Source organism: Carcharodon carcharias, chromosome 3 (assembly GCF_017639515.1).
Source record: "Carcharodon carcharias isolate sCarCar2 chromosome 3, sCarCar2.pri, whole genome shotgun sequence".
NCBI classification, from domain to species: Eukaryota; Metazoa; Chordata; class Chondrichthyes; order Lamniformes; family Lamnidae; genus Carcharodon; species Carcharodon carcharias.
In genome coordinates, this window is record NC_054469.1 from 231,477,202 (window position 1) to 231,549,290 (window position 72,089).

General features: G+C 43.8%; 1 protein-coding gene across 2 annotated transcripts; it reads left to right on the plus strand.

Annotated features, from left to right (window-relative positions):
* The first annotated feature begins 17,157 nt into the window (after positions 1-17,157).
* On the plus strand, positions 17,158-46,654 carry si:dkey-154p10.3 (oocyte zinc finger protein XlCOF6). Of its 2 annotated transcripts, none has more exons than XM_041184922.1 (7): positions 17,158-17,299; positions 18,654-19,823; positions 23,840-23,936; positions 25,806-26,099; positions 38,880-39,013; positions 40,995-41,118; positions 46,026-46,654. In XM_041184922.1, exons 2-7 carry the CDS (start codon positions 18,656-18,658, stop codon positions 46,216-46,218), a joined length of 2,010 nt encoding a protein of 669 aa, XP_041040856.1. In that variant the 5' UTR covers positions 17,158-17,299; positions 18,654-18,655; the 3' UTR covers positions 46,219-46,654. The 2 variants fall into 2 exon arrangements, with proteins under 2 accessions (XP_041040856.1, XP_041040857.1); XM_041184923.1 differs by having other exon boundaries at positions 25,860-26,099.
* The last annotated feature ends 25,435 nt before the right edge of the window (positions 46,655-72,089 follow it).

The following is a 72,089-nucleotide window of genomic DNA, read 5'->3' on the forward strand; positions in this document are numbered from 1 at the left end:
CAGTACATCAGTGACAGTATCAATGTATTTTCCAGTTCTCATTTGAATTGGAAAATTTCATAATTTTTACTTGCAATTTATACCCCTCTCACCTTCACCAGGTCCATCTTAAACTCTTCCCTCCCTTGAATTTTCCATCTCCATTTCTGGGGATAGACTGTCAACCAGTATCTACTATAAATCCACTGACTCCCATAGCTACCTTGATTATATTTACTCCCACCTTACTTCCTGTAGGGACATTATTCAATTAGTCCAGTTTCTCTGCTGCATCAGTTCTGATGATGCCACATTCCATATAAAGATTTTGAAATGGTCACTCTAGTCACTTGGCCTTCCTTCTTCATAGTGATGTCAAAAAGGATATTTATCTAGTATCTGGGACTGGCCTTGGTTTCAGGGCTGATATTGTCCCAGCCATTAACTATTAACTTTTGAAAGAGTTACCATCCATATTGAGGTTCTGTTGTCAGGAAGTCATTGTCTAATCAGAACCTCTGACTCCGCTAGAGGGGTAAGCTTATCAAGATGTAAATGATGTCCATTGTCCCCTCAGTAGTCTCCTTTTGAAATGTTGAAATGGACCTGGACAGTCCCAGGTGTGAGATGGATCTGTTAACAACTTTGCAGGCATAATGAGTTTCGATCTGCGAGCCCCTGGTTTCATGATTATAATGTCTTTACAATTGGGTGTGAGATCCCATGATGATGAGAGGAGGATTCTTTTGTTCTTGTAACCCCCGTTGATAGCTTCCAGGACAAAGGGCCAAACCTGTAATCGTGTGACATATAGCAGCCATCTTTTTGGTTCAGCAGAAAGACCATTTTAAAAATAGCAAAAAAAAACGAAGCCATGATATACACAGTATTGATTTCTTTTCATGTCTTATTGACATAACACCCCCAACAATCCTTTCACTTCTCATGGTATCTTCCCATACAAGTGCAGGAGATGCAATATGTGCACTTTTAGCTCCTTCCTTCCCATCATCCAGGGCACTGAACACTCTTTCTAGGTGAAACAACAATTTACTTGCACTTTCAATTTAGTATACTACAGTGCTGCTCACGTGGCGGTGTCCTCTACAGTTAGGAGACTAAACACAGATTTTCTGAATGCCTCCATTTAGTCTGCAAACATCATTCCCCCCACCCAACTCCTGCTCTCAGCTTCCTAATGAAGCTCAAGGTGTAGCTCGTCATCTTTAGATTATACACTTTACAGCCATCCAAGGCTCAACACAATTAAAAATTTTCAGTTCATAACCACCGCTCCTATTTTTGCAGACAGCAGCTGCTGGCAGTTCTTCTGCTGTTGTCATTCACACCTTCTCTATCCTTATGTTTTCTTCTTGTTCTTGCCCCATTACCATACCCTTTACTTTTACACTATCATTTTGTCCGCTTTCAACCCTATCACAGACCTTGCCTTTTGTTCTTTTCTTTCTCCTTTTCCCTGCCTCTGTACTTGATTGAAACTTGTTGCATCTCTTTTTTTTGCAGTTCTGATGAAAGGTCATCAAACTGAAACATTATCCCTCCACAGATTCTGCCTGGCCTGCTCAGTATTTCCAGCAATTTCTATTTTCATTCCAGATTTCCAGCATCTGCAGTACTTGCTTTTGGAATAAATAACCCATTGACAGTCTGCAAATAGCTGGTTGTAATAGATTTAACACCCCAAATATCCTTCCTATAATTAGTGGCAATCCCATAATCACTGATATTCATTCGGCAGCTACAACCAGAATCCTCTTGTATTGCACAAACTGTGTTCAGTCTACCCAGTCAATGTCACTTTTAACAGGCTTTATATCTCTTTGGACTTTGGTTTGGACTCAAATCCTATGTGAGGGTGAACGCTCTGAACTAGGGTCTATGGATTTGGATTTAACGTGTCAAAATGAGTCAGCACAGAGCAACCTGAAGCAAACTGAGAGACTGTAGAAAGGGCAGCAGTCTTAACACCCTGCTTACTGTAACCTCACTCACCCAGATCATTTTTTATTCCTCCTTTTCAAACACTTATCACATTACATCTTAAGTAATGTTCTACTCTCTGCCTCAATAGTCACTTGTGGTAAATTTTCCTATGTTAACCCTCTGCTGAAAAATGTCCTCTCTTCCTCATTGGTTCTTTAAGTGACAGTTCTCAGTCCCTTTATTCTCCATTTGCTAACAAGGGGAAACAATCTTTCACTGTTTACCACAGTAAATTCCACAGGTTTTATATCTCTTTACTGGCTGTTTCTGTCTTGGTGCCATTCCCATTCACAACATTGCTGCCTGCTCTGCTGGAAATGCTGGACCCATTGCCCAGCCTCCCTCAACCACTGCCCAATCCTATTCTCCCTTTTCTCCCCAAACTCCCATTCCCTAAATCTCCCCATTCGTCCTCTCTCCCCAAGAGTCTCCATCTCCCCCTTTCATCTATCTCCGTCTCACCTGCCCCCTAGAGTCATAGAGGTCTACAGCATAGAAAAAGGCCCTTCAGCCCATCGAGTCTGCACCTGTCAAACAAGTACCTAACTATTCTAATCCCATTTTCCAGCACTAGACCCATAGCCTTGTATGCCATGGCATCACAAGTGCACATCCAAATACTTCTTAAATGTTATGAGGGTTTCTGCCTCTACCACCCTTTCAGGCAGTGAGTTCCAGATTCCCACCACCCTCTGGGTGAAAAAATTCTTCCTCACATCCCCTCTAAACCTCCTGCCCCTTACCTTAAATCTATGCCCCCTGGTTATTGATCCCTCCACCAAGGGGAATCCTTCCTATCTCCCCTATCTATTCCCCTCATAATTTTATATGCCTCAATCATGTCCCCCCTCAATCTCAGGGAAAATAACCCCAGTCTAACCAATCTCTCCTCATAACTAAAACTCTCCATCCCAGGCAACATCCTGGTAAATCTCCTCTGCATTCTCTCCAGTGCAATCACAATCTTCCTATAATGCGGATTCCAGAACTGCATGCAATACTCTAGCTGTGGCCTAACCAGTGTTTTAAACAGTTCCAGCATAACCTGCCTGCTCTTATATTCTATGCCTTAGTTAATAAAGGTAAGTATCCCATATACCTTCTTAACCACCTTATCTACCTGTCCTGCTACTTTAAGTGACCGGTGGACATACACACCAAGGTCCCTCCGATCCTCGGTCCTTCCCTGGGTCCTAACATTCATCTGTATTCCAGTGCCTTGTTTGTCCTGCCCCAGTGCATAACCTCACACTTATCCGGATTAAATTCCATTTGCCACTGATCAGCCCATCTGACCAGCCCACCTATATCCTCCAGTAATCTAAGGCTATCCTCCTCACTATTTACCACCCCACCAATTTTTGTGTCATCCGTGAACTTACTGATCAACCCTCCTACATTCAAGTCTAAATCGTTTATATATACCACAAACAACAACAAGGGACCCAACACCGATCCCTGTGGAACCCCACTGTGGAGGACACAGGAATCCAGTCACAAAAACTCGACCATCACCCTCTGCTTCCTGCCACTCAGCCAATTCTGAATCCAATTTGCCAAATTGCCTTGGATCCCAAGAGCTCTTACCTTCATTGTCAGCCTCCCATGCGTGACTTTATCAAAAGCCTTGCTGAAGTCCAAATAGACCATGTCAAATGCATTGCCCTCATCTACACACCTGGTCACCTCTTCAAAAAATTCAATCAAATTGGTCAGATATGACCTCCACTTAACAAAACCATGCTGACTGTCCCGATTAATTCCTGCCCCTCCAAGTGTAGATTAATTCTGTCCCTCAGAATTGCTTCCAATAGTTTCCCCACCACTGAGGTTAGACTGACTAGCCTGTAGTTCCCTGGTTTATCCCTTCCTCCTTTCTTGACCACATTGGCTGTCCTCCAGTCCTCTGGCACCTCTCCTGTGGCCAGGGAGGTATTGAAAATTATTGCCAGTGGCCCTACTATCTCCTCCCTTACCTCACTCAACAGCCTGAGACACATTTCATCCGGTCCTGGAGATTGATCTACTTTTAAGCCTGCCAGACCACTTAGAACCTCCTCCCTTTCCATGCTAATTTCTTTAATTATATCACAATCCTTATGCATGATTTCCATACATATATTGTCCCTCTCACTTGTGAACACCGAAACAAAGTATTCATTTAGAACCGTACCTACGTCTTCTGGCTCCACACACAAATTACCATTATGGTCCTTAATAGGCCCTATTTTTTCACTAGTTATCCTCTTACTCTTAATGTACTTGTAAAATAACTTTGGATTTTCCTTTATTTTACCTGCCAATGTTTTTTCATGTCCCCTTTTTGCTCTCTTAATTTCCTTTTTAAGTTCCCCCCTACACATTCTATACTCCTCTAGGGCTTCCGCTGTTTTGAGTCCTCGGTATCTGTCATAAGCCTCCCTTTTTCTCATTATCCAATCCTGTATATCTCAACATCCAGGGTTCCCTGGATTTGTTGGTCCCACCCTTTGTCTTTACTGGAATATGTTGGCCCTGTGCTCTCTCTATTTTCTTCTTGAATGAGTCCCACTGCTCTGATGCAGATTTACCTAAAAGTAGCTGCTCCCAGTCCACTCTGGCTAAATCATATCTGATCTTATTAAAATCGGCCTTCCCCCAATTTAGAACTCTGATTTCTGTCCCATCCTTGTCCTTTTCCATAACAACCCTGAATCTAATAGAGTTATGATCACTATCTGCAAAATGCTCCCCTACTGATACCTCTACCACTTGCCCGGCTTCATTCCCTAAAATTAAGTCCAGGACCACTCCCTCTCTTGTAGGACCTTCTAGGAGCTCTCCTGGATGCATTTTAAGAATTCCGCTCCCTCTAAACCAATCACACTATGATTAAACCCAGTTAATGTTGTGGAATTTGAAATCCCCACTATTACTACCCTATTATTTTTACACTTCTCTGAAATTTGCCTACATATCTGTTCTATTTCTCCCTGACTGTTTGGGGGCCTATAGTACACTCCCAGCAATGTGATTGCTCCTTTTTGTTTTTCAGTTCTACCCATATGGCTTCATTTGAGGAGCCTTCTAAGATGTCATCCCTCCTAACTGCTGTAATTGATTCTTTGATCAATATTACAATACAATTACAATCCTCTTTTACTTCCTTCCCTATCTCGCCTGAAGACTCTACATCCTGGAATATTGAGCTGCCAATCCTGTCCCTCTCTCAACCATGTCTCTGTGACAGCAATGACATCAACTCATCTGCCTTATACGTCAGACTCCTTGCATTAAAATAAATACCGTCCAACTTTGCCAAACTCCCTTGTGCCTTAAATGGCCTGTAATTTCTACGCCTTCCAGACTCACTTGCTCTCTCTTCTAATTTTGGCTGTGCATCCCCCCCTGTTGAACCTCCTCTCAGGATCCCATCCCCCTGCCAGGTTAATTTAAACCCTCCCCAACAGCACCAGCAAACCTCCCCATAAGGATGTTGGTCCCATTCCGGTTCAGGTGCAACCCGTCCGTTGTACAGGTCCCACCACCCCCCAAAATGGTCCCAATGCCCCAGAAATCTAAAGCCCTCCCTCCTGCACCTTCTCTCCAGCCACGCATTCATCTGGCCTAACCTCCTATTTCTATACTCACTAGTACGTGACCGGAAATAATCCAGAGATTACTACCTTTGAGGTCCTGTTTTTTAATCTGTTTCTTGGCTCCCTAAATTCTGCTTGTAGGACCTCATCCCTCTTTTTGCCTATGTCAATATGCACCATGATCTCTATCTGTTCAGACTCCCCCTTTAGAATGCCCTGCAGCCGTTCAGTGACATCCTTGACCCTGGCACCAGGGAGGCAACATACCATCCTGGAGTCACGTCTATGGCTGCAGAAATGCCTGTCTGTTCCCCTTACTATCGAGTCTCCTACCACTATTGCTCTTCCCCTCTTTTTCCTCTCCCTCCCCCGTGCAGCTGAGCCACTCACAGCGCCATGAGTGTGGCTGCACTCCCCAGAGGAACAGTCACTCTCACCATTTTCCAACACAGAAAAACGGTTCTCGAGCAAGACGCACCCTGGGGATTTCCTGACTACCTGCCAGGCACCTGTCTTCAGACTGATGGTCACCCATTCCCTCTCTGTCTGCACTTCTGTAAGCTGTAGGGTGACCACATCTAAAAACGTGCTATCTTAGTTCCTGTTCACCCTAGCTTCACGCCTCTCCCTCCTCCGCCTTTCTCTTCCCTTCCTCTCAGCAACTTGCTGATCCTGTTTCTAGTAATTCCTAAGCAGGGGCTGTGGAGGGTAACATCACCAAGGTGTGGTCTTCTCTGCAGTGGCAGGCAGTGACAGCATAGAGTGATAGGCCATTGCAGTGTGAAATTTAAAGGGCAAAGTTCTCCTGTGCTGCTAGCAGTAGTGTTTGGGAGAACTATGCCCCATTCTCGGAGACAGCTGGACAATCTAGAGGGTTGGCAACCCTAGTTGAAGATGATAGTAAACTCAAAATTTAATATATCTGGCAAATCACAGCTGCAACCAGCTAAGCCAATATCACAGAATCATAGAATTGTTACTGTGCAGAAGGAGGCCATTCGGCCCATTGTGTCTGCACCAGCTCTCCAAATGAGCATTTTGCCAAGTGCCATTCCCCCACCTTTTCTCTATAACCCTGCATTTATCCTTTTCAGATAGCAGTCTAATTCCCTGTTGGATGCCTCAATTGAACCACCCCCACCACACACTCAGGCAGTGCATTCCAGACCTTAAGCACTTGACACCTGAAAAAGTTTAAATTACTTTATATCTGTGCCCTCTCATTCTCAATCCTTTCATGAGTAGGAACAGTTTCTCCCTAAGTAGCCTGTCCAGACCCCTCATGATTTTGAATACCTCTATTAAATCGCCTCTCAGCCTTGTCTTCTCTGAGGAAAACAGTCCCAAATTCTCCAACCTATCTTCATAACTGAAGCCCCTCATCCCTTGAACCATTTTCATGAATCCTTTCTGCACTCTCTCCAATGCCTTCACATCTCTATTAAAGTGCAGCACTCAGCACTGGATGTAATATTCCAGCTGAGGGTCAACTAGTGTTTTATACAAGTTCAACATAATCTCCTTGCTCTTACGCTCTTGTACTCAATACCTCTATTAATAAAGCCACGGATACCGGATGCTTTAGTAGCTGCTCTCTCAACCTGTCCTACCACCTTCAATGACTTATGCACATATACACCCAGGGCCCTCTGCTCCTGCATAATGATATACTTCATAATGATGTAATATGTAGTTTAAATGGTAACAGACCAGTTAGAGGAAGCTATAATCAAATTCTGCCATGCTCTGATCAGACCACTGCATCTATGTCTGGTCTCAGAGGAGCAAGTAACTCATTAACTGTGCAGACTGCACAGAGGGACTATGAAACATTTGGTTGGCTTGGAGTGCATGAATAATGCAACCCGACATTAACAAACATCTTATTCTTTACACTCACCACGTGGTCTGATATTGAGCCATGTAGAACGTTGCTCATTTGCACATAATCCACTTGCAGATTACAAACGTCAACATGCTTGCCATGCATCTCCAGAATTTTCTGTTTTTATTTCAGATTCTTCAGTTGTGTTGACCTACCTGGTTACCTCAGTTTCCCCCAGTGGCTCAGCTCATTAAAAGGAGTAAGCAGCTGAGCTACAGGTAGGAATGCTCTGGATTCCGTCCTCAGTAATTGTATTAGTGCCTCTCAACTAGGAACTGAGGCTTTCAGCTGGAAGTATGAATGTGTGCACAGGGCTGGGTTTAGCTGTTGAGCAATTTGCCAACACGGTTTAGGTTAAATTGGTAATAATGGCTGTGTTAAAAAGTGATACAAAAGAAACACTGCCCGGAAAAAGTCAATGCCTTCAGAAGAGCAGGGAGAAAGGAAAGAAAGCTTGCAGAAACGCAGACTCAATTGTTCTCCTTGTGACAACAGCAGGAAGGTTGCAAGAATTGTTCATAGACTAGAGAGGGGAAAAGCAGGTCTCTGTTTTGCTGGTTATTACATGATGACCTGAGTTGGATTTTGCCATTTTATTCAATTCCCTTTTGGATTTTCGTTGAGTAACATTTATAATCCTTTGAGAGGATTTCACGATATTCAAGCTAACACAAGTTAACATGCTTTAATGTTTAAACAACACACCAATTTAGCAGTGTTCCTTTCCATAATTGAACATTTTCAATGTAAAATCAGCAACACTGTCAAAGTCCACATTACACTGAGGCCCTTTATGAACCATAATAAAAGTATAGAAATGCCACATGAAAACAACATCTTCAAGAGGTTTGTTCTGCAATATGGTTTAATATGTAGAATTCACCTATAGTTGGAACAATTGAAAAGCAACCATGTGTTCACAACCTTTTCCAGTGTGCAGTTGTTTTAAAGCTGCAGTTCAACACTTTATTTCTAGCTGAGGTATATAAGTGCGGGCTCGTGAGGATCAGGAAAGATGGCTGTCTCTGCCCTGAGTTTAATTGTTTAATTGACGCTGGGGATATCAGTAGAATTGCTGACAAAAGCAACAACTTTGGGTGGATGCTCTGAGCTTCCTTAGAGACCAGGTGTTGAAGACATAACATTCAATAAGTTAGGGATGGATTTCATATTTAACCTATTCAATGCAATGCTCTAAGTTACCATTTGTGACACGTACATCTTTGGAATCTCTCAGTCTACAATTGCCCTCATTCACTTCTTCATTTCCTAAACTGGGGAAACCAAATTTTTACTTTCCAATTAGATAGGTACTACAAATTACTACTTTGACATTAACTTGAATATAAGCCAAATATTTCTGGGGAGGTGGGGATCATAGAAGCTGGGAAACCTGGGAATACAGGTAACCCAAATTCTTGCCAATTCTAAACATATTTAAACGTTTTTTTCCCTCAGGCTCCGAATTGGCTGGTGTGCGGGAAAGCTTGAGGCACTGGGCCTCAGCTGGCGAGAGGAGGGCAGGATGGAGAGATATCGGAGGCTGGAAGGGGGAGGAGGGTGGTGGGTGATGGGTAGCGGGGTGGGATCCTAACATTAAAACACTGTGGCTCACTCACTTAAAAGTGAATTGTGAACATTGATTTGCACTTCCTACAGGAACTGAAGCTTGTCCTCAACTTGTAATCGAATCAGAAATTTTGGAACAGCAGACACATTTCAGGAGTGCTTACATTATCGGAGATCTGATCCTGTAATTAGAGGAAGGCAATGATCTAGGCCATGTGAAGCTATTAAATATCACGAACCAGTAGCTCAGTTGGCACTGACTTGGCACTATCATTGTCTATACCCACCTGTTGACTATCTGCTATGTCGTAATTTGTCTTTTAGCTTGACGTCTGTCATGAGGAAGTTATTAGAATTGATCATGAAGGAGGTTATAGCTGGGCACTTAGAAGAGCTCAAGACAATCAGGAAGAGCCAGCATGGTTTTGTGAAAGGAAAATCATGTTTAACCAATTTATTGGAGTTTTTTGAAGGAGTAACCTACGCAGTGGATAAAGGGGAACCTGTAGACGTATTGTATTTGGATTTCCAGAAAGCAATTGATAAGGTGCCACATCAAAGGTTATTACGGAAAGTAAAAGAGCATGGTGTAGGGGGTAACATATCAGCATGGATAGAAGATTGGCTGGCTGGCAGAAAGCAGAGAGTATGCATGCATGGGTCTTTTTCCAATTGGCAGGATGTGACGAGTGGAGTCCCACAGGGTCTGTGCCGGGGCCCCAACCTTTTATGATTCACATCATAAATGAGGGGAATGAAGACAAGGTAGCTAAATTTACTGATGACACAAAGATAGGAAGGAAAGTATGTTGTGAAGAGAACATGAGGATGTTGCAGATGGATATGGATAGGTTAAGTGAGTGGGCAAAGATCTGGCAAATGGAATTTAATGTGGGAAAATGTGAAGCTGTTCACTTTGGAAGAAAGAAGAAAAATGCAGAGAATTATTTAAATGGAGAACAGCTGCAGAATTCCGAGCTGCAGAGGAATCTAGGTGTTCTAGTACATGAGTCACAAAAAGTTAGTATGCAGGTACAGCAAGTAATTAAAGAGGCTAATGGAATGCTATCCTTTATTGCAAGTGGGATTGAACATAAAAGTAAGGACATTATGTTTCAGTTATGCAAGATATTGGTGAGACCACATCTCAAATTATGTGTGCAGTTTTGGTTTCCTTATTTAAGGACAGGTGTAAATGCATTGGAGGCGGTTCAGAGGAGGTTTACTAGATTGATACCTGGAATGAGTGGGTTCTCTTATGAGGAAAGGTTGGACAGTCTGGGCTTGTTTCCACTGAAGTTTAGAAGAGTGAGGGTGATTTGATTGAAGTATACAAGATCCTGAACGGCCTTGACAAGGTGGACATTGAAACAATGTTTCCTCTTGCGGGTGAGTCCAGAACTAGGGGGCTCAGTTTTAAAATTAGGGGTCACCCTTTTAGGACAGAGATGAGAAGAATTTTTTTCTCTTAGATGGTTGTGCAACTTTGGAATTCTCTGCCTCAGAAGGTGATGGAGGTGGGTCATTGAATATTTTTAAGGTAGAGATAGATCAATTATTGTTACGCAAGGGAATCAAAGGTTATTGGGATTAGAAGAGAATGTGGAAATCGAAACACAAGATCAGCAATGATCTTATTGAATGGTGGAGCAGGCTTGAGGGGCCGAATGGTCTACTCCTGTTCCTATTTCTTATATTCTTATGTTTTTATGTTCTTACGTTCTTTTCTGGTATTTGGTTATCTTCTTGCTCTCTCCTCCCCATCAAATTTAAATGATTTTGATTTCTGCACCAATGTTCTTCATAAGCCTTTGTTCTTACTTGGCTTGGATCATTGAATAGTAATCAGAAGGAAAAGCTCTGGCCAATTTTTAATCCAGAGGCACTGGCATCAAATTGCAGCAACTCTATTGTTATCCTCAGTTAACACTGCACAGACTTCCCTGTCTATGTAAGGCTACTCATTTGTACCATTGAGGAGTGTACATCTCTGAAGTAACTATTTATTCAATGACACACCTGACCTCTACTCCCTAGAAGGATAGGGGCAGCAGACACTTGGGAACACCACCGCCTGCAACTTCTCCCCCAAGTCACACGCCTTCCTGACTTGGAACTATATTGGCATTGCTTCACTGTCACTAGGTCAAAAACCTGAAATTCCCTTTTAACAGCACTGTGGGTGTACCTTCACCATATGGACTGCAGTAGTTTAAGAAGGCAGCTCACTCCCATTTTCTCAGGGGCAACAAATGCTAGCCTTGCCATACCCCATGATAAAAAAAATGGAAGTTATAACATGGAAATAGGCCAATTGGCTCAAGCTGTACATCTCCATCAGTGTAGTGCTGCCAGAGCACACCAGAGCTCTGCTCCGACACCTTCAATTTCAAACAGTCTTGTCAATTCAATGCAACCTGCCAAACCTGTACATTCAAGTGACAGGTATTTGAAAAATGCTGTAAAGCTGCTCAGATCCAACCACAGGCTGGTTCCTCCCTGCATTTGCTGCTGATAGGCTCACTAGTGAACCTATTGGCAGCAAATCAGAGAGAAACCAGCCTATGATTGGAAGAGCAGCAAAGAGTGGGAAGGTAAGCATTGAAGCTAAGTTTTAGGGCCCAGAGCGTGAGGCAGCCAGACTGGCGGTGGGGGGCCCAGGCAAGGGATAGAGTGGCGATGCAGGGCCAGGCGAGGCAGCCGGAGTGATAGGGCCTAGGCGAGGCAGCTGGGGTGGCAAGGCCTAGGCGAGGCAGCTGGAGTGATAGGGCCTAGGCGAGGCAGCTGGAGTGGCAGTGCGGGGCTGAGGTGAGGCAGCTGGAGTGATAGGGCCTAGGCAAGGCAGCTGGAGTGATAGGACCTAGGCGAGACAGCCGGAGTGATAGGGCCTAGGCGAGGCAGCTGGAGTGGCAAGGCCTAGGCGAGGCAGCTGGAGTGGCAGTGCGGGGCTGAGGCGAGGCAGCTGGAGTGATAGGGCCTAGGCGAGGCAGCTGGAGTGGCAGTGCGGGGCTGAGGCGAGGCAGCTGGAGTGATAGGGCCTAGGCGAGGCAGCTGGAGTGGCAAGGCCTAGGCGAGGCAGCTGGAGTGATAGGGCCTAGGCGAGGCAGCTGGAGTGGCAAGGCCTAGGCGAGGCAGCTGGAGTGATAGGGCCTAGGCGAGGCAGCTGGAGTGGCAAGGCCTAGGCGAGGCAGCTGGAGTGATAGGGCCTAGGCGAGGCAGCTGGAGTGGCAAGGCCTAGGCGAGGCAGCTGGAGTGATAGGGCCTAGGCGAGGCAGCTGGAGTGGCAGTGCGGGGCTAAGGCGAGGCAGCCAGAATGGTGGTGCGGGGTTGAGGCGAGGCAGGCAGAACGGCGGGGCCCAGGTGAGGCAGCTGGAGCAGTGGAGCCCACTGGCGTCTGAGTAAGTGAGTGGCTGAAGACTGTGTGAGAGAAAGAGTGTGAGGGGATGGAGGGAGACAGAGCATGAGGGGGTGGGGGAGAGAGAGTGTGCCGGGGGAGAGAGTGGTAGGGCGGGCAGAGAGAGAGATTGGCAGGGAGAGAGAGTGTGGTGAGAGAGAGTGATTCACATTAATTCTTTGACTGTTATGGCCTGAGGATGTGAGACATGATATACTCTTTGTATTCCCAGCTGGCAGCTTTACATGTAATTTATAGCACAGAAACAGGCCATTTGGCCCACCTCATCTATGTTGGTGTTTATGTTCCACACAAGCCTCCTTCCACCCTTCTTGATCACACTATCAGTGTAACCCTCAGCTTCTTTCTTCCTCATGTGTTTATCAAGTTCCTTGAATGCATCACACTATCAGGGTAACCTTCAGCTTCTTTCTTTCTCACGTGTTTATCAAGTTCCTTGAATATATCTATACTAGAATCGTAGAATGGTTACAGCACAAAAGGAGACCATTCAGCACATTGTCTTTGTGTCAAGTGTCTGCAACAGCTACTCCAACTCAACCTTTTCCCTGTAGCCTAATAAAACCTTTTCTCTTCAGATAATTATCCAGCTCCGTTTTGAAAACCACAGTTGAATAGGGAAGTTCTTCTGGTTTCCTGGCCAATATTTATCCCTCAACTAATATCACTGCTATTTCTCCTTAGATTAGAACAATGGAAGTTTCTATATAAATGTCTCCACTATACAATCAGCCAGTGCATTCCAGATCCAAAGCACTTGTTGCATGAAGAGGTTGTTCCTCGTCTCATCTCTGGTTCTTTTGTTAATCACCTTAGCGTTCTTGAACTTCTGCCAATGGGAACAGTTTCTCTTTGTTTATGCTATCCAGATCCCTCATGATTTTAAATACATCTAACAAATCTCTGAACCTTCTCTCCTCTAAGGAGAACAGCCTCACCTTTGCCCACTATACCATTGATCTCCATGTGAGCAAATAGCCCTGATCACATTTTTCTTTACTCCATGTCCTGACTAATCATGAATTCTTATATAACCTCACCCACTAGCTAAGATGACAGTCTTGGCTCAATGGTAGCACTTTCACCGTCGAGTCAAAAAGCTGTGGGTTAAAGTCCCACTACAGGACTTGAGCATCCTATCCAGGCTGACTGACAACTCTGTGAGGGAGTGCTACACTGTCAGAAATGAAGTCTGTCAGATGAGTCTCCCCTGTCCTCTGGTGAATGGAAAATAGGGAAGTTCTTCTGGCTTCCTGGCCAATATTTATCCCTCAACTAATATCACTGCTATTTCTCCTTAGATTAGAACAATGGAAGTTTCTATATAAATGTAAGTTAATTCTCCAACATGTGAATGTTACAGCCTCACACCCCTTTATAAAGAATTTACCTTGCTCTTTTATCTAGATCCCTCAACTACTGGATGCAGTTTATCCACCCTGACCCATCTATCACAATTTTAAACACTTCAATCATATTGTAATCTGCATTGTTCAAGTTCAATTTTGCTTCATAATTATATTTCCACATACCAGACATTACCCTTGTGAATCTGTGCTGTTCCTTCTCTGAAGCCTCAATATTCTTCCTATAGTTTGTAGCCCAATTCTGCACAGAGCACTCTAACTGGGGTCTTATTAACGTTTTATGTAAGCTTGTCTTTAACTCTTGACTTCAACATCTTGATATAGTGATAAAACCTAAAATTACTCTTGCTTTTTAACCTGCCTTATCAATCTGAGGGTCTTCCTTTAATCTCCTATAAACGTTCTCCCAATTCTTCTGATCTTTCACAGCACCAACCTCACTTTCATTCAAAGTATAACAGCTGCTGTCATTTCATTCTAACCAAACTGCATCATCTCACGCTTACTGACATTGAATTTAGCCTATTCCCATATCTCAGCAATATCCCTTTGTTTTGCGAAAAACTTAACTGTATATTGCTGAAAAAAGAGATATGTTGTCGAAGCTTTTTGTCTTGCACTCATCAGGTCAAACGCAAGAATGCCAAATTGCAAACAATCACAACAATTTATACTACAGGAGAAGAGGCTGGCTGAAGCCAACTGAATCAGCTATTCAACACAGAGCCTGAGATCATCCTAGTTTGTAGTAGTCAGCAGATCACTGGATAGGCACATTAAGAATTGATTGGAGCTTTCAACAAGTTCTTAAATACAAAATTGTAACACAGGCACTGGAGTAATGTAAATGGCATGTACAATTGACAGGTATTGCTTGGTGTAGGCAGAATTACTTTCTCGTTCTTCTAGCTTTCACCTAAAACCATACTGGGCTAAACTGTTGTAAAATTAGGGATAGCTTGTTGTAGAAAAGTGCTTTCTGCAAAGTTACAGACCTATGTAAAAGTGATCGCTTAATCTTATAAAATTAATAATCAGCTAGAACACTAGTAACATGCACGACTGACGATGGACAAAACCATTCTTTTAAATTAAATCCAACACCACATCTTGAAATCATGAAACCCGAAGTGTCAGTTGTGGCTCAGTTGCTAGCACTCTTGACTCCAAGTCAGAATGTTCTGGGTTCAGAAGCCCACTCCAGAAACTTGACCACAAATATTTAGACTGATACTCCAATCTGGCACTGAGGGTGTGTTGTATTGTTGGAGTTGTCATCTTTCAGATGAGACATTAAACAGAGGTACTATCTACCCTCTCAAGAGGATGTAAAAGATCCCATGGTACTATTCAGAGAAGAGCAGAGCAGTTACCCTTGGTGAAAACAAAAACAGAATTACCTGGAAAAACTCAGCAGGTCTGGCAGCATCAGCGGAGAAGAAAAGAGTTGACGTTTCGAGTCCTCATGACCCTTCAACAGAACTGATTGTTCTGTTCTGTTCTGTTCAGTTCTGCTGAAGGGTGATGAGGACTCGAAACGTCAACTCTTTTCTTCTCCACCGATGCTGCCAGACCTGCTGAGTTTTTCCAGGTGATTCTGTTTTTGTTTTGGATTTCCAGCATCCGCAGTTTTTTGTTTTTATCAGTTATCCTTGGTGTCCCGGCCAATATTTAACCCTGATTCAACATCACTAAAACAGGTTATCCGGTCTATAAATATCTGTATTTGCTGCTTGTGGAAGCTTGCTGTGCAAAAATTGTCAGTCACATTTCCTACATCCCTAAAACATACCTTGAGGTTGTGAAAGGTGCTATGAGAATGCAAGTCTTTCTTTGTTTAAAGAAACAAAGCATTCTTAGATTTCTCCAAATTGCTCAGGAGTGACTTAGGAAAAACTTATGTGGGGGGTAGAGGTTTCCACAAAAGGCAGTTGATGCCAGGTCAATTTTTATTTTTAAATCTGAGATTGATAAATTTTCATTAACCAGAAGTATGAGGGGATATGGAGGAATGGTGGGTATATGGAGTTCGATCGCAGATCAGCCATGAGTCTTATTGAATGGCGGAACAGGTTCGATGGGCCAAATGGCCTACTTCTGTTCAACCGCTATTAGCAGAACAGAGTTCCAAACTTCTAACCCACTCTGTGTGCAGAAATTTCGCTCCTGAACGGACTGGATAAATCTAGAAATAAAAACAGAAAGTGTTGGAAAAACTCAGCTGGTCTGGCAGCATCTGTGGAGACAGAAACAGAGTTAAAGTTTCAAGTCCAATATGACTCTTCTTTGGAACTGAAGAGAGATAGAGATGTAATGGGTTTTATGCTAGGGATAATCTAGGGGTGCTTTGTTCCTTTAAAGAAAGAAGGTCTTGCATTTATCAATCGAGGCATAGATTACAAAAGTAGGGAGGTCATGTTGGAGTTGTGTAGAACCTTTGGTGAGGCCAAGCTGGAGTACTGTGTGCAGTTCTGGTCGCCACATTATAGGAAGGATGTGATTGCACTGGAGGGGGTGCAGAGGAGATTCACCAGGATGTTGCCTGGGATGGAACATTTAAGTTATGAAGAGAGGTTGGATAGACTTGAGTTGTTTTTGTTGGAGCAGAGAAGACTGAGAGGCGACCTGATGGAGGTGTACAAGATTATGAGGGGCATGGACAGGGTGGATAGGGAGCAGCTGTTCCCCTTAGTTGAAGGGTCAGTCACAAGGGGGCATAAGTTCAAGGTGAGGGGCAGGAGGTTGAGGGGGGATGTGAGGAAAAACTTTTTTACCCAGAGGGTGGTGACGGTCTGGAATGCGCTGCCTGGGAGGGTGGTGGAGGCGGGTTGCCTCACATCCTTTAAAAAGTACCTGGATGAGCACTTGGCACCTCATAACATTCAAGGCTTTGGGCCAAGTGCTGGTAAATGGGACTAGGTAGGTAGGTCAGGTGTTTCTCACATGTCAGTGCAGACTTGATGGGCCGAAGGGCCTCTTCTGCACTGTGATTCTGTGATTTATATTTCACGATCTCATTAAAGCAAATACACAGCAGCAGTAGTCTGAGCCCTAAAACATTATCAACCAGATTTTTGTTTAACACAGAGACAATATCCCCATGAACATAAGCTGCATGGGCGGTGGAGGTGGGGAAGCAAGCGGGGGGGGGGGGGGGGGGGGTGGTGGTGGCAGATGCATGACGTCACAAACCTCTGGTTGAATCCTGGGAATTGTAGTTCCCTGTCTTCGGGTTGCTGACGTCACAGGACTACAACACCACCACCCCCCCCCCCCCCCACCCCACCACCAACCCCATGCCCCGCCCCGCCCCGCCCCTCTCAGCGCGCATGCACCGACCCGGGTCGCCCGCAGCTTCCTGTCCCGGAAGCGAGCCGGAGATGTCGCTGCTCTTTGGCCTAGTCGCAGCGAGAGCCAAGCTGGGCAGTTCCCATTTCGTGAGGATTACTTCAGGAAAAACCTGCCGCCTGGGCCGAGGTCTGCTAATCCTGTCGATTTGTTAGTAAGTTCATCAGCAAGAATTTAAATTGCTTGTCTCAGTATTGTGCCACTTTATCCATCCACTGGATTGACCGTATGTGAGGGTTAATATTTCCTGTTGCCATGGTTACTGATAGTTTCCCTGGGTGGGGTGGGGTGGGGTGGGTTTGGCTGCTGGGGGTACATTGTTCACACCTGTATCCATGTCATGTGTGGCTGTCAGCTCAGCCCTGGTGCAAAGTGTTTGTGTTTTAAAACGTGTTGGCTTGAGGCCAGCCTTTTTCAGTAAAGGTCATGGAACATTTTCCAGACAACCATCAGACCAGGTGGTGCAGACTGGTCTCTCTTTTTATTACAAAGTCCTGCTTTGTGTTCACATGTCCATGTGGGTGCATGTTACAGCCGGGAGTGGAGTTAGGATTTTCAGAGGGAGAGCAGAATGCCTGGCTTGAGAAATGATTCAACTAAGGTGGCTCGATGGCTGAAGTATATTGTTTCTTTTTTCCCCCCCCCCCCCAGTTATGTTTTGTTCCCTGGAGCAGCCATTGTTAAAATTACATTATAAATAGTACATATGCTATGTCCTTGGCCACGGGCGAAATGGATGGGATTGTACTAAGAGTTGTGGTGAAGTTACAAATTGAACTGTGAATGTTATTAATTCGTAGTGGATCGTGTGTGGTAGCAAAGGTCTGGCAGTATTTGGGAGAAAACTGGCTCTGGCAGTATTGGGTCCCAGGTTGTGGTATTAACATGGAAAAAGGAATCTGCTGCTGTCTTCATTTGCATGGTATTAGATCAGAATTGAGATGGGTGCTTGTCCTTATGATGATGAACAAATTACATACGCAACAGCAACTTGTGTGATCTACTTTTAGTAATCCAAGAAAGTTTTATAATCCAAGAAAGAGCACAACATTACGCCATGCACCAGGTACTAGTTAAGTGAGTGTAGGATGAAGGTGTGGAAATTGTGCCCATTTCATTGTAGGGATAAAGTCAAGTGAATAAGAATTGGAAATCTCACCCTGCAATAATGCCAACATTTTTACGAAAGTTATTGACACTGGGAATTTCAGCCTTTGGTTGCTTTGTTATTTTGACCTATACAATAACCTCAATTTGGTTACCACCATATCTAATATCACACCTCACAATCTAAAAATGCATAGTTAATTGTTCTTGGCCTTTAGTATTAAAAGATATTGCACAGAACATTATTTTTTTCTTCACGAGTTGTATGTTAAGAGCTATATTTTGCAATTTGCTACATCATAAACTTTGAATAAGGAGTTACCCAGCAGTGAAAATTAGACCAGTAGTTAACATAATGGATTTTGCAGTTTACCATTTCAATCTCTGATCTGTATTTGCAGATATGATTATTTTAAAGAAGATGAATGAAGCTAAATTTGTGTTCCAGAACATTCCACCAGTGACTTTACATTTGTCAGAAGAGACTACAACATCAAGTTTATGCATTAGCAATATGGAGGACATTGAGCATCATTTTAAAAACTTTGTGGAGATATTCCTTGTCGAAGTTTACAGATGTAAAATCTGTGCATTCACCTGCAGCCTGAAGATTAAAATGAACTCCCACATTGAAGACCTTCACAAACCCAAGGCCAATGATCAACCTTCTAAGAAGTTGACTGGCACATGTCACACAGAGCATGACTCCTCGTACAGCACCGATGTAGACATGGACACTGAAAGCAAGGCTGAGGACATTATTGTGGACAACCTAGAGAGGATGTCATTTCTTCTTCCTATGTACAGGATGCTTCACAACATTAGCCCAGTGTCCTGTGAAATGGGACTTGGAGGGCACAATGATAATCTTCATGCTGCTGATGCATGTGAGGTCAGCACACTGTTTGAAGTGGAGTCTACACCTTTTCAATTAGATGGACCCCATTCTGTGGCATCAGGGCCTCAGCCATCTCCAGTTGGGACAGCTGTGCCTGAAGATGATGAGGAAGCTCAGTCAGAGCACCTTATGTCACTAGGCCTCTGTCGGATATCCAATAATAATAAAACGCATACAGTGAACTTGGAAGCCAACGATGATCACGTAATTCTTAAGAAGCAAAGGCAGCTCAGTAAGAAAAAGCGGAGTGAAAACCAATGTTCCGACAATGCTGAAAACTCTCAAACTGGCTCAAAAAATGAACGCTATATATGCAAGATGTGCAAACTGGACTTGAAGTCAAAAGACATTTATCACCTTCATTTGAACTGTCATGATAGGGATACAGGTTTTAAATGCATGTACTGCAGCTCCTGCATGACGGAGTGGAATCTGATGGAACAGCACCTCAAGGGCCACAATACCAAAAGGTCGACCTACAGTTGCTCATTCTGCAAGAAAGTTTTCACAAAGCAGAAAGCTTGGAAACTGCATGAAGTCACCCACCAACAGAAGCCAGATCTCTTTTACTGCTCAAAGTGCCCATCTTTCTATTCTTCTGAGAACGTGAGAGATTTACATTCTGCCTGCCATTATGAGAATGCTTTTAAGTGTACAGAGTGTGATTTTACCGGTAGGTTTATTCATTCCACTAGCCACCCCCACCCAGAAACTTGGCAAGAGCTATCTGATCCATTTCTTTTTATTTAGAGTTTGTCTCCATTTAGGTTTCATATATTGACATAGTAAATTTCCTTTGTTCATCATTTCTGATGAAGTTGTACTAAAATGTGTTCCAAAAGACCGAGTTTACAATTTTGTTAGTAATAGCACTTGGAGAATATTTCTTCAGTGTTTCAGTAAGCCAATGTGATTCAGGTGCTCTGTAAATCGTCAGTGCTTGAATCTCTTAATCACCTTTTTGGGCAGCTCTAATGATTCAGTGGGTGAATGGATTTTAAGATACAACACTGAGCTTTAAAGGTCAGGTGCTCCCTGGTTTGATCCCTAGCCTGCACTGAGTCCAGTTATCTCAGCTGTAGTAGTAAAGGGTAGCTGCAATTCACCTGAGCAACCCTGTGAGCGAGAAGAGCAAAATCACCCAGAGTTTCCTCTGCTGATCATTTTCTTGTACCCTCTGTTGGGAAATGCGCAGGCTTAGGCTTAACTGTGATTTTTGCACCCCTCTCGTTCCCTCCATCTAGCCGCTCAACAGATTATCTAGATCCCCAAATGAAGTTTAGGCATATGACAACATACTCTGAGAACAACCGTAGGATGATACCCCAGTATGTCCTGGTGCATTGTCAGGGGGTGATGTGATAAGGGATGATGATTGTGGTGAGGCTAATCACATACATCATTACGTTCTTTAGGAAAGCAGTAAAAGAAGTCATAGCACACACAGCCTACTATGAGCTGCATCTGCATGTTTAATTGCTGATGCAAAGTACTGCAGAGGCTGGAAACTCAGCAGGTAAGCCAACACCAATGTGAATGCTTCTGGTTTGGACCTTTATCAACAGTGGAAAATAGTATTAATGAACGGCTTTTAAAAAGGAACAGGACATGGGGGAGGTGGAGCTGGAGGAAAGGAACAGACGCACGCACACACACACACACACACACACACACACACACACACACACACACACCAATAGAAATAGTCCATTATCAGGACTAATGTAAACAGACAACAATAGGAAGTACACTATTAGAAACAGAGAACGTAAATGAGACACAGGTTGTGTAACTAGTGTAAGGGGCAGCAGATAGTCTGGTGGAAAGGTGGCCCCGAGGATTCAGACCAGTTCACTAACCAAGGTGTTCTGACACAGTGGGGGAGAAAGTGGCAATGGAGTCCTTGCAGGAAGCACAGTGGAAAGAAATATAATCCAGGTAATTGTGGGACCCAATGGGCTTCTGCTGGTTTTTAGTGGCATAAGAATACTTAATTCTAATTGGAAAGCAATCATAATTCACTGTAAGATGGCCAAACTACAATTTCAAATAGTGATTATTTTACTGGACATGTAATTCAGGAATTTAGACTAATAATCCAGTGAACATACGAACAAGGAGCAGGACTAGGCCAATCAGCCCCTTGAGCCTGCTCCTCCATTTAATAAAATCATGGCCGATCTGATAGGAACCCGAAATCTTCATCCCATCTACCTCCCGATAACCTATCACCCCCTTGCTTACCAAGAACCTATCTGCCTCTGCCTTAAAATTATTCAAAGACTCTGCTTCCACCACCTTTTCAGGAAGAGAGTTCCAAAGACTCACGATCCTCAGAAAAAAATTTCGCCTCATCCCTGTTTTAAATAGGTGACCCCTTATTTTTAAACAGTGACCCCTAGTTCTAGATTAGCCCACAAGAGGAAACATCCTCTCCACATCCACCCTGTCAAGACCCCTCAGGATCTTATATGTTTCAATCAAGTCGCCTCTTACTCTCAACTCTAGCAGATACAAACCTAGTCTGTCCAACCTTTCCTCATAAGACAAGCCACTCATTCTAGGTATTAGTGTGGTAAAACTTCTCTGAACTGCTTCCAACACATTTACATCCTTCCTTAAATAAGGTGATCAATACTGTACACAGTACTCCAAATGTGGTCTCCCCAATGCCCTGTATAACTGAAGCATAACTTCTCTACTTTTGTATTCAATTCCCCTCGCAATAAATGATAACACTCTATTAGCTGTCCTAATTACTTGCTGAATGGAGTGCAAATCCCACCATTTCAGTTTGAGAATTTGAATTCAGCTTTAAAAATTTGGAAATAAAAAAGCTGACATCAATAAAAGTGATCATGATGTTTTCAGATTGTTGTAAAAATCCAACTGGTTAAGTAATCTCTGTTAGTGAGGGAGAGAAATCTGCGATTTCTATCCTGTCTGACTTACATCTGACTCCAGTCCCACATCAATGTACTTGACTTTTAACTGACCTCTGAAGCTGTGTCCAACTGTTTAGCTCTTTTCATGGCAACTAGAGATGAGTAAAACTGGTTGGCCTTCAGGAATGAACTTAAAAATTGGTGATGCACTTTCCAAAGCACTTTGGGAGATAATTGAGGGTTTCATCATCATCACAAAACTTTTAGTAAAATAATCAGAAGTGTATTTACACTTCAGGATCAGTGTTCACAAATGTTAGTAAACAATGCTTTATTGGAACTTGTATAGACAGTTTTTAAATCATCATACAATGATTATCCTTTGATTTGATGTGAGTAATGTCACCAGTGATCTGCCAGTCTATAGAAATATTGAGTCTGTCACACTTCTAGGTGTCAAATATATTTGCATAAGGGAACAATTTTAGTGCTTGTTTTCTGACTTGGAAAGTTACGTGCACCTGTTAATGTGCAAATTGTCTTTACCAATAGAAATAAACATCCAGCTAACCTCAGCTTTTTGTGAATAAGTACAATGTGACTACGTGGCCAGGTTAAACATCTTTGCAGCAAAATAACACATTGTAATTTAACACTTTCATCTGGAACGCTATACAGTACCGTATATTGCCTGATTTATCATAAGCAGTTCATGGTGAATCTGCTGGATGTGTATCCGCTTTTCCAGGTACCATGCCCTAAGAGGGCATTGACGACCAAGGGGGACTTCCATTAGATTAGTCCATGGTTATCTTTGGCAAAGTACTGTAGTGGTTGCCATTGCCTTCTGCAGTATGGCTGACGAGGAAACTCTCCCACTCTCTTACTGCCTCCTATCAGGTGTATGGAAAGGATTTACAGGCTGATAATTAGCCTGTTTGGCCATGTAGTGAACACAGCATCTATGGCCATCAAGTCCTGAAGTGGGATTTGAACCCAAAGCTCCTTCCCAGAGGTAGGGACGCTAATACTGCACCACAAGACCTTGGATGTGTGTATATTTTTTTAAAATACTGGACATTTTGTGTGGTGGTGTGATCAGCAGATCCAGATTGGCTGCCAGGCTGGTCTGATGTCACAGCCCCCATGCATTTAGTGGAGTTATTCCAGAATGCATGAGAGTTCTTGCAGTCAGTGACATTGATGAAGCATCCTGGTGATAAGGAGAGATGAAATATCTGTTTGATTAAAAAGTCTTATTTACCTTGTCAAACTCTGTTCAATAACGCTCCAATGAAGTGCCTTGGGATATTTTTCAATGTTAAAGATGCTATATAAGTACAAATTGTTGTCTTTCTCCCTATGTCTGTTATGTGACTCCTTTCACAGTTGCACAGGCAATGGTCACCCTGCTATGTTTTAGTCAAGTTATTGTAACTCCGTGGCAAGATTTGACAGAGATAGTAGGCTATTGAATTGCAGGTGGTATTGCAATCCTGTCACAAAACCAACAGGGATTGCTGAACAGTGATTAGGAACAGGAATCCTGGATTCCTTCCTCCTCTAAATGGTAACACAACGTGTAGCACCCCTTATATTGCCTGCCCTAGCTGAGAGCCTATAGCCCAACACAAACAATTTGCAAAAAAAAAGTACATGAGTATCTGTATGTGTGTGTATTTTTCATGTACATTGGAGGTATACTTTCCTCCCTCCCAAAATAGCGTTGCCTTCGCCTTTAAGATGTTGATCAAAGCCATAAGCACTGTAATGATTTTCAGCAAACTATTTTCTTTTTTATCAGATGAAACTTGGACCAAGGTTTATAAACATCTGTGCAACCATGACAGCAGTATTAAGCCACACGGGTGCACTGATTGTGACAAAAGATTCTTCAGAATGTAAGTGTTTTATGGTACTCAGTGGTGTAACTGACTAGAATCAGCATGGGATAGCTTTAAGGGCCAGAGAGAAATGTACAGCCCAGATTTTTGTTATCCTCTGAGCCAGGATGGGGATTGTGGAAGAATAGATTTCAGCATTAATCTACCCATTTTAGGAAAACTTCAGTCAAAGCTTCCTATTTTCTGAATAATTTTGTATTCCCAAAAAAGCATGTTTTTGTAGTGAAAAATCACATGTAGTTCCTGTTTATTTGACAGTACATAAAGACACTGCTTTAATCCAGATTAGGTTTGAAAGTCATTATAACGGGGATGGTAGTGTAGTAGTAATGTCACTGGACTAGTAATCCAGAGGCCCAAGCTAATGCTATGGGGGCATAGGTTCAAATCCCACCACGGCAGCTGGTAGAATTTGAATTTAATTAATAAATCCGGAACTGGAAGCTAGTCTCAGTAATGGTAACCATGACACTATCATCGATTGTTGTAATTCCAGTCGCACAGCAATGTGGTTAACTCTTAAGTGCCTTCTGAAATGGCCTAGCAAGCCAATCAGTTCAAGAGCAATTAAGGATGGACAACAGTGACACCCATATCCCATGAAAGAATTTTTAAAAATAAAGTAATTTCTACACTTCATTTTTTGGCATTCAGAATCCTTTATACCATTTAAAGGCACATGATGCGCACTTTTTAATTTACAGTAAAAATCAATTTAATTTACTGCTGACAACAAAGCCTATTGTCAGACAAGCACAAAACAGTAGATCTGTCTGCACATCAGAAGCGTACGTCAAGGAAGATAATATTATCTATAAAATTACACCTATCCCTACGGCCTATAAAATAAACTCCCAACATCTAGACAACACAATCCCCATTTTAAATAAAAACAGAAAATGTTCGAAACACTCAGCAGGTCGGGCAGCACTTGCGGAGAGAGAAACAGAGTTAATGTTTTAGGATAATGACCTTTCATCAGAACTGGGAAACTTTAGAAATGCGGCAGGCTTTGATTAAGTACACAGGTGGGACAGGCTGGGGGCGGAGAACAAAAAGGAAAGTCTGTGATCGAGCGGAAGGCAGGAGAGATTAGATGATAAAAGGGACGATGACGTAAGGCAAAGGAGATTGTAATGGGAGCAAGTAAAGAAATAAAAGATGTGTCTGGAGGAGGTGTAAACAGAATCATTATTAACAGTTGCTGTCCAAAAACAAGAAACCAATTGGGGCAAACCTGAAATTGTTGAACTCAGTGTTGAATCCAGAGGCCTGTAAAATGCTGAATTGACAGATGAGATCCTGTACTGAGAAACAAATAGAACCCAGAAAGCTCCATCTGGGCTCACACAGATTGCATAATAAAGAAATTAAAAGATTTTACCTCTCTAGGTCTCTTCTGATTCTGGCTTCTCTTCCCACGAGTTTGACGTAGTGGGAAAGTTATGATGGCCTCAATCCTCAGGCCCACTGTTAAAAGAGCAGTTAGATCCTGATTAGGCCATTGGAGTAGAATCTGAATATTTACAGCAAGATCCCCACTGGTTTCTGACAGGTGTCCCTCGTGCATGCTCAGGAAGCGGAGCATTAGGGAGTTTGTCACCTGGAGAATTTTAACTGCCTCTCCAACCTGGTTTTCCCTGGACTGGCAAATCAAAGTTACCCCTGCATTCTCTACACTCAGACAGGAAGAATGGTAGTAGATAGCCTCTCTGTGAAACCATACCACAACAACAGAGACAAAAAAATGGAGGGAAAATAAAAAAAATGAAGCTGATTTTTCTCAGCTTGATATTCGATCATTGGGCCTTTTTCTTCAATTATTTATAAAGCCTGTTCAAAATACAGCAATTTATGTATGAGCAGGGTGATGTGCTTTTTTTTGCAGCATGAGATGGAATTATTTTCTGCTTTTGTCAGAGTTGAACTGAAGGAACACATGGCAAAGCATAACGAGGCAAGACCATTTCTCTGCCAGTTTTGTGGACGGACATTCAAGTACAGACGGCAAGTGAATAAACACCGCAGACAAGTCCACCAGAAGACAAAGGAAAAGAGAGAAAATGAAAATGATGTAACAAGTAAAAGGCATGAGGAGAAGGAGCCTCAGACTAAGACAAAGAAGTCAAACAAGGAATTTGTCTGCAGTATTTGTACCAGGTATTAACTTGCCAAACTAAGAAATACTAAATATTGTTTCTAAACTGCGTCGGTTGCCTCTTGAAACATAGCAAAGGAACTTCTGACATCCTTATCTTTTTTTGTCACCTTGAGTCACAGTTTTTCTCATCGTTCTTCCTGACCTCCCATTCTGTTCCTTCATAGACTACAACAGATTCAAATCTCAGCTGCCTATATCCTGTCCTCTAGTAAGTCCCACTCATCCCATCTCTAGTTATATACACCAGCCAACAAAACATTCAATTTAAAATCTTCAGTCTCATGCCCCCACTGCCTGAGACACCTATCTCTACAAACCCCTGCTAGGCCAGTCTTTCCTGTTGAACCTTATGGTTCTCTGACACACTTTTTCTTTTTCCCCTCCCTTTGCCAATCAATTATGTTAGAGCTGTCAATTGCCTCGGTTTTAACCTCTGGACCTCTCTCCCAAAGGCCCTCTGCTTCTCCTCCTCCTCCTCAAACCCCATAATTTTGGCCAAGCTTTTAGCCACCTCTTAATCTCACCATCTGTGGCTTGGAACCTGTTCCCTTTTAGTTTTTGCTGTCTCCTTATGTTAAAGCAGGTATATTAATACAGGTTACAAAAACAGAATTACATGGAAAAACTCAGCAGGTCTGGCAGCATCGGCGGAGAAGAAAAGATTTGACGTTTCGAGTCCTCATGACCCTTCAGCAGAACTGGGTGAATCCAAGGAGACGGGTGAAATATAAGCTGGTTCAAGGTGGGGTGGTTGGGTTGGGGGAAGAGAAGTGGAGGGGGGTGGTGTGGTTGTAGGGACAAGCAAGCAGTGATAGGAGCAGATAATCAAAAGATGTCACAGACAAAAGAACACACAGGTGTTGAAGGTACTGATATTATCTAAACTAATGTGCTATTTAAGAATGGATGGTAGGGCACTCAAGGTATAGCTCTAGTGGGGGTGGGGGGAGCATAAAAGATTTAAAAATATTTTAAAATAATGGAAATAGGTGGGAAAAGAAAAATCTATATAAATTATTGGAAAAAACAAAAGGAAGGGGGAAGAAATGGAAAGGAGGTGGGGATGGAAGAGGGAGTTCAAGATCTAAAGTTGTTGAATTCAATATTCAGTCCGGAAGGCTGTAAAGTGCCTAGTCAGAAGATGAGGTGCTGTTCCTCCAGTTTGCGTTGGGCTTCACTGGAACAATGCAGCAAGCCAAGGACAGACATGTGGGCAAGAGAGCAGGGTGGAGTGTTAAAATGGCAAGCGACAGGGGGGTTTGGGTCATTCTTGCAGACAGACCGCAGGTGTTCTGCAAAGCGGTCGCCCAGTTTACGTTTAGATAATACCACTGCCTTCAACACCTCTGTGTTTTGTTCTTTTGTCTGTGACACATTTTGATTATCTGCTCCTATCACTGCTTGCTTGTCCCTCTAACCACACCACCCCCTCCACTTCTCTCCCCCCATCCAACTGCCCCCACCCCCACCTTATATTTCAACCCTTCCTTGGATTCACCCAGTTCTGTTGAAGGGTCATGAGGACTCGAAACGTCAACTCTTTTTTCTCCGCCGATGCTGCCAGAGCTGCTGAGTTTTTCCAGGTGATTCTGTTTTTGTTTTGGATTTCCAGCTTCCGCAGTTTTTTGTTTTTATCTCTTTATTAATACAGGTTGTTTGTAATCAGCAGTGTGTTTCATATTGTGGTATATGTGGTAGGTACACAGTGGGTGTATCTACAAGGACTGCAGTGATTCAAGAAGGCAGCTCACCACCACCTTCTCAAGGGCAATTAGGGATGGGCAATAAATGCTGGGCCCAGCCAGTGACGCCCACATCCCATGAATCTAAAAAAATGAATTGTCTTGCATTTCATTAGTTAGGATTCATTGGAAACAAAAAAATTGCTACTTGGTTTCAAATTTTTTTTTATAAACTGGTCACAAACCCGTTCAGCTCTCCTAATACGGTCCTGAAGGACATTGTGCTAAACGAAAATCACTCTCTCATTAGGAAACACGCAGTAAGACTGGGTTATGTTCCTGACTTGTCACTTTTACATTACAAACCTATTGGCTGCCTTGAATCTAATCTGACTCATTTACTGACTCTTACTAACTTCAACTCTTTCTAATTAGATCTGAGTCACCCCCATCTCGCCTCCTGGTGGCCGCTTCCATTCCCTGCGCCCTCTCGTACGCCGCTTCCTCGCCCGGTTGTGGCCACATGTAATTTCCGGTCCATTGCGCAGTGAAGGCACTTGACGATACGCGCATGCGCATTGCATCATGCTAAGCGATGTTGTCGATATGTACATGCGCAGTGCCTCTTGGCGAGCGCGGTTGCCGATGTGTACGCAGTAATGGCCCATGACGACATGCGCATGCGCAGTGCCTTTTGGCGACCGCGTTTGCCGATGTGTGCGCAGTAACGGCTCGTGACGACATGCACATGCGCAGTGCCTCCTGGCGAGCGCGGTTGCCGCAGTGCGCCCAGTAATGGCCCATGACGACATGCGCATGCGCAGTGCTTCCTGGCGAGTGTCGTTGCCGATGTGTGCCCAGTAATGGCCCATGACGACATGCACGTGCGCAGTGCCTCCTGGCGAGCGCGGTTGCCGATGTGTGCACGGTAATGGCCCATGACGACATGCGCATGCGCAGTGCCTCTTGGCGAGCGCGGTTCCTGGTGCATGTGCACTGTTTGGAAACATTGGGAAGGAAGGTTGCGCTGTTTGAGCAGGTTCTTCACTCTGTAATCTGCCCAAATCAAAAACACGCATTCACAACATATGTTAAGTGGGGGAAGACCTGTGCCAATTTATGAAGCTTTAATTAAATAGCTGTTTCAAAGGAAGTAATTTTAATCACAATGATATTAAATGCTCAAAATGTCATGCTCTGATTGATTTCATCTCTGGTGACCCCCAAGGATCTTTCCATGTTCTGTTCCTATTTCTCATCTGCATATTGCCCCTTGGTGACATGATCCAAAAGAACGGTGGAGGCTTTCAGATGTGCACTGATGACACCAGCTCCACCTCACCCCCATTTCTCTCTTGACTCCTCCACTCTTGCTAAGCTATCAGACTGTTTAAACAACATCCAGTACTGGATGGAAACAGAAAATGCTGGGAAAATTCAACAGGCCTGGCAGCATCTGTGGAGAGAGAAACAGAATTAACGTTTCGAGTCCGTATGACCTTTCAGAGCAAAACAGAAGTAGAAATGTGATGGAATTTATGCTGTTTAAGGGGGGTGGAGTGGGTGAAGCTGGATAGAAGGCTGGCGATAGGTGTGGGCAAAGCAGAGATTGATAAAGGGCCCACATGAGCAAAGGGCCCACTGCCCCCTCCCCCCACCCCACCCCCAAGGGCCATCTGTTACTTGGTCCATGTTCTTTCACAGGGTGCTTACCCTTGTTTTGTTATCATATTCTTTATTCTTACCTTTATGCCACTATCAGCACCTTTTTTAGCCTTTATCATTACTATTAACACTCCCTTTGTCCTTTTGTTCATGGGTTGCTGGTTGGAAAGGATGGGCAAGTCAAGCTTTTGATCATCTGCCCATATATTTCCTTATTAGTCTTAGAGACAAGTTTTGTTTGATGACACTCCTGTGAAATGCCTTGGGTCATTTCACTTTATTAAAGGTGCTATATAAATGCAAATTGTCATTGAGGCTGCCCTTTAGTCTCAGTTTTGCTAATCAATGATTCATGTGTAAAAAATAATGAAAAGTATTTATTGCTATCAGCAAGACGCACTTTATAACGCACCTCACCTTTGCACATGCCATATTGTCATAAGAGGCTTAATGACTTACCAAACGAGAGAGAATATATTCTGCAATGTGCTCAACAGAGTGAGGTACATAATTTTCCAGGGCTTGGATTTTAAGGTTGGGTGCATTGGGGGATGGGGAGCCTCTGTCATTTAATAGCTTTTCTCTTTGGTTATGCACTTTTTCCTGCGATGGCAAAGATATTACTGAAACCTGAGCCGTGCCATTGTTGTGGAATTAGCTGCCAACAACATGAGTGCATGAACATGTAACATGCAAGCAGTCTTTGCTGGAGTCTTTCATAGTCCTACTCACTGTCATTAGAGGATTTATCAGAATGTAAAAGCTGTGTGATGTCTAAACATGGGTTACCTAGTGATGGTGTTGGACAGGTCAGAATTCCTGAAAGCTATGCAAGAATACCAATTACATATCTCACTTATGAAGATAGGGGGTCAGTATCACTGTTATGCAGTAGAGCAGTGGAGAGATACTTCAGCTAACAATTACTTTGGCTAGCATCTTGCTGTTGTGCTTTGCATCAGGGTGACCAATATTTTGAGCACATGCACCATTTTAACCTGCCTGTACAATTTCCTTTTGAGGAGTCATCCCTTCTGAGCAAATATAGCAAGTTTTCTTTGGTTCATCTCTCTCAGCTTTACTGCCAGGGCTCCATCAGAAAAGGGTACAGACCTCCCTTTTCCTCTGATTCTTGCAGACCCTCAAACCCCCTCAGAAAACTCCAAGCAAAATGAAATGCTGCCAAATGTTTCATTACAACCAAAAGAGCAGATGGCCCTTAAAGATGAGGCAGCTGCTAAATGTTCCATGAATATCTTGCGCTTCACAGTCTCCATGCTCCCAGAGACGAGCCCAATCAATCACCTGTGGGAACGCTCCATAGTTATGTAAATAATCATGGAAAATACAAACTGTCCCTCTCTTCTACCATGGTGTGGGCTGCACCAGTGCGTGAGCTGGACCAGCGTACTAATGCATACACTGGTGCATTTCTGCACCTATCTCCACTGCAGCTGTAAAGGAAAAATCTGTCTATGATCTTTTTCAGAAGAAACTGCAAAGAGTTGAAATTCTCCCATAAAATTAACCAAATAATTTTGTGTTTCTGTAAGAATGCTCCAGTGAAAGACCCAGATTGCTTGTTTGCAGATTGTGAGAGAAAACACCTGTTGTCATTGAGGAAACTGCTAGTTAACTTAAATTGTCACCTCATGTTGGAGTTGAGGTCAGCAAGCAGCTAGTTTTATTGTTTAGTGTATTCCAGTAGAGGGCAGCAAAAGATAGCTATTTCATGCCCTCCTCATTACTTCCGCCCAGCTCAATATGCATACAAACTCTTTTTCCACAAAACTTCAATTTACAGTAAAATTGAAAGTTTCTGGATTCCAGGTTAGTCTTATTTTTACGTGACCCGAAGTAGAAATTGGTAACAAATCTAATGGGGAATTCAGGAGAGCTTTACCCTGGAATGATGAGAATATGGAAACATTGAGGTCAATAGCAAAGATGTGTTTAATGGGAAGCTAGATAAGTACATGAAGGCGAAAGGAATAGAAGAACGTGCTGATAGATGAAGTAGGGTGGGAGAAGGCTTTTGTAGAGGATAAGCACCAATGGACCAATTGGGTCCAACGGTCTGTCACTGTGCTGCAATTTCTATGAAATAAGAAAATTCCTAGGGACAATTGTTCATGAATCGTGGTTACAAAGTTGGGTTTTGCAGAATTCCCTCTGTAAGAAACCAAAACTTCTAAGACCTTTTTATCTATTTTTATAATATGAATAAATTGCAAAGCTTGTCCCAGAAAAGTGTCCTCTATTGTATCACAACAAATTGTGCTTTTAAATTCTCATGAATTTCAAGTTTACACTTGGTTTGCTAGCAGGGGTCACTGGTTAATGATCAGGTGGCAAGAGTCCTGACTGATGTTTCCTTCAGTAACCCTGGGTTGCTGAGACCAACTATAGCATCCCTATTGCTGCTCTGGTTGAGGTCAGCTTAAGGCACAGACTGTGGATTGGATCTGGTCCATTTGGCTTGGTACAACACTGGGTAGTGCCCGTAATCAGTAAGACATCAAATTATATCTTTAACCAAAACATTGAATAACGTATGCAATTAGCAAAGTTTTCAACCACCTATTTACAGCAATGCTTGGCAAACAAACTGAAACAGTGCAAAGCTAATGTGGTTGCACCATCACAGAGTTAGAAAGGGAATTCATCCAATAATAAACTTGCTCTCTATCAGTATTGATGCACCAAAACCTCATTCTTCCCATATTGTCTTTTTGTAGGTTTTTTATGGTTTTGGAGTCTGTGCAAAGTGTGTACACTTGATCTTAAGCTCCCTTTCTCTTGTGTGCACATTTTTATTTATTACTTCACAGCATGCACACGTCGCTGGCTGGGCCAGCATTTATTGCCCATCCCTAATTTCCCTTGAGAAGTTAGAAGTGAGCCACCGCTGCAGTCCATGTAGTATAGATGCACTTACAGTGCTGTTAGGGAGTGAGTTCCAAGATTTTGACCGAGCAACAATGAAGGAATGGTGATATAGTTCCAAGTCAGGATAGTGTGTATCTTGGGGGAGGTGGTGGTGTTCTCATGCATCTGCTGCCCTTGTCATTCTAGGTGGTAGAGGTCATGGGATTGGAAGGTGCTATTGAAAGAGCCTTGGTGAGTTGCTCAGTGTATCTTGTAAATGCTACACACTGATGCCATTGTGCGTAGGTGGTAGAGGGAGTGAATATTTAAGGGAATGTTTATGATGGGGTGCCAATCCAAGTATGCTGCTTTGCCCTGGATGGTATCAGTCTTCTTGAGTGTTGTTGAAGCTGCACTCATCCAGGCACGTGGAAAGTATTCCCTCACACTCCTGACTTGTGCCATGTAGATAATGGACAGGCTTTGAGGAGTCAGGAGGTGAGTTACTTACCACAGAATTCCCAGCCTCTGACCTGTTCTTATAGCCACAGTATTTATATGGCTGGTCCAGTTCAGTTTCTGGTCAATGGTAACACCCAGGATGTAGATAGAGGGGGATTCAGTGATGAAAATGCCATTGAATGTCAAGGGGCGATGGTTAGATTCTGTCTTGTTGTAGATGGTCATTGCCTGGCCCTTGTGTGGCCCCAATGTTATCTGCCACTGAAATGCCCAAACCTGAATATTGTCTAGGTCTTGCTGCATATGGACATGGAATGCTTCAGTATCTGAGGAGTCTCAAATGGTGCTGAACATTGTGCAATCATCAGTGAATGTCCCCACTTCTGACCTTATGATGGAGGGAAGGTCATTGATGAAGCAGCTGAAAATAGTTGGGCCCAGATCACTACCCTGAGGAACACCTACAGCAATGACCTGGGACTGAGATAATTGACCTCCAACAACCACAACCATCTTCCTTTGTGCTAAGTATGACCTCAACCAGTGGGGAGTTTCCCCGCTGTTATGATTCCAGCTGATGTTACTACTGGATAAGTCAGATCCAGAGTGAAACCTGGCTTGATAGATTCAAACTTTTTTGAGAAACCGTGGGGGAAAGTTACTGAACAAGTTCACAGGAGCCTGTGTTTAACTTTTAACACAGAATAAATTATTTATTAAAACAAGAAAAATGAACTATGTTATACCAGACAAAAAGATTAGAAGAATCTCAATACAGACACAAGAAGATGATTAAAATTCCTTTGCCCAGCAATATATTTACAAACACACAAACCAGGGAAGAGCTACCACTAGCTTGACACAAAGTTCTCCTGGTTTGGGATTGACATGTGCAAATGAGTCTCTTCCAGTCAATTCTTGCGGATTCACTTGATGCTTCTCACCCAACTTTTTATCTCTCCCGAGACACCCAAAACCATACTCTAAACTCACTATTGCTTCAACTGCAGAGCAAACATGAGTTCCCTAAACTCAATCTCCCAGGAACCACCTATTTCCATTATTTTAAAATATTTTTAAATCTTTTATGCTCCCCCCACCCCCACTAGAGCTATACCTTGAGTGCCCTACCATCCATTCTTAATTAGCACATTTGTTTAGATAATATCACCAACTTCGACACCTATGTGTTCTTTTGTCCTGCTGTCTGTGACACCTTTTGATGATCTGCTTCTATCACTGCTTTTGCTTACAATCACACCACCCCCCTCCACTTCTCTCCCCCCACCCAACCCCCCCCCCCACCCCCCACCACCACCACCTTAAACCAGCTTATATTTCAACCCTCCCTGGGATTCACCTAGTTCTGTCGAAGGGTCATGAGGACTCGAAACGTCAACTCTTTTCTTCTCTGCCAATGCTGCCAGACCTGCTGAGTTTTTCCAGGTAATTCTGTTTTTGTCTTGTATTTCCAGCATCCGCAGTTTTTTGTTTTTTGTTTTTATCCCAGGAACCTTGTTGTGTTTCTTATTTGAGAGCTGAAAACCCCTGTCTTCACTCTCTGACACACATTAAACTCTTCCCTGTCTTTGTGTCTCCGTGTCACTTCAGCACTGTCATTAGGCAACAGTTGAGTTTTTTTCTACCTTGTTCTTTTTTTCCCAAAATCCCTAAACTTCTAACTCCTTTTTAACCCATCTCTTTAACTTCAGGGGTTGTAAAACCTCATTAAAAATGTATGGGTATGTTTGTTTACAACAGACTGACCTTTCAGTGACAGGTCCATCCAGGCTTCCAGGCACCAAGGTCCATAAAAAAAACTAAACGAAACTGGAACCATCTTAACTTTCTTAATACAAAAATACACACGTATAATTTTTAATTGAATTTATATATATATTGTTCATCACACCTCTGATTCTCATTGACTTCAGTTTTGCTAGGGCTCCTTGATGCCACACTGTGTCAAATGCTGCTTTGATGTCAAGACCAGTCACTCTCACTTCACCCCTTGGTTTCAGCTCTTTTGTCCATGTTTGAACCAAGGCTGTAATGAGGTCAGGAACTGACTGGTCCTGCCGGAACCCAAACTGAGTGTTAGTGAGCAGGTGATTGTTGAGTAAATGCCACTTGATAGCACAGTTGATGACACTTTTGGTCATCAGAAAAATGATGAAGAGTAGACCAATGGGGTGGTAATAGGCCAGGTTGGATTTGTCCTGCTTTTTGGAGACAGGATGTACCTGGGCAATTTTCCACATTGTCGGGTAGTTGCCAGCATTGTAGTTGCACTGGGACAGCTTGGCTAGGGGCGCAGTTAGTTCTGGAATGTTGACAGGGCCCACAGCCTTTGCAGTATCCGGTACCTTAAGCCGTTTCTTGATGTCATGGGGAGTGAATCGAATTGGCTGAAGACTGGCATCTGTGGTGCTCAGGAGGAGGCTGGGATGGATCATCTACTTGGCACTTCTGCTGATCATGGTTTCAAATGCTTCAGCCTTTGTCTTTTGCACTGATGTGCTGGGCTCCCCCATCATTGAGGATGGAGACATTTGTGGAGTCTTCTCCTCCAGTTAGTTATTTAATTGTCTACTACCATTCATGACTGGATGTGGCAGGACTGCAGAGCGTAGATCTGATCTGTTGGTTGTGGGATCACTTAGCTTAGTCTATCACTTGCTTCTAACGCTGTTTGGCATGCAGGTAGTAGTGTGTTGTAGTTTCACCAGGTTGACATCTAATTTTCAGGCCTGGTGATACTCCTGGCATGCCCTCCCGCCCTCTTCATTGAGCCAGGTTGATCCCTGCCTTGATGGTATTGGTAGAGTGGGGGATATACCAGATCATGAGGTTACATATTGTAGTTCTGCTACTACTATGGCCCACAGTGCCTCATGGATGCCCAGTTTTGAATTGCTGGATTAGTTTGACGGCTATCCCATTTAGCACGGTGGTAGTGCCACACAACATGATAGAGGGTCCACAAGGACTTTGCGGTGGTCAGTCCTACCAATACTGTTATTGGCAGTTGCATCTGCGACAGGTAGATTGGTGAGGACGAGATCAAGTAGGTTTTTCCCTTCTTGTTGGTTCCCTCACCACCTGCCAGTCTAGCAGCTGTGAAGCAATCTATACTTTTGGATTTGTGCCTGTGTTTTTATAAGTTAGCACCTTGCAGGGGCGGAGGGCGAGGGGTTGGGGGAGGTGAGGGATTGGGGGTGGGCAGTACAGAATCCATAGAGCAGCAGCAGAACCCTGCTGGGAGATATTAACTGGTCACAGATCAGTTCAAGGGGCAGAGTGAACAGCAGCCCATGGTGAGCAATGGTTTCTCAGATGATTCAGGAGTTGGAGGACGCAGCAGAAGGTTGCTAATTTGGTGCTGCTGGGGAGATTGGGGTTTAGAGAAGCCCAGAGCAGTTATCAGCCCAGTGAAGCTGAAGTGAACAGCAGCTATTGGCTCCGTGAGGCTGGGAGTTGGAGCAAAGGGAAGCTCGTGAGCAGTGGAGTTCTGCTCAGAGTAGCTAGAGATCTGGAATTATTACTGTTAACTAGATGTTGGGGTGCAGCATTATGAACCAAGTGAAATGTGGTCTTGGGAAAAGAGATTGAGCAACTGGGAGGCAAATGGTCATTGGGGCAGGCTGTGTGGGAGCGGCTTTTGAGGGAAATCAGAGGCCAGATCTTTGAAAGAGAGGCCCTGAAATCTCTCAAGAGGAAGATAGAATTTTAAAGAATTTTTGTGATTCACTGTCAGGGTGGATTACTGAGAAGATTTGGGGGACTGTCTTGAGTGTGTCTGCCATTTAATATGCAGCTTGTGGTGTGTATGACCACAGTTTGCCTGTTAATTCCTGTTTACCTCATGTAAATTCTAGGTGTTAGTGAATAAGATAGATAGCATTTACTGTTTGCTTTGTTAACTCGTTTATAATAACATTTCTTCAGTTTATTTAAAACTGTGGAATTTTGTGGCTTTATTCTCTTAGTGAGTAACTGGGATTTCAAATTTTTGTCTATTTTAAAACATAAGTTACTGGTCCTTAACTGGATCATTACAAAATTTGGGGGTTTCGCCTGAGACTGTAACAAAATTTGGGGGTTTCGCCTGAGATCGTAACATAGCTATGTCCTTTAGGACTCAGCCAGTTCAGTCAGTAGTAGTGCTAATTTTGGAATAGCTTCCAAAGTTTTTAGTGAAACTGAAAGGAAATCTTAACTTGTTGTATGCATGATTTCTGACAAATCAGATTTGGACTCAAATTTTCAGTGCCTTGGAGAGTCTAGCGCAAACTAAATGTCATTCTGGGAGTTCCTGGGCACATTGTACTGGGTGTGAATGGTTCAAATAGCTGCCTGTGGTCAGAATGTTTAACACTAGTGTTTTAATAGAATAAAAAATGTAGATGGGTACAGTTCATCTTTTAAAAAAAGTGTTTTGGGAAGTCCATATTAATGGAAGTCTTTGCTCTTTTGCTACCTTGATGATGCTTGTCATGTTGGACTCATGTCTAATTATTTTTCCTCTGGGATCCTAATTGAATTGCTATATTCTGATCTCACTATTCACTTTTTGAAGTAGCAATTACGGGGAATGACACATAGGGGCTTTTGCCAGACTGGCTTTGAGTGTGTATTTTATATTAAAAAAAACACACATTTCAACTGCACGCTATTCTCTGTGGTCTATAAAAGGTGTGGTAATGTGGTTCAGACCCTTGATCTTTGCCTCCTTACTGGTTATTCATCAAACCTCTATTTACACAATAGACCTGATGATTAAGGTAACTTACCTGGAGGTCAGTTTGCAGTACAAAGTTAGTACAAAGAGTGTCACTCTTGGCTCAGTGGTAGCACTGTCACCTTTGAATTAGAAGGTCATAGGTTTAAGTCCCATTCAAGAGATTTGAGCACAGTAAAGAGGGAATGTTGCACTGTCAGTGGTGTTGGTTTTTGGATGAGACATTAAACTGAGGCCGTGTCTGCTCTCAGATGGATGTAACAGATCTCATGGTCCCTATTTGAAGAAAAGCAGGGAAGTTCTGCCAATACCCTGGCTTGTATCCCTTGACCATACGTACCTGGCCATTAATGCGTTGCTGTTTGCAATGGGACCTTATGGAGTGCAAACTGACTGCCTGGTTTCCTACAGTACAAGAGTGACTGATTCAAAAGTACTTAAATGACTGTATCAAAACATCCACATTTATAATTTATTTATATTTTTCCTTCTATTTTTCTCTCCTTTCCAAAAGGCTAAACGGACTCGCAGTACTTTAGATGCTGGTTGTCCAATGATAGTGTGTCTAAATGATTATTTGGGAGATAGATGCTGGAGTTTAGAAGATTTTGATCAATGTGGGGGTGTGGGTATCATTGGCAAGGCCAGCATTTGTTTATAGCCCTTGAACTGAGTGGCTTGCTTGGCCATTTCAGAGGGCAGTTAAAAGTCAACCACATTGCTGTAGGTCTGGAGTTACGTGTAAAGATGGTAGATTTCCTTTCCTTAAGGGCATTAGTAAACCAGTCTCTTACTGAGACTAGCTTTTATATCTCAACAGCTGCTTTGGTGGGATTTGAACCTGTATCCCCAGAGCATTAGGCAGGGTCTCTGGTTTTTACTAGTTCAGTGACATTACCACTACACCACCATCTCCCCATGCAGCTAAACCCATCTTGTGATCACCTGGCATCTGGATCCAGCCCTCGAATAGTGGAATCCTTATATACAGCAATAAAAGATTGAAGTCCAATTCCGTTGGACTGGAAAACAGATTGTCTTAACAACTTAAAATAGATTACAGATGGAATGTGGAAAAGTTGATTGTGACGAAATGTCTGTAATGATCACTTAGGCATTTGACTTTATTTCAGTGCTGTTAGGCATCTTGGGATATTTTTGCTACATTAAAGCTACTATATAAATGAAACTTGATGTTATAATGCTGCTCTTGTTAGTGTTAATTAATGATTTAGAGTTCTCAATTTTATCCAGCAGAGTAAGGGTTAAGTAAAGCAATGCTTATTAAATGGCACTAAACAATTGTAACCTTGAAATTTGAATGAGGAATGATGGTGACAAATCTGTTTCCTGTTGGACAGGAAATGCTCCTCCAAGTTGGCACTCCAGAGACACATGGGAACACACACTGGTATAAAGCCATTTCATTGTCAGCACTGTGATTATAAAACCAGACTAAAGGCATCACTAATTCAACACATGAGAATTCATACAGGTAAGAATAATGGATCACATATTAGACACCTGTTTTCCGTTGCATAACACATACTCTAAAACTCTGTAGATTTGCTGTCCCAAGAATAGTTGAAAATAATTTTAAGTGTGCCATTCCCTCTTGTTAAGTTATGAAGTTCCTACGTCCTCTCTGCCGTCTCCCTTATGGTTTCTGTGGATCTTAAAGCCTGTGAACCACATCACTAATATGCTCTCAACTTTTCATTCAGCAACTTTAGAGTTGTGAGGTTCCTGAGATGACCTTGAAAATCATTCTGATTACCTCCCCCGCCTACATGAAGAGGGGCCTGAAAAGACAACTCCTCTGTTGTAGCCAGTGACGGGTCAAATACATGACACTTGGCAGTTTGTAAGAGCAGCTGTAAGTGGGTTGGGGGCTGTTCTTTCCTGGAGTGGATGCAGAAGGAAGTGAGCTTGGAAGAGAATGGGGGATTTGGGTCACAAGGGACACAAACAAAGTGGTAAAGGATAACCTTGTTATTGACTGAGGCTATAAGATATGGCAAGGTCGAGGGGGATAGCCTTGAATGAAGGTAGGAGATGGAAGGGAAAAGTAGATGAAGTACAGGTGAGCCGTAAATTCAAAACAAGATGAAGCTCGAGTACTATTTCAGAAATATGATCAATGCGTCTTTTTTTTAATTTAGTAATGGAAATCAAGAAAATTGCACTTAACATTTTGTGATTTAATTTGCCTACATAACATAACTTCAGAAAGTTTTGATTATTAAATACTGTAGAAGATCAGTTGTTACGATAAAACACTTTCTTTAAGTTGGGGAGTAATGAAATATTTTTGAAAACTTTCTTTTTGAAAGTACACAACTGAACTGCCCTCTTCCCCTTACAATGTCTTCTAGCTTCTTTGTTGAATCTGTGTTTTTTATTCATTCATGGGATATGGGCATTGCCTACATTTGTTATCCATTCGTAGTTACTCTCGAGATGGCAGTGGTTAGCCGCCTTCTGGAACTGCTGCAGTCTATGTGATATAGGTACACCTACAGTACTGTTATAGAGGGAGTTCCAGGATTTTCAGCCAGCGGCAAGGAGGACGATATATTTCCAAGTCGTGATGGTGCGTGAATTAGAGGGGAACGTGAAGATGCCGGTGTTCCCCTGCACCTGCTGCCCTTGTTTTTCTAGATAGTTGAGGTCATGGGTTTGGAAGGTGTTGTCAAACAATCCTTGGTGAGTTGCTGTAGTGTATCTTGTAGATGGTACACCCTGCAGCCACAGTGTGCCAGTGGTGAAGGGAGTGAATGTTTAAGATGGAGGATAGGGGTATCAATGAAGTGGGCTGTCTTGTCCCAGCAAAGAAACAAAAGGCCTCATGTCATCCAGGCTCTTCAAAATTTTGCTGCAGTATTGATATATTGGAGGAAAAGGGTGTCTAGTTTCTTGAGTGTTGGAACTGACCTTTTCCAGGCAAGGATATGCAAATTTTATTTCCATGAACATTTGAAAGAGATACATCATGATGAAGTTTACTGTGTGTGAGCTGTTGAGTTACTGCATAGATAATTTTTGTGCACATGTTAGTCTGTCACTGCTGCGTCTTTGCAGTGCAGTGAATATTCAGGTTCTGAATGTATACTTCTCCAGTTTGATGTATTGGGGAGGATGGGGATCAGGAAGGTGAACTATTTGAGTACAGTGTAATGTATAACTATAATGCTTACACTGGTCAAGATTCAGGAGTGCAAAGGGCAATAAAAATGGAAATCAATAGTAAGGAAAAACTGGAGGCTGAGCTGGCACCACCTGTGTTATAGACTGGCTGAAGTTGAAAGTTCTACTTGTCGTATTCTATGCAGTAAGTACTTGAGAAGTTTTAGATTAATGCAGTTTGAAAATTTGGGTTGCAGAGGGAAGAGAAATGGAAGTAATTGTTGAATTGTGCATGTATATCTGAATGAGGTTGTTTTACAAGGTATGTTATATATTTTTTGTCTCCAAAGGTGAGAAGCCCTTCAAATGTACAATCTGCCAATATGCCTCCATTGATGCCAGCTCCCTAAGGCGGCATTCCCGCACACATTCTACTGAGAAGCCTTACAAATGCCAGCTGTGCTCCTATAGTTGGTGAGTGCGTACACTACCCGTTACTATCATGCTCCTTGTTTACCCTTCCCATTCCACGTGGCCTAGGAACTTGCACCTTCACCCAAATGAGGGGGTAGAAACTTAAACTCTCATTAATTACTGTACTGTAAAGGTCAATGAAATCAAGGAGTCGTCAAGATTCAAGAACATTCTATATCTTTGTTGTAACTTTACATTTCCTTGGGGAGCCTTGGCTGGAATCAGAAACTTTGAGCTGGATTTTTGCCAAGTTGGGATAACTTGGGAGCCCTTTAAAAATGGCAAGAGGGTCCCAATTCTGGGATTCCCCACCCCATTCCCACAGTTTCCAATTTTCATGGGTGCCTTTTAAGGGTGCAGGCTGGGTTCGGGTCGCGAGCCTGCACCTTACACACTCGACCTGGCTGGCTCCATCGTGGGGATTAGCATGTCCTAGTCCTCTGCAATTTTCAGGGAGTCAGGTCAGCTTTTCAATGAGCTGTGGTACACGGCAGCTCAAGAGGTGTTGTGAACCATAGTCTGCGTGAGGGAGCCTTTTGAAAGGCAAGTTCAAAAAGGTCTGCTTCATGCTCCCATGCCAAGGTATTTCTCCATCCCACCCACCTTTATGGCCTTTCATGCCACCTGTGCCAAGGTGTGCCCATCACCCACCCCTATGATCCCGCAAGCCTCATTTTATATCCTTGGCTGAGAGCCCAGAAATTCATTAGCCTGTTCAAACACCTGAGACCCAGGGAAAACATTAGTTGACAGCTCTGGGTTTCTGATCTATGCTCTCAATTTCACAATGTTTATTTACAAAAGAAAACGAGGTTTCAATTGTTTGTAGTTTCTACTGTTGATTCTTTAAAGGGTCTGGATGATTGACGCTTTTATTGGGGCATAGTAAAAAGGAGTTTTTTAAAAGAATGGAAAGTTTATCAATGAATGGCTTTTTGTAAAGCATTTTTAACAAATCCTATTGTCACTATAGTGCTTCTATACAGTGTATAATGAGCGAATGGGCATGGAAATGCCATAGTTTGGCGTGGAGGGCATGAGGGACCATAGAGGTTGGGTGGGAGAAATACCTTGTCATGGGGGGGTCATGAGGGGCCGTAGGGAGTGGATGGGGGCATGAGGAATATGTGAGGTGTGAGGGGCAAGGGCAGAAGGGCCTTTCTGTTTTCATTATAACTGGGACAAAGTCCCAGTACCCACAGTACCGGGGCGGGCCTTTTAAACAGCCTGCCTTGGCACCCGGCAGCTCTGCGGCTGTCTCTGAACTTTTTCCTGGGTCGACTGGCCCGACTGCAGCTTACAGGCTCCCCGCGCAACGAAAATCCCATCCTTGCTGGGAATTTTCCCGACTCCTGCTACCCGCCTCAAGGAAGAAAATCCAACCCTCTGTGTGGGAAGAGCTCGGCAGTCCATTGTGGGAATGTGCTATGAAAATATGTAAAATTTTTTATAAACAGCCCTGGCAAATCCTGGCTGTTGGGGTAACAGTTTCAGAAATCAATGATATCGTTTTTCTGTCTGGGTGGATTGCATCTCAGCTACTGGCGGGAACTTTCTTACCCATTGCAGGATTGTTTTAATACCCAAACAAAAGGGCTGCTCTCTTCATCCTCCCTTCTGCTTTCAGTTTAAGTATTTTTTTTCAGAGAATGACTTGCCTTTGCAAAAAGTAAAACCTTAAAGAAAGTTAAATCAGGCAGTTACATGATTATCATTAAAGCAGGAAGGAAAAGCAAAGAAACAAGAGGCCTCGTGGCACCCAGACTTTGCAGAGTTTTGCTTTAGTATTGACATATTGCAGGAAAATGGTTAGATCAACAACACTTACAAATGTTTTCCTGTAGTATAGCTTGTATTTTTATTTTCGAGAGTCTGTACAATTTATAAATAAGTATCAACTCCATAGTTAAATGCATTGTGTGGAGTGACATTGATCCATGCAGAACAATGTTTGGACCCTGGTCTGTGCCCAGTTAGCTAGTTCTAATTGGTGTGCCAATGGAGGTATTATAGTCAGCTTAATTGTTAGAAAGAGGTTAGAAAGCATTCATAGTTTCTGTTTTGTTATCCAGTCATTTGACTTAATTGTAGTATCCCACCCAGCTATAATACCCTGCTGACACATTGGCCTACGTTTTCCAATTGTCACACTGATTTAAAATGAATGTGTTACTGTTGACATTACAAATATAAAACCTAGGTCTAAAAATTAGTGTTCAAAGTTCTGTCTCATAAACAGCTTATTTTCACTTCTGAGGTGATATGCTTCAAAATTGTTTTTTTATTTAGAGAAAAAAGCTTAATGGAAAATTGCAGAATTGTTACAGCACAGAAAGAGGTCATTTGGCCCATTTTGTCTGTGCTGGCTCTCCACAGGAGCAATTCACCTTGTGCCATTGCCCCCGCCTTCTCTCTGTAACCCTGCACATTCTTTGTTTTCAGATAAAAATCCAATTCCCTTTTGAATGCCTCAATTGAACCTGCCTCCACCACACTTTCAGGCAGTGCGTTCCAGACCATAACCGCTCGCTGTGTGAAAAGATTTTTCCTCATGTCGCCATTGCTGCTTTTGCCAATTAGATTAAATCTGTGCCATCTTGTCCTCAATTCTTCCACAATGGGAGCGGTTTTTCCCTATCTACTTTCCAGACCCTTCATGATTTTGAATACCTCTATGAAATTTCTCTCAACCTTCTCCTCGCCAAGGAAAACAGTCCTAACTTCTTAAATCTATCTACCTAATTGAACTTCCTCATCTGTGGAACCATTCTTGTGAATCTTTTCTGCATTCTTTCTAATGCCTTCACATTCTTCTTAATGTATGGCACCTAGAACTGGATGCAATACTCCAGTTGAGGCCAAACCAGTGTTATACAATTTTAACATAACTTCCTTGCTTTTATACTCTATGTCCCTATTAGTAAAATCTAGGATGATTTATTAACCGCACTCTCAACCTGTTCTACCACCTTCAATGATTTATGTACAAATACATCCAATTACCACATATCATTTACAAGCAAGGGATTTATTTTCACATAGAAGTCTAAAGATTTTTAAATTTTAAATTGTTTCCCTAACAAGTGGATTACATTTATCTCTGCCATTGGGGGACGAAGCTTCAAATATTCAAATAGCAAATGGGAAATTATATTTTCACCCAAATGCAGGATTTTAATCTGATATCTGCTTTTGAGGTAGAGTTTTGCATTTTTTTTTGCTTGTTTTCTTACTCTTTCTCCTTTGTCAACTCTGATTTAAGTCGCACAATTGCCCTTGTATTCATTCTTGTGTTTTACTCACTGTTTGCTTTGCTGTCTGTTTCTATTGTTCTCATACTCCTTTGTTTCTGATTCTCTTTTTCTCTCTCTCTTTCTCTCTCTCTCTCTCTCCGTCCTTACACTACTTTCACTGCTGCTCTATTTTTCATTTTGTTTGATGTGTTCCCTCCTATTCTCCTTTGCCATCTCAGGGAGGAGGGGTCTTTTTTACCTTCTGCGTTCAAAGCACGCTCGCAAAATGAGAGAGTGAATAAAAGATTAATGTATTATAAAAATGTTGTTCAAAAAACAAGATTTACATTGGGGAAACAACCGTATACCCAAAAACATTAGCAATGGAATGGGGCCATGTTGTTGCTTAGCAACCTCAGAATCTCATGATTTTTTTTTACTGTCACTTCTGCATCGACTTCAATGACTCTCCTGTGATTTTTGCACAGTGTCGATTAACAGTAGTGTTCATCTTCAGCTTCACTGACACTGGTGAGGGTGAATTTTTTCATATGATATTTGAAATGCTGCTGGGTGAACAATTCTACCCTTGGACCTCACAGAAATGAGTTCCCTCAAAAACATTGGTCACACCTTAGAGAGAAAATAGTGGATGTGATCCTTTTGAGGTTTTCTTTTTAATCTTATTTTCAAGCTTACCTTTGACTTTTGTTACCGGGGCTGGAGGCAAAAAAAAAGTGTGTAGATAATCAAGAGGGAAAAAAATAAGTGAAATGTGACTGATCAAATGAAAAATAATTATGAAAATTATTGGAACCTAAGAAGCAGTGAGCATTCTGAATTCAAATAAGAGAGGGGCCATTTAATAGAGAGAAGTCTTTCAAAATGGAACTGTTTCTATTTAACTCCTTAAAATTAGGGCTTTAAAATTAGTTTGTTGAGTTTTCTTTCTATTATATATTTTACAGGTTGCTGCTTCCCAAATAAGTTCAAAATGCTTATTTATTTTTATAATAACAGATAGAAATGACTCCAAGCAACTCGCACTATAACTACTGAGCCAGTATTATTAAGGAATAGTTAGCTGACAGTTTTGACTTTCTGCACAAGCAAAATATATATTTTGCCATTAAGGTGTTTCTGCTTGACAGCAATGATTAAATATAGCAATTAGACTGGTTGGACGATTATGGTCTGTCCCTATTTGAAGTTGCAGCACTTTCTTCCTATTTGCGCAGAGCTAACAAAGTGGTTAATGGAAGAAAATAGAACTTATGAAAAGGCTAATCTTGTTATCTGCAAAGCAGTTAATGGCACAGGCTACCATTTTCTGCTTGCTCTGAGCTGACCATTCAGCCCACCAATGCTGATCTTGCATTATCAGGCTACACAGATCTTTCCTGGCAAGCAGGGAACCTTGAAAGTTGGATTGCCAAAATTCCAAACAGAACTTTTAAAGAATTGGATGTGCACAAGCTCGCAAGTGCCCGGTTATTTTTGTGCTGCCATGGAGCTTTGGAATGCATCCCACATTGTCAATGGGGGAGGTTACACAGATCAAGCAAAATGGAATTGCTTCAATCCAAAGTGCCTCTGCATAATATAAATTATACAGTACAAATATTCATTGAAATCACAAATTTAGTTTGATTTGATTCTTCTTCTGTTATGTAGCATTCAAAAGAAGAGCTTGGACCTTCATGTGCGCAGGCATCACACGGGTGAGACATTTGGGTGTCACTTGTGCATCTATTCCTCTCCTGACAAGCAGCTTTTGCAAAAACATCTGAAGAAACACCAGAAGGAGATGGAAGAATCCTTAAGGAGCATTCAAACGACTTCTGGAGTGGAGCCATTTACAACATAACATTTTGAGGGAGCCCCCGACATCCTGCAAACTGGCAATTCATAAGAAACTGTGAGATCACACATCTGCAAGCTAGAGATTTTGTTTTATTAGGTCAGCTGGGCCAGCTGCTATTATCTCTGTACTGAAGGAGCTGGCAACGATGGCTTGGACTACATTCCAAGATTGTTAGCATTCTGAAAGGAGCTTTGGTATGTCGAAGTTAGAATGTGCCAGTGAACTGTGAGAAAGCTAACTGTACAATCCCTTATGCTTATAGAAAATAGTGTCTCTGTTTCCCAGCCATTTAAATCTTTCAAAACCGAGTAGCTCGACCCCAGTGTTACACCCCCACCTATTTATTTTTCAAGGGAGCGTTAAAGTGGTGGGATTAATTTAATATGGACTGTGTTTGCAGTACGGCTGACCAAAGAAATTAAAAAATACTTACAAACCAGAGAGTGAAAGTGTCTCTTAACAAAAGTGAGACCACTGCTGTCTACTTCTAGTATATTGTTAATAAACAGTGTTCCCGTTCTAAAAAAAAAACAGAGGTGGATAGAAGCAAGTTTGGCTTTTCCTGTAGCTTTTCTGCCACGTTTTGTTCCTCATCATAAATTCTGATGGTCTAACTGTTAGTTTGAGTTTCCACTATTACGTCATTCAGAGCTCTGAAATGCTACCACCATCACACTGCCTACAATTGAATATCTAGTTGCTTGCAGCAAAATTGCTTTTAGATTTTAATATTATCTGAGGTTCTCAATAAATGCAATGAAGCTGCTTACAAAAACACTTAAAGCAATAGACAATAAGGTAGCAGTAATGCATTTTTTTCCTGAAGAAACAATAGCCTACAAATTACATTTAGCAATATTATTCAAGCACTTAATGCACTGGTATGATGGTGTCAGTCTTGACTCAGTGGTAGCACTTACCTCCTGAGTTAGAAAGTCCTGGGTTCAGGTTTCACCCTCGCCACTTGTGCACATAACCTATCATGACATTTAAGTACAGTACTGATGGAGCGCTACATTGCTGCAGGTTAAATGAAAGCCATGTCTGCCCTCTCTGTTGGATGTAAAATACCCTACAGTATTATTCGAAGAGGAGCAGTTATGCTGTTATCCTGTCCAATGGTTAAACCCTCAACCAACATCAGTAAAACAGATATCTGGTCATTAATCTCACTGATGTTTCCAGGAGTTTGCTGTGTGCAAAGTTGCTGCTGCATTTTCCTATGTTGCAAGAGTAATTCATTGCTGTGAATAATTTTGGGGCATGCTGCAGTTGTGAAAGGTGCTATACAAGTGCAAGTTCTTTCTCTTTCTCTGTTCATTTAACATGGGTGAAACCCATGTAAAATAAATGTGTTAATACCCATGTTAATAGCATATGGCTGTTGATAGTGTCAAAAATAACTTCTAAACTAATATCTCTACTCTGTAAGAAAAACGCATAATGATATGACCATTCTGTTGATTAGCATGGATTAACTGCAGTGTCAGTTTCTTTAAGCCTCTTGGAATACTGTGCATATAGATGAAATATAGGACTGCAAGCTGATAAAAAAAAATGTCATTGTGGAAGTGATGTTGAAATATTTGAGCTCAATGTGAAGCCAGGATCATGTTGCCAAAGAGGAACAAACTGTAGTACAGTTGATCATTAGTACTTCACTTACAATTCAGAGAAGCACACAGTGACATGGTAACAGAAGAAATGTGGCAATTGGGACCAGTAGAGTTGCAGATCAGGGTGTGAACTGGTGTTTGTGCTGAGTTCTGATGCTTCAATTCAGGCAAAGAAATGTAAAACTCCTATGCCAAATGATACACCGGCCTGGTTTAAGTCATTAACTCTCATTGTGACCATGAGAACAGTTCTACGAAACCTTTCTCCTTGGCCTTTTAAATATTTTGGAAATGTTTCATGTGTTTGTGTGGGTTCGTTTTGTTGAAGCCTGGCTTTCAGCAGTCCTGTAAGGCTGCATTTAGTATTCTGAAGGGAAGTTACATTTGCATGTTAATTTGCTGATTCCAACATCTTTTTTGGAATACGAAAAGTCTCAAACCAACCCTTCCAGTGTCCATGGATTTGGAGCTGGCTAAGACCCAGCTCCTTTGTTGTTTCTGATTTCTGAAACTGCTCGAGTCTCTTGCCTTATTGTAGTTTTCTCTGTTCTCAAGTTGACAGCACTAAGAAAGCAAAGATATGGTGGTCTTCACATGACTGACATTTCATGGGTCACCAAATCCATTAGTACAGCCTCTCCCAGTGACCTTCTGAACATGCTGAAATGGCTTAATGTGCTTTTTCCCTGTGACCTTTCTGATCTCAGTGTTAGATACTACATCAGGCCGTGAATTCATAGTTGAGCCACCTGAGGAGCCTAGTGCTTTTTTAAAAAATTCAGTTTCCCTCAGTCAGCCTCCAGCTGCTCAGTTATCTCAGCAGAGAGGAGGGCTGGAACCTAGAGCCTTCCAGGTATCCTAGGTTAATACCGTGTAGTGTAATTATCCAATGAGACAGTAGTAAAATCAAACATGCCTGGAATATTTTGTTCACAAAGATCGAAAAAGAAATAAAAATCTGCAGGGATCTTTCAAAATATATTCTCTCTGTATTAAACATTTTCAATAAAATTTTGAGCTTAATGGGTAAATACATTGCTTGGTGGAATTAGGTTAGAGTGATGATAAGGCTCTATGTTCGGTACTTAGCCTGAGCTGAACAGGTTGATCTCAGCTGAGATGACAGTTTATTTTGTTCTTGGAATGTGACCAATACTAGGAAAGCCACATATATTGTCCATCCCTAAGTGGCTGCTTTATGAATGGAAGATGCATTTGTATAGCAGTTTTCATGATCCTGCGACATCCCAAAGAATGTAGTAATTGTGTACTATTATTTAAACGCAGTCACTGTTGTAATGTGGGAAACATGGCAGCCAATTTGTACACAGCATGCTCCATGCAAACGCCTATCAAATCAATGATCAGATCTCTTTTGGGTATTGATTGAGGTATAAATATTGTCCAGGACACTGGGAAATATCCTCTACTACTCCTTTAAATAGTACCATGGGATCTTCTATGTGAATCGTGGCACTGAAATTTAGGTTAAGGGTCCAAAGCAGTACTTGATGGACTGCTGCATAATATCAGGTGTCATCTTTTGGATGAGATATTAAATGGAAGCTCTCTAAAGTGAATGTAAAAGATGTCCTGGCGCCAGTTTGGAGAAGAGCAGGGGAGTTAATCCTGATGTCCTGGCCAATATTTATCCCTAATTGAACATAAATGTAACATGTTATCTGACCGTCGTCATATTGCTGTTTGTGGGAGCTTGCTGTACACAAATTGGCTATCATATTTCCTTTGTCATAATAGTGACTATACTTCAAGAGCACTTAATTAGCTGTGAAGTGCTTTGGAATGTCCTGAGTTCATGAAAGGTACTATATAACTGCGTTTCTTTCTTTTACTTTTTCCTTTTTACTTGGGAAGGCAGACAGGCCCTCTGGTTAGCATCTCAAATAAGATTGTTTTTACGACCTAAGTGGCTTGCTTGGACAATTAAAGGTCATTATGGTACTGGAGTCACATATAGACGAGGGGTTCACACACACACCTTAAACCAGCTTATATTTCACTCCTTTCCTATTTCTACTTAGTTCTGTCAAAGGGTCATGAGGACTCAAAAAGTCAACTCTTTTCTCCGCCGATGCTGCAAGACCTGCTGAGTTTTTCCAGGTAATTCTGTTTTTGTTTTGGATTTCCAGCATCCGCAGTTTTTTGTTTTTATCTCTGTGTTTAATTGACTGCCACTGCTCTTCAAGAAATGCCTACCTCCTTGAAGAAGTTCTGTTCCTCTCTGCGACAAGATTTTCATATCTCTCTTTTGCCTTGTTCACCTTCATTGCTTTCCATTTCCCTCCTGGTGTTTGACAAGGTGTTTACTAAAACCCGCTTTCACAGCCATATCTCCTTTCTCAGTGACTGTCTCCGTCTCCGAATTACCCCATGTGGATTTCAACTGAAATTCCACCCCTCATGTTTCGAACCCACCCAGGATTACAGGTATCTCCGGGACATAAAACATTTCTCGGACTGCTGTTCCCGTCGCATCCTGAAATCCACACTCAGTACCATGCGCCGCCATATGAACACACTCGACCTCTCCCTCCAGCAGCACCACCGTAACCTTTTTCAAAGCTGCGCGTGCCCCCAGTTTCATTTTATCCTTCGGCTCATCCGACGCCTCAACAAGAAACTTTTTCTCTTTCTCTCAAGTGCTAAGGAACGCAAGCTGCAACAACTCATTGACACCAACACCCATCTAGGACCCTCCACTCCTGCCTGTTCCTCCGTCCCCACCCTTTCTTCCAATCCCAACCCCAGCCGTGTATTCACTATACCCCCTGACCTTCCCCTCTCCGATGCTGAACGTTCAGTGCTCAGCAAAGGACTTAGTTTCATACCCCTACGCCCTCAAATCAATGAATTTCGGGCTCGGCACGATGCTGAACTCTTCTTCCGCCGTCTTCGTCTCTGGGCTCACTTCTTTGGGCAGGAGTCCTCTCCCCGTTCAACAGATCCTTTCACCAACCTCCAATATTCTCCCTCCACCTGGACCCCTCCCTCTGGATTCTTACCTTCTCTTGATCTTTTCATTGAGAACTGTCGGCGCAACATTAGTCGTCTCAATTTCTCTGCTCCTCTCACCCATTCTAATCTCTCTCTCTCTGAACTTACTGCACTCCATTCTCTCAGGTCCAACCCTGACATCGTCATCAAACCTGCTGACAAGGGTGGTGCTTTTGTTGTCTGGCGCACTGACCTCTACCTCGCGGAGGCTGAGCGTCAATTCGCAGACACTTCCTCCTAACTCTCCCTGGACCATGACCCCACCACTGAACATCAAGCCATTGTTTCCAGGACTGTCACTGACCTCATCTCCTCTGGGGATCTTCCTCCCACAGCTTCCAACCTGATAGTCGCCCAACCTCGGACGGCCCGCTTCTACCTCCTACACAAAATCCACAAACAGAACTGTCCTGGTAGACCGATCGTGTCAGCTTGCTCCTGCCCCACAGAACTCATTTCTCGTTATCTTGACTCCCTTCTCTCTCCCCTTGTCCAGTCCCTTCCCACCTACATCCGTGATTCCTCTGACACCTTACGTCACATCAACAATTTCCAGTTCCCTGGCCCCAACCGCTTCCTCTTCACCATGGACGTCCAATCCCTCTACACCTCCATCCCCCACCAGGATGGTCTGAGGGCCCTTAGCTTCTTCCTCGAACAGAGGCCCGAACAATCCCCATCCACCACTACTCTCCTCCGCCTGGCTGAACTTGTTCTCACACTGAACAATTTCTCCTTCAACTCCTCTCACTTCCTCCAAATAAAAGGTGTGGCTATGGGTACCCGCATGGGCCCCAGCTATGCCTGTCTCTTTATGGGGTATGTGGAACATTCCTTGTTGCAGTCCTACTCCGGCCCCCTTCCACAACTCTTTCTCCGGTACATCGATGATTACTTTGGTGCTGCTTCATGCTCTCGTCGGGACTTGAAAAAATTTATTAATTTTGCTTCCAATCTCCACCCCTCCATCATTTTCACGTGGTCCATCTCTGACACTTCCCTTCCCTTTCTTGACCTCTCTGTCTCAATTTCTGGTGATAGACTGTCCACCAATATCCATTACAAGCCTACCGACTCCCACAGCTACCTTGACTACAGCTCCTCACACCCCGCTTCCTGTAAGGACTCCATCCCATTCTCTCAGTTCCTTCGCCTCCGTCGCATCTGTTCCGATGATGCTACCTTCAAAAACAGTTCCTCTGACATGTCCTCCTTCTTCCTTAACCGAGGTTTTCCACCCACGGTGGTTGACAGGGCCCTCAACCGTGTCCGGCCCATCTCCCGCGCATCCGCCCTCACGCCTTCTCCTCCCTCCCAGAAACATGATAGGGTCCCCCTTGTCCTCACTTATCACCCCACCAGCCTCCGCATTCAAAGGATCATCCTCCGCCATTTCTGCCAACTCCAGCATGATGCCACTACCAAACACATCTTCCCTTCACCCCCACTGTCGGCATTCCGCAGGGATCGTTCCCTCTGGGACACCCTGGTCCACTCCTCCATCACCCCCTACTCCTCAACCCCCACCTATGGCACCACCCCATGCCCACGCAAAAGATGTAACACATGCCCCTTCACTTCCTCTCTCCTCACCATCCAAGGGCCCAAACACTCCTTTCAAGTGAAGCAACATTTCACTTGCATTTCCCCCAACTTAGTCTACTGCATTCGTTGCTCCCAATGTGGTCTCCTCTACATTGGAGAGACCAAACGTAAACTGGGCGACCGCTTTGCAGAACACCTGTGGTCTGTCTGCAAGAATGACCCAAACCTCCCTGTCGCTTGCCATTTTAACACTCCACCCTGCTCTCTTGCCCACATGTCTGTCCTTGGCTTGCTGCATTGTTCCAGTGAAGCCCAACGCAAACTGGAGGAACAATACCTCATCTTCCGACTAGGCACTTTACAGACTTCCGGACTGAATATTGAATTCAACAACTTTAGGTCTTGACCTCCCTCCTCCATCCCCACCCCCTTTCCTTTTCTTCCCCCTTCCTTTTGTTTTTTTTCCAATAAATTATATAGATTTTTCTTTTTCCCACCTATTTCCATTATTTTAAAATATTTTTAAATCTTTTATGCTCCCCGACCCCCACTAGAGCTATACTTTGAGTGCCCTACCATCCATTCTTAATTAGCACATTCGTTTAGATATATATCACCAACTTCAACACCTACGTGTTCTTTTGTTCTGTTGTCTGTGACATCTTTTGATGATCTGCTTCTATCACTGATTGCTTGTCCCTACAACCACACCACCGCCCTCCACTTCTCTCCCCCCACCCAACCCACACACACACACACACACACCCCCCGCACCCCGCCCCCCCCACCTCCTCACACACACACACCTTAAGCCAGCTTATATTTCATTCCTTTCCTATTTCTACTTAGTTCTGTCGAAGGGTCATGAGGACTCGAAACATCAACTCTTTTCTTCTCCTCCGATGCTGCCAGACCTGCTGAGTTTTTCCCAGGTAATTCTGTTTTTGTTTTGGATTTTCAGCATCCGCAGTTTTTTGTTTTTATAGACGAGTGGTGGCAGGTTCCTGATCCTGAGATGTTAATTTTTTTTAAAGATTTCTTTGCTTCCTGAACCTATATGAAACTGCATTCAGTGATTGCTCTTAGTGTTGTGTTTGTTGCTTCTCATTGAGTCCTTATTAGAAATTGGGATTACCTGAGAGAAGGCCCCCCCAATGTTGCACCTATTTATAGTAGTTTGAGTAACTGACAAATGAGCGTCATTAGCTGGTAACCATGAATTGGCTTTCCGCTTCCCCTTTAATGTGTGCCATTTAATTATGCTTTTCCTTTCTTTAATCCAGATTTCCACCTTTTTCTGCCTCCCCCACTTCCCCTGAAGCTTTTGATTTTTGTTAGGATACAGTTTCATGGGCATTATCCAATAACTTTCCCAAAGAAAGAAAAAATAAACCCTTGTGTTTGAGCCTAGATATTGAATGCCACTGGGCTGTTTGTGGAGGGAATCACAACTGCGTCTGCTTTTGACTCCACCTGACATCCTTTCCTGGGCAGCTGTAACCGATTAACATTGTAGGAAGCATACAACTGCATTTGATAGGGCGTGAGATGAGCAATAAAGATGGTTCTGGTATTAGGAGTTTGTTATAAGGAAAGGTTTCTATGGGAAATGTGATTTTGGAGTGCTGTTGATGAAGTTTTCAGGATTGTGAAGAAGCTGCCAAACTTGATCATGACTAGTTGTCAAGTTGTTCCCTATGGTGAAGGGTTCAAATAACAGAGAACACAAGTATAAAAATATTTTAGAAAGGAATAATAAAGGTAATGGAGTTTGGAACTTCATTCAAAGAGAGATAGTTGTGGACTTAATTACAAGGTTTAAAAGGATTCAAGAATAATTGGTTTTATTTCTGGAGAGAGAGGGATAGATTTTGCAGTAACTGTACATGGATTGCCTGGGCGCAACAAATAGAGCAAATACAGACTGGGAGGATCACACGCCCATAAGCCTGCTTGATCTGTCAGCCGTTAATTTAAATGGAACCAAAATTGTGGGGGATCCCTTAAAGCTTTTTTTTGAAAAATATACTTTATTCATAAAATATCTGAAAGAACATTACAAAACATTTCTAAATGGCCATCACAAAAAGTGCAATCATATTCAACTTTTACACATGGATCACGAGGAGCTTCAATACAATTTCAATACGGTCAATACAGAGTGCAATGGTATTGGAGTTATCGACATACATCATGTTGCACTCTGAGGTGCTTCAATACAATTATAATACATTTAGTGTTCACTATGTATATTCATTGTGAGTCATACAGCCTGAGGGGTCTATACAATATCTTGACCCTTGGTGCACTATGGCTGAAAGGTCTTAGACAGTGACCTTTCCCCATTGAACAATGGTCTCTCCCCCACCACAGCCACCTCGAGGGCAACGTGCAGAGTGGGTGAGACTCTTGACGTGTAGGAAGGATCTGATGAGGAGGGCTTTCTCACCACCAGCTAAGCTACGTCTTGGTGCTTGTTGGAAAGTTCTGGCAATGAGGCATTCTGCCAAATGACTGACAGCTTGGGGAAACCATCCGACAGGATCTACCATCTCCTTTTCCCTCAGGGCCTCTAGGACGTTACATGCCGACCACTGCCTAACGGACTTGTGGTCAAAGGTGTTTCTCTGCATAAATTTTTCCACGAGGGACAGGTAGTATGACACGATCCAGCTACTTGATGCGTTCTGCGGCAGAGTGGCCAGACTCATCCTTCACAACACCGGGGACAGGTAGAACCTCACATAGTGACACTTGGCATTTGCGTACTGAGGGTCGAAGTACAGCTTTATGCAGTCGCACACAGGATGAGGGCGATGTTGGACATATTTATTCCCCCTTTATCTGGAGGCTTGTACATTGCGTCTCTGCGAACATGATCTATTTTCGCCCTCCAGATAAAGCTCAGGTAATTGACACCACGCAGCAGTGAGGAATGGCCAGACCTGCGCCACGTACAGCGACAGTGAGTGTGCCTCACACCTGATGACCAGGTTCTTACCTGCAATGGAAAGGGAGCATCGCTCCCACATGCCCAGTCTCTTTCCACCACAGTCACTTGTACCTTCCAATTTCTAACGCATGTCCTGGCCCCTTTGAGCCATATCCCCAGCACTTTGAGGCTGTCTGACCTAACGTTGAAGGGGCCAAAGGACCAGTCAGCCCAGTTCCCAAAGAACATGGCCTCGCTCTTGACTTGGCTCCAGAGGCCAGTTTGAACTGGCCGCAGATGTGGATCAGTCTGTGCACCGACAGCGGATCCGAGCAGAAGACTGTGACATCGCCCATGTACAGGGAGGCTTTGACCTGAGTGCCTCCACTGCCTGGGATTGTCACTCCTCTTATGCCCAGATCCTTCCTGACGGACCCAGGAAAGGGTTCTATGCAACACACAAACAGGACAGGGGAGAGAGGGCAGCCCTGCCTGAGTCCAGATTTAATTGGAAATCTTCCTGATTCCCACCCACTGATTGAGACTGCTCTACTGATGTTAGTTAGACCAGTTAGACCCAGTTGCAGATTCCCTCCCCAAACCCCATTTTGGAGAGCACATCCACACCTCCGTCCCCCACCAGGATGGTCTGAGGGCCCTTAGCTTCTTCCTCGAACAGAGGCCCGAACAATCCCCATCCACCACTACTCTCCTCCGTCTGGCTGAACTTGTTCTCACACTGAACAATTTCTCCTTCAACTCCTCTCACTTCCTCCAAATAAAAGGTGTGGCTATGGGTACCCGCATGGGCCCCAGCTATGCCTGTCTCTTTATGGGGTATGTGGAACATTCCTCGTTGCAGTCCTACTCCGGCCCCCTTCCACAACTCTTTCTCCAGTACGTCGATGATTACTTCGGTGCTGCTTCATGCTCTCGTCAGGACTTGGAAAAATTTATTAATTTTGCTTCCAATCTCCACCCCTCCATCATTTTCACGTGGTCCATCTCTGACACTTCCCTTCCCTTCCTTGACCTCTCTGTCTCAATCTCTGGTGATAGACTGTCCACCAATATCCATTACAAACCCACCGACTCCCACAGCTATCTCGACTACAGCTCCTCACACCCTGCTTCCTGTAAGGACTCCATCCCATTCTCTCAATTCCTTCGCCTCCGTCGCATCTGTTCCGATGATGCTACATTCAAAAACAGTTCCTCTGACATGTCCTCCTTCTTCCTTAACCGAGGTTTTCCACCCACGGTCGTTGACAGGGCCCTCAACCGTGTCCGGCCCATCTCCCGCGCATCCGCCCTCACGCCTTCTCCTCCCTCCCAGAAACATGATAGGGTCCCCCGTCCTCACTTATCACCCCACCAGCCTCCGCATTCAAAGGATCATCCTCCGCCATTTCCGCCAACTCCAGCATGATGCCACCACCAAACACCTCTTCCCTTCACCCCCCTTATCGGCATTCCGTAGGGATCGCTCCCTCCGGGACACCCTGGTCCACTCCTCCATCACCCCCTACTCCTCAACCCCCTCCTATGGCACCACCCTATGCCCACGCAAAAAATGCAATACCTGCCCCTTCACTTCCTCTCTCCTCACCGTCCAAGGACCCAAACACTCCTTTCAAGTGAAGCAGCATTTCACTTGCATTTCCCCCAACTTAGTCTACTGCATCCATTGCTCCCAATGTGGTCTCCTCTACATTGGAGAGACCAAACGTAAACTGGGCGACCGCTTTGCAGAACACCTGCGGTCTGTCCGCAAGAATGACCCAAACCTCCCTGTCGCTTGCCATTTCAACACTCCACCCTGCTCTCTTGCCCGCATGTCTGTCCTTGGCTTGCTGCATTGTTCCAGTGAAGCCCAACGCAAACTGGAGGAACAACACCTCATCTTCCGACTAGGGACTTTACAGCCTTCTGGACTGAATATTGAATTCAACAACTTTAGGTCGTAAGCTCCCTCCCCCATCCCCACCCCCTTTCTGTTTCCCCCTTCCCTTTTTTTTTCCAATAAATTATAAAGATTTTCCTTTTCCCACCTATTTCCATTATATATAAAAAAAAACCCACTAGAGCTATACCTTGAGTGCCCTACCATCCATTCTTAATTAGCAAATTCGTTTAGATAATATCACCAACTTTAATTTTAACACCTATGTGTTCTATTGTACTATTGTTGTTGACATCTTTTGATGATCTGCTTCTATCACTGCTTGTTTGTCCCTACAACCACACCCCCCCCCCACCTCTTTGTCTCTCTATCTCTCCGCCCCCCACACACACACCTTAAACCAGCTTATATTTCAACTCTTTCTTGGACTCGAACGCAAGTTCTGTCGAAGGGTCATGAGGACTCGAAACGTCAACTCTTCTCCGCCGATGCTGCCAGACCTGCTGAGTTTTTCCAGGTAATTCTGTTTTTGTTTTGGATTTCCAGCATCCGCAGTTTTTTTGTTTTTATCCACCTTATAGGTGTGCGATATTCTGTCAAAGGCCTTCTCCTGATCCAGGCTGATGAGGCAGGTGTCCACCACTTTTGTCCTGTACAAAGGCAATCGTATCTCTGAGTAGCGCAAGGCTGTCAGAGATCTTCCTGCCGGGTACAGCGCTTGTTTGGACAGGGTGGATCACCAACTCCAGAGCAGACTTGACCTGATTGGCGATGACCTTGACAGAATCTTATAGTCCACATTCACTAGTGAAATGGGTCACCAATTTCTAATTTCGTCCCTTTCCCCTTCCGCTTGCAGATGAGGGTGATGATGCCTTTCCTCATGGATTCTGACATGCTGCCGGTCAGGAGCATATTCTCGTACACTTCTAGCAGGTCTGGGCTCATCCAGTCCCACAGAGCCGGATACAACATGGCTGGTAAGCCTTTGCTTCCGGGAGTTTTACTCTTCTTGAATGACTCAAGGGCCTTAGTCAGTTCGTCAGGAGTTAGCAGTTTGTCCAGGCTCTCCCATGTACTGTCGTCTGAGACCTCCGTGATAGAGGACAGGAAGGACTGGGAGGCCGTGCTGTCTGTGGGCTCCACCTCATACAATCCGGCATAAAAGGATTTGCTGATCCTCGATGTCAGACTGAGATGACTTTACTGAGCTGTCTTCTTCCTTCAGGCTGCTGATCACAGAGCTCTCTCTGTGTACCTTTTGGAAGAAGAAACGTGAGCACGTCTCATCCTGCTGCACGGAGCGGACTCTGGAACGGAAGATGATCTTGGAGGCCTCTGAGGCAAAGAGCGAGGCTTGCTGGCTTGACGTCGCCCCCACCCCCCACCCCAATCGACTGCAGCTGGAGGTTCTGCATGTTTATGTTTATCTGGAGTTGGGACATTTCCCTCTGTCCCTTTCTAGCTTTCTGGTCACCTTTGAAGATGCAAAACCTCTTGGTGTTCTTCTTGATCGCTTCCCACCAGTGTGTCAGGGACTCAAAGAGGGGTTTCACAGTTCTTCAACCTTTGTAATCCCTCTTGAGCTCCTCAGTGTTCTCTGGGGTCAGCAGTTGCACGTTCAGCTTCCAACCCTGCCAACCTTCTGGTCTTCTTGTAAGTGACGGTCAGCCAGTAGGAGGCAGTGGCCAGAGAAGAACACTGGCTTGACATTGGTGGATCTGACTGTGAACGCACGGGACACAAACAGGAAGACTATCCTGGAACGGATTGACCTGTCTGACCATGACCAGGTGTATCTACATCTGCATCTGCTCCATCTGCAGGGTTGCTGAAGACATCGTGCAGCTTGGCATCCTTTACTGTTTCCGTCAGGGATCTGGCCGTAGCGTCCAGTCTGCTGTCGGCCCTGCCGGATCGTCCAGCCGCATCGATGATGCAGTTGAAGTCACCGACCAGCCTGGAGGTCGCCAGCAGCAGTGGGAGCTGCTTAAGGATCCCTTAAAGCTGTGCCGCATGGCCCTTTCCTGTTCCTGAAAATTCTGCGTTGTGGTGATTGAGAGTAAAGGACCCCAGTTGTTTCTGCTCCCCTATCAAGGTTAAGGTGCTGGACAGTTACAGCCACCTTAATGCTGGTTTGGCTAAGACAAGTTAAAAAAGATCAAATGAAAACAAAAATTGCTGGAGAAACTCAGCAGGTCTGACAGCATCTGTGGAGAGGAACACAGAGTTAACGTTTCGAGTTTGAATGACTCTTCATCAGAACTCAACTTTTTTTTCTCTCTTTTAAAAAAGGTCAAACCGGGGGTTGGATCTGATTGAGTGCCACTCCGTGTGACACATCAACTGACAAGTTGTCAGAAAAGTATCTAATTATGCATGTTCTGTCAGGGCATTTCGTTTCCTTTCTCATAATTCGAAGAATTTGTGTAGGAATCCTGGCTTGACCTGATTTTTTTTTTTGATGGTAATGGATTCTTCAGTTCTGATGAAAGGTCAACTCGACTTGAAACGTGAACTCTTTCTCTCCGCGGAAGCTGCCAGGCCTGCTGAAGACTTCCAGTATCCACAGTATTTTGCTTTTATATCTGACACACAAGTATTTTTACATATACATTTTCTGTGAGTACCCCTTTTCTTTCAGTCAGCCAGGAAGGTCCGTAATCTGAAGCTGAGAGTGCTGGCGTTCTGCTCAGTTAACAAAAGGGTTCACAGAGTTATCCCCTGGGTAAGATGGCCAGACTGAGTTCTTGTTCCCTCTATTATCTGTCTTTTCTTCCTCTAGTTTGAATCCTTGAGATGGTAGCAAAGCCAAGAAATAAACTAATCCCACCTGTGATTATTGGAAACCTCTGGAACTTAAATATGTCAGCATCTGCTTTCTGAAGTAGTGGCTGTACTAGCAGTACGGCTCAGAATTTAATGTGCAATGTTGTGTTACAATTACCTATTAATTACATAATATTAACGGTGTTTGTGTGTGAAGTCGGGGAAGTTCATCATGCTAATTGATCAGCAGTGCTCATGCGAAATTGCGACTATAATTGTTTGTTTTCTGTTGACTGGCACATCAGGAGGCTAACAACTTATGTGAAAATGATTTCTACCGATCAGTAAAGTAGTTCTGGTTATCTCTGGCGCTGCAATATTTCTATTTGATATATGCATTATTACATCATAGCCTGTATGACAGAACATTATTGGAATCAAGTGAAGGTTTTGGACTATTCCTTTTCTGTATGTGTGAAAATATACAATCAAACTAATGAAGTTTGACAGCATTTCTCATTTCAGCTAAATAAGGCAATTTTTATCAGGAAAGACAAAGTAAAACCCAAATTAGGCAGTTTTAATTTGTCTCCCTCGTTTACACAAGTTGCTGTATTGTTTAAACAGCACAAAGAACCCTTGGTGTGAATTTATACTGATGTGTGACAAGGAGCTGTGAACAGAAGCAATGTTGACTCTGGATAGAATGTAATCTGGCTCTTACTAATGAGCACTGTTTGAGGGAGAGGGGCCTGGGACTTACAGTAAAAGTGGGAACTAGGAGTTGCATTGCACTTGGGAATTAGCACCAGAAGAAGCTGCTTGAGGAATGACTGGGAGCTACTGAAACAGAGTGGATAAAAAAGGGGATGAAGGAAGTTGTAGACCACAATGTCTTTCAAAACTCTTCTCTAAAGCACACCATATATTTGCCTTAACTGTGATGTGCTTTTAGTAATTTTGAGGGGCTTTACATAAATAATTATATCCTTTTAATAATTCTTGCGACAAGTTTATTGTCTACATTGTTAAGTTTGCTGGATTTTTTCAGTTTTTGCTCTTTAATCATTTTCTATTCAGTTGTACTTTTTGCTATTTAATCAGATTACATAAAACATTTCTCCCTAATTTTATTCATGTTCCACTAAAAACAATTCTCCATGTACATCATCCACTTCATCATATGCCCTGTACAAACCTTTTAATTGCATCACAAGTATATGAAGTATTGCAAAGTTGCCAATCAACCCAACTCCCAACATTAATATAAAAACAAAAAAACTGCGGATGCTGGAAATCCAAAACAAAAACAAAAACAGAATTACCTGGAAAAACTCAGCAGGTCTGGCAGCATCGGCGGAGAAGAAAAGAGTTGACGTTTCGAGTCCTCATGACCCTTCGACAGAACAGTTCTGTCGAAGGGTCATGAGGACTCGAAACGTCAACTCTTCTCCGCCGATGCTGCCAGACCTGCTGAGTTTTTCCAGGTAACTCCCAACATTGTTTGCTTCATTTCACAAATAGTGGAATGCACCCTGGGGAAATGCTGTACCCTAGGCATGCCCTTTCTGTTAGCTGCTTACCTCCCTCCATTTAGGGTCCCAGTGTAAACAAACAAAATGCATAGGCACCATTCCCAATTAGGACCTCCATGGGTGTTCCCTCTTGCTGTCTGGAATCGTTCAGTAGTGATTGAAAGATTTCAGACCACAGGAGGAAACAGTGGCCAGAAAATATATATGAAATGAAAAGGATGATGAAAGAGAAGAAAAAAAGCATTAAAGTAATTGTGCCTAAGGTGAAGATTACCACCCCACCCCCCATCTGATTGGTGTGCAAGTTGCGTGTACAGCTGAACATGCATTATTTTGCAATAATTTCTACGCGTTCCCTGCACACGGGCAGTTGGCTGAGGTTTTAGGGTGTCTTACCCAAAAGATCAGCAGCTCTTCACAGGCTGCTGCTCACAATTAAAAATGAGCCAGACGGTTTCAAAGTTTGACCTTTCCTGATTCCATTAGAAAAGGACGGCAAAAACGGGAAGTGGGGCAGAAACTCAGAGATAAAAGCAAAAAACTGCGGATGCTGGAAATCCAAAACAAAAACAAAAACACCTGGAAAAACTCAGCAGGTCTGGCAGCATCTGCAGAGAGGAACACAGTTAACGTTTCGAGTCCGAATGACCCTTCAACAGAACTAAGTAAAAATAGAAGAGAGGTGAAATATAAGCTGGTTTAAGGGAGGGTGGGATAAGTAGAGCTGGATAGAGGGCCAGTGATAGGTGGAGATAACCAAAAGATGTCATAGACAGAAGGACAAAGAGGTGTTGAAGGTGGTGATATTATCTAAGGAATGTGCTAATTAAGGGTAGAAAGCAGGACAAGCAAGGTACAGATAGCCCTAGTGGGGGTGGAGTGAAGGAATCAAAAAAGGCTAAAAGGTAAGGATAAAACAATGGATGGAAATACATTTAAAAATAATGGAAATAGGTGGGAAAAGAAAAATCTATATAAATTATTGGGAAAAAAAAGGAGGGATCAGAAAGGGGGTGGGGATGGAGGAGAGAGTTCATGATCTAAAATTGTTGAACTCAATATTCAGTCCGGAAGGCTGTAAAGTGCCTAGTTGGAAGATGAGGTGCTGTTCCTCCAGTTTGCGTTGGGCTTCACTGGAACAATGCAGCAGGCCAAGGACAGGCATTTGGGCATGAGAGCAGGGTGGAGTGTTAAAATGGCAAGCGACAGGGAGGTTTGGGTCAAGCTTGTGGACAGACCGAAGGTGTTCTGCAAAGCGGTCACCCAGTCTGTGTTTGGTCTCTCCAACGTAGAGGAGACTGCATTGGGAGCAGTGAATGCAGTAGATTAAGTTGAGGGAAGTGCAAGTGAAATGCTGCTTCACTTGAAAGGAGTGTTTGGGCCCTTGGACGGTGAGGAGAGGGGAAGTAAAGGGACAGGTGTTGCATCTTCTGCGGTTGCATGGGAAGGTGCCATGGGATGGGGTTGAGGTGTAGGGGGTGACGGAGGAGTGGACCAGGGTGTCCCGGAGGGAATGATCCCTGCGGAATGCCGCCGGGGGGGTGAAGGGAAGATGTGTTTGGTGGTGGCATCATGCTGGATTTGGTGGAAATGGCGGAGGATGATCCTTTGAATGCGGAGGCTGGTGGGGTGATAAGTGAGGACAAGGGGGACCCTATCATGTTTCTGGGAGGGAGGAGAAGGTGTGAGGGCGGATGCGCGGGAGATGGGCCGGACACGGTTGAGGGCCCTGTCAACCACCGTGGGTGGAAAACCTCAGTTAAGGGATAAGGAGGACATGTCAGAGGAACTGTTTTTGAAAGTGGCATCATCAGAACAGATGTGAGGGAGCCGAAGGAACTGAGAGAATGGGATGGAGTCCTTACAGGAAGCGGGGTGTGAGGAGCTGTAGTCGAGGAGCTGTGGGAGTCGGTAGGCTTGTAATGAGTATTGGTGGACAGTCTATCACCAGAAATTGAGACAGAGAGGTCAAGGAAGGGAAGGGAAGTGTCAGAGGTGGACCATGTGAAAATGATGGAGGGGTGGAAATTGAAAGCAAAATTAATACAGTTTTCCAGGTCCCGATGAGAGCATGAAGCAGAACCGAAGTAATCATCGATGTACTGGAGAAAGAGTTGTGGGAGGGGGCCGGAGTAGGACTGGAACAAGGAATGTTCCACATACCCCATAAAGAGACAGGCATAGCTGGGGCCCATGTGGGTACCCATAGCCACACCTTTTATTTGGAGGAAGTGCGAGGAGTTGAAGGAGAAATTGTTCAGTGTGAGAACAAGTTCAGCCAGACGGAGGAGAGCTTGCTCCTGGCCCACAGAACTCATTTCTCGTTATCTTGACTCCCTTCTCTCTCCCCTTGTCCAGTCACTTCCCACCTACATCCGTGATTCCTCTGACACCTTACGTCACATCAACAATTTCCAGTTCCCTGGCCCCAACGGCCTCCTCTTCACCATGGACGTCCAATCCCTCTACACCTCCATCCCCCACCAGGATGGTCTGAGGGCTCTCAGCTTCTTCCTCGAACAGAGGCCCGAACAATCCCCATCCACCACTACTCTCCTCCGCCTGGCTGAACTTGTTCTCACACTGAACAATTTCTCCTTCAACTCCTCTCACTTCCTCCAACTAAAAGGTGTGGCTATGGGTACCTGCATGGGCCCCAGCTATGCCTGTCTCTTTATGGGGTATGTGGAATATTCCTTTTTCCAGTCCTACACTGGCCCTCTCCCACAACTCTTTCTGGGGTACGTCGATGATTACTTTGGTGCTGCTTCATGCTCTCGTCAGGACTTGGAAACATTTATTAATTTTGCTTCCAATTTCCACCCCTCCATCATTTTCACATGGTCCACCTCTGACAGTTCCCTTCCCTTCCTTGACCTCTCTGTCTCAATTTCTGGTGATAGACTGTCCACCAATATCCATTACAAGCCTATTGACTCCCACAGCTACCTCGACTACAGCTCCTCACACCCCACTTCCTGTAAGGACTCCAACCCATTCTCTCAGTTCCTTCGCCTCCGTCGCATCTGTTCCGATGATGCCACTTTCAAAAACAGTTCCTCTGACATGTCCTCCTCCTTCCTTAACTGAGGTTTTCCACCCACGGTCGTTGACAGGGCCCTCAACCGTGTCCGGCCCATCTCCCACGCATCCGCCCTCACACCTTCTCCTCCCTCCCAGAAATATGATAGGGTCCCCCTTGTCCTCACTTATCACCCCACCAGCCTCCGCATTCAAAGGATCATCCTCCGCCATTTCCGCCAACTCCAGCATGATGCCACCACCAAACACATCTTCCCTTCACCCCCCCCCCAGCGGCATTCCGTAGGGATCATTCCCTCCATGACACCCTGGTCCACTCCTCCATCACCCCCTACTCCTCAACCCCCTCTCACGGCACCTTCCCATGCAACCGCAGAAGATGCAACACCTGTCCCTTCACTTCCCCTCTCCTCACCATCCAAGGGCCCAAACGCTTCTTTCAAGTGAAGCAGCATTTCACTTGCACTTCCCTCAATTTAGTCTACTGCATTCGTTGCTCCCAATGCGGTTTCCTCTACATTGGAGAGACCAAACGCAGACTGGGTGACCGCTTTGCAGAACACCTTCGGTCTGTCCGCAAGCATTACCCAGACCTCCCTGTCTCTTGCCATTTCAACGCTCCACCCTGCTGTCATGCCCACATGTCTGTCCTTGGCCTGCTGCATTGTTCCAGTGAAGCTCAACGCAAACTGGAGGAACAGCACCTCATCTTCCGACTAGGCACTTTACAGCCTTCTGGACTGAATATTGAGTTCAACAACTTTAGATCATGAACTTTCTCCTCCATCCCCACCCCCTTTCCATTTTTTCCCCCTCCTTTTTGTTTTTCCCAATAATTTATATAGATTTTTCTTTTCCCATCTATTTCCATTATTTTTAAATGTATTTCCATCCATTGTTTTATCTCTACCTTTTAGACTTTTTCGATTCCTTCACCCCACCCCACCTCCACTAGGGCTATCTGTACCTTGCTTGTCCTGCTTTCTACCCTTAATTAGCACATTCCTTAGATAATATCACCACCTTCAACACCTCTTTGTCCTTTTGTCTGTGACATCTTTTGGTTATCTCCACCTATCACTGGCCCTCTATCCAGCTCTACCTGTCCCAACACCCCACCCCCACCACACAAACCAGCTTATATTAGGGTCATGAGGACTCGAAACGTCAACTCTTTTCTTCTCCGCCGATGCTGCCAGACCTGCTGAGTTTTTCCAGGTAATTCTGTTTTTGTTTTTGTTTTGGGGCAGAAACTCATCCTTTCGACAATGTGTCTCTGAAGGTGATGCTCCAGGAGGTGCTATAAAGAAGGCCTTCCTCTCTTTGGAATTGTGGCCTTGGCTCTTTGTTTAGGAGATTTGTTTGAAATGCTTTCTTTGGAGGTAGAGGGGCAAATCTAAATTTGTGGATTGAGAGTGCAGTTGTGGAAGACATTTTCCAGGCTCAAAAGATCGATATGCCTACTTATAATATATAGCCTTACAATGACAGCAACAGTAGGCCATTCAGCCCCTAGAGCCTGTTCCAAGGTTCAGTTAGATCATCACTGATCTACATTTCAGCTTCATTTACTCATCTTTGATTCGTACCTCTTCGATTTTTGTTAGGTTAGGATAATTTCATTAAAAGATCAATTGCCTCAGTCTCCACAACTTTTTAAAGAGAAAGTTGCAGATTCTCATTGCCCATTGAGTGGAAAAAGTGCTTCCCTGATTTCGCTTCTAATTTTAAGATTGTGATCCCTGGTTCTAGATTTCAAATTGTTTTGACACTTCTACTGTCATCAGTATCAATTAGATCACCCCTCAACCTTTTAAACTCAAGGAACTACAAGCCAGGTTTCTACAACCCCTCCTCATAATTTAACCCTTTAATCTTATCATCATTCTGGTAAGCCTGTACTGCACCTCTTGAAAGCTGGTATATTCTTCCTGAGTTTTGGTGCCCAATGGAATCTTACCAACTCTCTGTACAACTGAAGTATCAGTTCCTCACTTTTGTCTCAAATTAGTTGGAAAACAAAGGCCAACATTCCATTAGCCTTTTTTGGTAACTTTTGCACCTGCGCATTAGCTTTTAGCAACCTGGACACATGAGCACCTAAATCCCTTTAGCCCTTCATAGATTCTCATCTATTGCCATTAATAATTCTGGTTTAAAGAGGAGCGTTGGAGAGCTAGCCAAGAGAAGCACCAAGAAGACCTAAAAATGAGGTGCCAACCTGGTGAAGTTGGCAGGGTGTCCCCAGGATGCATTGGTTTCCTTTGGTAATTGCTGTTTCCTGCGTGCGTAGAATAATCTGTTTTCATTCTAACATGGCTGTGGAGGCCAATTTCAAGCCTGCATGGCTTTCCATAGTGCCAATTAGGTTGCATTGTCTGATTTTGTTGGGACTGCCTGGTCTTTCCAGTTTACTTTTTGTCCTTAGCTGCCTGTATTTTTTGCTGTTCGAAGAAAGCAATGCCGCTCCTTCAGATCGCTCCTGAGGTAGTGCTTCCTTGTGCATTTTCCTCCTATTCCTTCGTGGGCATGTCATACTTCCTGAGGTTCACCTCCAAGGAGTCCTTGAACTTAACTCTCGGCCTACCTCGCAGACAGTTTCAAGTCTAAGTTGCAAACACATGACTGCCTTAGGGATTTTATCATCAGTCATGTTAAATGTCTACTCCATCTGATCTGAGCTCTGATGATGACATTTCTGCTTTGTGAAGTACCTCTGGCTGTGCTTATAGTTAGCTTGGGCACCAAAGCGCAGGTGTCTTCCTTGCCTGGTTTCAAAATGTTTGAGACAGCAATCATTTTTCATATAGATTCCTGTGAGGATGAGGGTGGCAGGGAAACACAGACATCGACAGAGACGAAGAAGATTTCTCTCAGAGCTAAGCCAATCCCAGCAACTCCATTCAAATGAGTTGAAAATTGCCAGAAAGTGGGTGGGTTCTGGTGATGTGTCACCAGCAGTTGCAGGGCCATCTTATTATCTAGCACAAGAAATCATTAGACCACCTTTGTCCTGAGAGGCATATACTGACACCCATCATCCAGCTCGCTGGACCCAGAGGTGAATCACTGCCAATAAGTGCTGCGTTTGGAAGGCATGCACCTTATACTTTGGAAAGGCACAAGAATGATGCAGAGCAGAAGACATTAATTAGAGGGACAGTGCATCGGGCCACTTTTTTGGACATGTAGATATTGCTGTTGTGCATTGGACAGACTGGCACTTGAGAAGTGCTGAGCCTTCCATCTATTAACTGCTAGATGAATTGGTGCACTGTTGATGGCTGAATTTAACAGACAACCTGCTGTTCCTTGAAACAGTCCAGTAGCTTGGAAGGTGATGGATAGAGCCACCATAAAAACCACTGAGTGAGCCCTTCCTATCGTGGTACTTTTTTTGAAGATTTCTTTTTATTCATTCACGGGATGTGGGCCAGCATTTATTGCCAACATATATAAGTGTGACTATGGGCTGGATTTAACGGGGCACCCTGTTCCTGTCACCCCCGGCTGAAAAGTCGGTAGGGAGTGTGCCCATGGAAAAGCCAGCTGCCCGGCAGCTTTTTATGCTTTGGCGGAGAGTTGGCTCAGGGCAAGATTTTTGCCCCCATTGGGAGGAAGTCACACTTTACAGACTTGCCAGCCAACCGCATTAGCCGACAGCCCTGTAGTCCCAGCAGTGCTGGGTTTGAGCCTGGCCGCTGCTGGGATCACAGCCAATACCCAAAGAAGAGCAGGTTATGGAGCTAGACTTAAGATAAGTCCAGGGTGTTGGCAGGACCAGGCTGGCATGCCCTGGTGATAAGTCCAGGGTGTTGGCAGGACCAGGCCGGCATGCCCCGGTGATAAGTCCAGGGTGTTGGCAGGACCAGGCTGGCATGCCCCAGTGAGAGGCTCGAGGGGGATGAAAGGACATGTTTGAGAGGCCAGGATGGGGGAGTTAAAGTGCAGGGGGAGGGGGCTGCCTCTGCTGGGCACATGGACCCCCCAAACAAAGGAGATGCCCAACACCAGCCCACCCAGTAATAGTTGCTGGTCTACCCGCTTGGCGTGGGCATCTCCGTGCTGCAGGCAAAATAGTGATGGGGGGAGGGTTAGGCCCTTAAGTGGCCTTTAATTGGCTATCTCAGTCACATCTGACCCATTAATTGGCCACTTAGAGGCCTCAATAAGCCCAAGGGTGTGTGAGCCACCCAACACCTCCACCGAAGCCTGTAAAATGGGAGGCAGGTAGGTGGCGAGCAGAGCCACACGCAGGATTTTCTGAGCCTCTTTTGGGGGTCCCTGTGCCCACCTTCAAACATGCTGCTGGGGTGCCCTAAAATCCAGCCTTATGTTCCTCGTTCTGAAAAAGAAGCAAAGGCGGTTCTCTTAATATCTTGCTAAGTAGACGTTCCTTCATCTGTAGACACATGTGGCCAACTGATAGTGAGGTAAACCCAGTGGTGCGTCCACTTTGAGAGTTATGGATGTGGTTACATAGGCTACATCAAGCTGCAGGTGGAAAATGGGAGCCACAGAAAGATCCAGAAAAAGCAAAAAAAAGACTACAAATGCCAACTCTGTAATCTGAGTACTGTAACAAAACAAAATGTTACCATTAATGAGATGCTGCAACATGGCTGAAGGGTGTTCAAAGCCAACATTTGTAATGGACGCTGAACATCCAAATGCCAGCAACCTGTACATTAAATTAGTTAGTATGATTTTCAAAAGTTTAATTAGGAGGAACATATGAAAAGGGCAATCACTTGCTGCTCTTAAATCATAAACAAAAACAGAATTACCTGGAAAAACTCAGAAGGTCTGGCAGCATCGGCGGAGAAGAAAAGAGTTGACATTTCGAGTCCTCATGACCCTTCAACAGAACTGAGAACTGAATATTAGGAGAGGGGTGAAATATAAGCTGGTTTAAGGTGGTGGGGGGGCGGTTGGGTGGGGGGAGAGAAGTGGAGGGGGTGGTGTGGTTGTAGGGACAAGCAAGCAGTGATAGAAACAGATCATCAAAAGATGTCACAGACAAAAGAACAAAGAGGTGTTTAGATAATATCACCACCTTCAACGAATGTGCTAATTAAGAATGGATGGTAGGGCACTCAAGGTACAGCTCCAGTGGGGGTGGGGTGGAAAGACTAGCAGGGCATAAAAGATTTTAAAATAATGGAAATAGGTGGGAAAAGAAAAATCTATATAAATTATTGGAAAAAACAAAAGGAAGGGGGAAGAAACGGAAATGGGGTGGGGATGAAGGACGGAGTTCAAGATCTAAAGTTGTTGAATTCAATATTCAGTCTGGAAGGCTGTAAAGTGCCTAGTCGGAAGATGAGGTGCTGTTCCTCCAGTTTGCGTTGGGCTTCACTGGAACAATGCAGCAAGCCAAGGACAGACATGCGGGCAAGAGAGCAGGGTGGAGTGTTAAAATGGCAAGCGACAGGGAGGTTTGGGTCATTCTTGCGGACAGACCGCAGGTGTTCTGCAAAGCGGTCGCCCAGTTTACGTTTGGTCTCTCCAATGTAGAGGAGACCACATTGGGAGCAATGAATGCAGTAGACTAAGTTGGGGGAAATGCAAGTGAAATGCTGCTTCACTTGAAAGGAGTGTTTGGGCCCTTGGACGGTGAGGAGAGAGGAAGTGAAGGGGCAGGTGTTGCATCTTTTGCGTGGGCATGGGGTGGTGCCATAGGTGGGGGTTGAGGAGTAGGGGGTGATGGAGGAGTGGACCAGGGTGTCCCAGAGGGAACGATCCCTACGGAATGCCAACGGGGGGTGGGGGGTGAAGAGAAGATGTGTTTGGTGGTGGCATCATGCTGGAGTTGGCGGAAATGGCGGAGGATGATCTTTTGAATGCGGAGGCTGGTGGGGTGATAAGTGAGGACAGGGGGGACTCTATCATGTTTCTGGGAGGGAGGAGAAGGTGTGAGAGTGGATGTTGGGAGATGGGCCTTTTTAGCTCTTAAATCATAGCCTGGCCACAGAATGAATCCCCACACAAATCAGTCATGAAATAGGCCTAAGGCTGGCTTACCCAATAATGCATTCCCCATTTCTCCTTCTGACACCAAAGCGCGCAGTCACATAATCATTCCCATAATCATTCCCATAATACATATAAAAGTAATTGCCTGTAACATTTCAGTTAATGGCCATTATAGCACTGGGGAGATGTGGTGAACTCAATTCACAGCACTCCTTGGGGGGAGGAAGAAACGAAATGTAAAAGATTTACAATTTTTACACACACCCCTGTAGACCTAGCAATGTCAGCCTAAGAATATTTAGTGTTTGATCTGAAATTAAAGTTTTAACTCATCAGAGAGGAAGTGCTGCACACAGAATGCGCTGCTGCCTATTTGCTGCTGCTGCTGTTGGTATGGCAGCTGTGGTTTTTGTTATAATTCCATGTTATTACAGTTATGTTGTCTGCTACATGCCTAGTTCCAGAAAATTATCTCAGCTTCAGTAGCAAGAACAAAATCAGTTCACATTTCCCTCTCATTGAAATAACTTAGACTTGGTGGAATATGTTTCCAATTTCACCATCCAGGCATAAAGTATGGCCTGGTTAGAGCAGAGGGATGAAAACTGGCTGGGGAAATGTCCTCTGTGTGTAGTGAAGCTTTAATTTTTTTTTAAACTTTATGCTGCTTCTTCTGAACATAAGAAATAGGAACAGGGGTAGACCATTCAGCCCCTCGAGCCTGCTCCATCATTCAGTACAATCATGGCTTACCTTCTACCTCAGCTCCACTTTCCCCACCCACTCCCACATCCCTTGATTCTCTGCAAGATCAAAGGTCTATCAATCTCAGTCTTCAATATACTCAACGGTGGAACATCCACAATCCTCTGAAGTAGAGAATTCCAAAGATTTACAGCCCTCAGAATGAAGAAGTCACTCATTATCACAGAATGACAGAATTTTAACGGCACAGAAGGAGGCCATTCAGCCCATCGTGTCTGCAATGGCTCTTCAAATGAGCATTATGACCTAGTGCTCTTTCCATGCCTTTTCCCCATACCCCTGCACATTGTTTCTATTCAGATAATCATCTAATGCCCTCTTGAATGTCTCGATTGAACCTACCTCCACCACACTTCCAGGCCGTGCATTCCAGCCTCAAACCACTCGCTGTGTGAAAATGTTTTTTCTCATGTCACATTTGCTTCTTTTGCCAATCATTTTAAATCTGTGCCTTCTCATTCTTGATCCTTTTACGAGCAGGAACAGCTTCTCCCCATATACTCCATCCAGCAACTCCCATGATTTTGAACATCCCCATTAAATCTCCTCTTAGCCTTCTTCTCTCCAAGGAGAACAGTTCCAACCTCTCCAATCTATCGTCATAGCTGAAGTTACTCATCCCTGGAACCATTCTTGTAAACCTCTTCTGTACTCTCTCCAATGTGTTCACATCCTTCCTATAGTATGCCCAGAACTGGCAGCTGTGGTTTTTGTTATAATTCCATGTTATTACAGTTATGTTGTCTGCTACATGCCTAGTTCCAGAAAATTATCTC

Coding starts and splice junctions, on each gene's coding strand:
- si:dkey-154p10.3 (XM_041184922.1), top strand. CDS start 18,656: ATGATTATTTTAAAGAAGATGAATGAAGCTAAATTTGTGTTCCAGAAC. Junction 23,937..25,805: donor GACAAAAGATTCTTCAGAAT/GTAAGTGTTTTA, acceptor ATGTATGAGCAG/GGTGATGTGCTTTTTTTTGC. Junction 39,014..40,994: donor ACACATGAGAATTCATACAG/GTAAGAATAATG, acceptor TTGTCTCCAAAG/GTGAGAAGCCCTTCAAATGT.